General features: G+C 35.6%; 5 protein-coding genes across 6 annotated transcripts in view; 3 read left to right on the top strand and 2 right to left on the bottom strand.

Annotated features, from left to right (window-relative positions):
- LOC140767408 (PTI1-like tyrosine-protein kinase At3g15890) overlaps window positions 1-5,551 on the bottom strand; it is a 7,786-nt gene extending 2,235 nt beyond the window's left edge. The window contains exons 1-2 of the mRNA XM_073107302.1: window positions 5,302-5,551; window positions 4,524-4,677 (exon numbers count right to left, since the gene is read on the bottom strand). Coding sequence (XP_072963403.1) covers window positions 4,524-4,677; window positions 5,302-5,357 — 210 coding nt within the window. The 5' untranslated portion in view covers window positions 5,358-5,551. The remainder of the gene's footprint in view (window positions 1-4,523; window positions 4,678-5,301) is intronic.
- Window positions 5,552-17,667: 12,116 nt separating this feature from the next.
- On the top strand, window positions 17,668-36,510 carry LOC140766698 (alanine--tRNA ligase). Its single transcript, XM_073106250.1, has 22 exons — window positions 17,668-18,201; window positions 18,908-19,048; window positions 19,848-19,994; window positions 20,104-20,256; window positions 20,426-20,555; window positions 22,124-22,220; window positions 23,349-23,469; window positions 24,948-25,007; window positions 25,936-25,986; window positions 26,080-26,175; window positions 27,238-27,339; window positions 29,298-29,420; window positions 32,315-32,458; window positions 32,564-32,635; window positions 32,722-32,797; window positions 32,900-33,042; window positions 33,151-33,259; window positions 33,333-33,520; window positions 35,066-35,155; window positions 35,297-35,479; window positions 35,947-36,123; window positions 36,225-36,510. Exons 1-22 carry the CDS (start codon window positions 17,698-17,700, stop codon window positions 36,294-36,296), a joined length of 2,979 nt encoding a protein of 992 aa, XP_072962351.1. The 5' UTR covers window positions 17,668-17,697; the 3' UTR covers window positions 36,297-36,510.
- Window positions 36,511-37,667: 1,157 nt separating this feature from the next.
- On the top strand, window positions 37,668-42,499 carry LOC140767295 (pentatricopeptide repeat-containing protein At4g19191, mitochondrial-like). Of its 2 annotated transcripts, none has more exons than XM_073107148.1 (2): window positions 37,668-41,146; window positions 42,067-42,499. In XM_073107148.1, the coding sequence occupies exon 1, from the start codon at window positions 37,734-37,736 to the stop codon at window positions 40,080-40,082; it is 2,349 nt and encodes a 782-aa protein (XP_072963249.1). In that variant the 5' UTR covers window positions 37,668-37,733; the 3' UTR covers window positions 40,083-41,146; window positions 42,067-42,499. The 2 variants fall into 2 exon arrangements, with proteins under 2 accessions (XP_072963249.1, XP_072963250.1); XM_073107149.1 differs by having other exon boundaries at window positions 42,074-42,089.
- A 562-nt stretch (window positions 42,500-43,061) lies between these two features.
- Window positions 43,062-51,810, bottom strand: LOC140767652 (UDP-N-acetylglucosamine transporter UGNT1-like). Its single transcript, XM_073107646.1, has 8 exons — window positions 51,660-51,810; window positions 49,267-49,343; window positions 46,532-46,693; window positions 46,318-46,451; window positions 45,867-45,997; window positions 45,729-45,773; window positions 45,542-45,639; window positions 43,062-44,298 (listed from the first exon to the last, which is right to left on the bottom strand). The coding sequence occupies exons 1-8, from the start codon at window positions 51,808-51,810 to the stop codon at window positions 44,131-44,133; spliced, it is 966 nt and encodes a 321-aa protein (XP_072963747.1). The 3' UTR covers window positions 43,062-44,130.
- A 4,140-nt stretch (window positions 51,811-55,950) lies between these two features.
- LOC140767060 (uncharacterized) lies at window positions 55,951-60,622 on the top strand. The gene is made up of 2 exons (XM_073106821.1): window positions 55,951-56,171; window positions 58,029-60,622. Exons 1-2 carry the CDS (start codon window positions 56,100-56,102, stop codon window positions 60,246-60,248), a joined length of 2,292 nt encoding a protein of 763 aa, XP_072962922.1. The 5' UTR covers window positions 55,951-56,099; the 3' UTR covers window positions 60,249-60,622.
- Window positions 60,623-60,948: the final 326 nt, after the last annotated feature.

Consider the following 60,948-nt stretch of genomic DNA (forward strand, 5'->3'; position numbering starts at 1 on the left):
AGTTTAGCATTGATACTTTAAGAAATTTTTTTGAAATCAAATCACATTGAGGGGAGATTGGGCTCAATGGATTGAGTCTAGTTATCTTATTTACTTATTTGGTTTAGTTAGAATGTTATAATTTTATTTAATTAACTAAATCCAGTTCTACGCAGTTTCAAAAAAATATTCGCAGAATATTCTACAGACATCCAAATAATGTCAAACTAGCTGAATAATATCGCCGACCTCTAGATCTACAACTTTAGTATTTAAGGTTTCTCCAGATTCAAACTTTATCTGTAGCAAGACGAAGAATCATTTCGAAAATGATGAAATTGAATGAAAGGAATATTGAGTTAAGTTAAGTTAAGTTTATTTACCTTGCATTACTTATCATCCTTATTTTTTACCGTAGCCGTTAGATCATCATTATCTTTCTAAGAGTAAATCAAAGTTAGAAACCCTAATTCTACCTCCAACTTATAGCCACCATCACCTCCAGCAGCCACCCTATCTTACGGCCGTCCACCACCACCTTTGGCTGTCCGCCACAACGTCAAATATTTACTGTTCAGCCCTCTCTGACCTATCTCCACTGTTTTATTTTTAACTTTTTATCCCAAACTCCGATTTAGGTAAAACCAAAAATATTAGAACCCTATCTCATGAGGCTACATCCACCTAAATTTTTATAATTTTCTTACGTCCGGATTGGTCCAGATCTGGTTCGTAACAATTTATATATATATTCTAATTATATTTCTTTCTTTATATAAATGTCAAATTAATATAAAAAAATACCAATGCAGTTAACACGAGGACTATGACTGTCATTTAGTGTAGAAATTGGAACTGAAATGCTTCCATATATATGTATTGATTCTATTTCTAATCCAATGATTTTAGATTCATTTAAATTGAAAGAAGATCATCGTTAAAGTGCTTAGGCGTAATTGCTTGATGGGTTTAAGTGCTTTTTGTTCTCTCCTCCCTCCTTAGGTCTGACCCTTTTGTTTGGGAGTCACTTGGAAAGTTTATATGTGAAATACTAAAGACATTGTAAAAGTTAAGGAGCATTAGCCTTTCATATCGATTCCTCAACTTGAACCATTGGTAAATGTTTTTCCTAGTACTTGACCAAGTTGGTTTTGGAGTTCATAAGGCCTTCACGGCTCGCTACAGAAGCTAACCCTATGGTTGGAGACCTAAACTAGACAATACTTGGATTGAAGACTTGGATGAGGATTCCATATGGATGGACTTGGAGGCAACTCGGAGGTCCACTTGTCATTTAGGCTGAGAGAGTTCAGGGATGACTCAAAGCCTAAATGTTGAAGTTGTGGATACAGGTTAATCAGCAGTTCAACACCCAGTGTACAGCTTCTAGTTTTGTTGCCACAATTTGGTTGTCCAATTTATATTCTACATGTATACAATGTATAGCTTCTAGTTTTCTTGGCGATTGCAAATGTAGGCTGCATATTTCATGGCCCAAATTGGCAGTTGCATCAAAGTTTTCAGCCACTATACATATATGTTGCAGCAGCTCGATTAGATGAATGCAGTTTGCAGCCTTCATAAAATTAAACCCAAAAAGCCTAGCCCTTCACCTATCCATCTCTCTTCAGTGACGACCTCCCTTTCTCCACTTGCCTATTGGTCGGGTGATATTTCTTAAATAGCCAATATAATATTACTAATATATATAAGATAATTTCAATATTTTTTTAATGCTATAATGCATTAACGCCGGCATAACATTTAGGGATTATGCAGAGGGGTGACAGCTTGCATATTGTGGTTGCCTTTTAACATTGCTTAGATAACTTATTAGTACACTACAATGAAAGTTGGAGGAGCATAACCAAGCCAATTTCATCACTCTATACATTGGAAAAGGACTTCCAATATAATAACAGGATAAACATTCTTTCAATCTACTAAAAAGTTGTCAAAAGCACAACTCATCCAAAATGAAGCAAATAGGAGTGAAAGGATGGTTGTGCCAAAGGCACAAGGCATGCCGATCTTGGCTCAGCATGGTATGTATCAATGGCACCTGCTATGTCAACAGCCATTGGTACACTAAATAGTTTTGACGTATCGAAAAAACAATCATTCAACCTTTATAGGGCTTAAAAAAAGGTTTGAATGGCTAATATATAGTCTTTCAACACTACATATTACTGTAACATATGTAATTAGATTCTAATCTCATCAATATTCCCAATTTCTCTCAAATCTTACAACTTAGGGCAAATAACTTTGATAAAATCAGAATTGCGCTTTTATGTTTTGAAATTTGAAGTATAATCTATATAGATCAAATACCACAACATACAAAAAGGTATCGGAAAGGATAAAAAAGACTCCAAATTAACTTTGTTTAAAATAAGATATGCTCAATTCCTAGTGGCATGTGTCGACATAAGTGGCTATGAGGGAGTATCGAGATACTCCCCCCATATGGGTGCCAACAATTCACTAGCACGACAAGCCAATCCATAATATAGCACATAGTCATGCAGTAATTGTATGGTAATGAATCATATATATTTTGTAGCTTTATCAAATTGCAAGTTCTTACTAATACATGCAAGCATTAGTTGAGAAAACAACAAACAACTATGGAACAACTTTCTTTCTGCTATGAAATTCATTTGTAGAAGTAGAACATTATCAAACTTGAATAAGTTTTCCAAGAACTAATGATAGTCGAAACAAACCACTTTATGACATTGTTTTCATTCTTTTCTTATAATGATTCAGCTAATCTCACTTAAATTTCAACATTTGAATTTCACATCAAACACTTGCAGCCTTGCACTAATAGAAATTCTTATCATGCAAATGCATTACATTTTCTATTTCCCAAATCCCAAACACGCCAACGTGGATTAAATAATTGCAGGATGAACACATAAATGATCAAAACTTAATACCAAGAAGATCCACAATTGCCATAGGAAAAAAGAGCCACTTAACATCCAAAAATAATAGATATATCTTTAAGAAGGGCTTTTTTATAGCATATTCCTCCAGTACAAATTTTGTATTTGTTTTAAGCAAAAGGAGTGCAAAAAAAGGAAAAGGATGTACTAATACTGTCCTTCAGAAGCTTCGACATTAAAGACCTAATATACTAACTTTGATGCAATATCTTGATGGCTTTGAAGTTTTTAGTAAGATCTTTGCATCAAAGTACAAAGAGTGGCATATTATTTGGATGGTAAATTTATAGTGTTAGATGAATATCAGTTTAATTGAAAAATCACTTCAGTCTTTCCATTAGTAGAAATAATTCAAATAATACGGAAGCCGTTGAGCGGAACAATGATATACTTCAAAATTTGTGTAGCTACTACTAAATTATTCTCCTAATTAACAAGCAGCACTGAAGAAGTCTTAAATGGATTACAGAATAAATATCTGTATTGTATGGACATCAATCTTATTTTAGTATTTGAATTTCCCTAACCTTTTTCTTTTATTGAGTGTTTTAATTTCTAAGCTAATCTTATGTCAGCATTAGGTAATTACTCGATGTGCTGATTACCTTGATATGATCTTACATAGGTTTGTTAGATATTATAAAGTTTTACTCTTCATTTTATTAATTACTTGGTAGTTGTGATTTTATATTGAAGTTAATCGTCAATGTTCAATTCACCTTGAACCTCGGCAGCATTCCGGTTGAATAGAAAACTGTCATGTAGGTTTGTTTCATGACTGAGTCACAGGTTTAGATAACCAGACAGGTTGGATCTTATCTTGAGTTGCAAGAAGTCATGTCAGGAGTTTTATGCAGTGTCGAAATCATTTGCTTCAGTGTTGGTGTCGGCATTTAGTTACTACTCATTATTTTTAAAAAATTTGAAATTTAGGCTAAAGAATATATCCTCGACACAATATGAGTCTCAAGAAGGATGATTCACTGGTGGAAGTGAACCAAGGTCAAGAGGCAAACAAAATTGACCCTATCTGAAGCAGCTGCAGATTCTGTTTCAATTTCCTTATTCATTTCAAATAATCTGACGATGTCCATGCAGACAAAAACTGCTAAGACAAGCAAAGTGACTCTATGAACTTGTATGATTATGAACATGCATATAAATAGTAGGGTCTAAAACTTCCAACAAGTTGCTAAGAAAAGTTTAAGGATAAAATGACAAGTTCCTAAAGCGTCTGGTAATGTGCACATCTGCATGAAAACAAAAACAGGTGGGACAAGGAAGTGACCTTATGAACATATCAACATAGGATCCCACGTTTTCAATCGCAAGTTGGTAAAATATCTTATCGATTAAAAGTCTCCTGATATGACAAAAGTCACATGATAGCTTCCAATGTACTGGTCAACAGCCTACAAGTCCAGAAGCCTCTTGCATTTTCACAAGAATATGTGAATATTGTTCGAGCTACCATTATTTTAATTCGAAAAAATTACCAATAAAAGCATTAAAACTCAACTCAGAACAACAATGAAATAAGCAAGATTACACTTTAAGGAAACGAAAAGGGAGATACAAGAAACTCAATACCTGGGATCCATCCCAGAGCTGGCCCCAGTAGACGCTACCAAATCCACCCTCCCCAAGCTTATTATCATAATTGAAGTTGTTGGTAGCTGACTGCAACTCCTTGAGCGAAAAAACCCTCCAAGTAGCAAACCGCTTCCTCCTCCCCGGCTCCGCTCTGGAACCGATCAGTAAAAAGATTAAACTTCTGAGTAATTAGTAATTAACCCTTGTAACATAGTAAAATAGCTACCAAGATTGCTCCTTTATCATCCCATTCGATCTTTTGCGCCTTTATAATCCATTTAAAAGCACACCCAACAAAAAGAAAATCAATTTTTCCCTACTAATTGACCAACAAAATCTCACAAAATGACCACCAAGACGCTCCTTTATCAACCCATTCGAGCGGTTGACCTTTATAATCGTTTCAGAACCATACCCGTAAAAGAAAATTGAAATATTTCACTAAAAAACTAATTGAATCTTGCAAAAATAGAGCGAAGATCGCTCCTTTATATCCCATTCGAGCTTTTGTGCCTTAGCAATGTATTTAGAAGCATACTGCATACCCAAAAGAGAGATCAAATTTTTGACTTAGTAAGCTACAGAAATTTTCAATACAACCACCAAGATCGCTCCTTTATTGTCCCATTCGAGCTTTTGCACTTCTAGAATCGGTTTGGAAGCATACCAGCAGGAAGCCAATCAATTCGCAAAAAATAAAAACCCACGAAAACGACCCGGTTATCATCCCTTTCGAATCGTTGCATCTTTAATAAGAATCAATTTGGAAGCATACCCATCTGTATTCCGACAGCACGAGCACATCGCCGTCCTCCTCCCTAGACCCATCATTTCTCAAACCGCGCCAAGGGCCTCTTCCTCAACTCCTCCCTTCCGGCAGCAGAGACTACGAACAGAGGTGGACTTCAACAACGCGCCTTCTCCGCCGCCATTTCAGCGTAGTGAGAGGAAGATCTAAAAGACAGAAAGAAAAAGAAAGAAAGAAAGAAAGAAAGAGACAGAGAGCTATTGACGACAGTTCTCCCCTTTCCCATTTCAAAACATCGGGGCTTTGCGGTCTACTCACCCGCGAAGTATTTTTAATATGGCAATGACAGGAGGAGCTGTACTATATCTGACGGGCTTCTCGAACACTCAGTTCTTATTGGCTAAAGAGTCACATACCTTATTTTATTCGTGGTTTCGTACATATCTATTATATATATATATATAAGTGTGAAGAGAGATTTAAGTCTTATAGTTGACGACATTTATTAGGGCATTACATGTACCCAACTAATGGCCGGAAATAATGGCGTTAAAAGGGAGTGTGGCAAAATATAAAGGGGTAATGTTGGTATTATAAAAATAAAGAGTAATTCTAGGGGTCTCTTTGGATAATTCCCCATAATCTTGTCCATATCTAAAATTTTATAAATTGCAAGGATTAAAGTATATAATACAAGCCAAAAAAGGAAAAAAGAGAGGTAATCCGTATATGTTATTAATTTAAAATTTCAAATTAATTTAAAATTAATTACTAAAGATTTAAATATTATACCTTAAAAAAATGAGTTGATTTATATTTTTAATAATTAATAGACTGAACAAATTTAGTCATCAGTTCTTAAAAGAAAGCTTCAAAAAGTCTTTGCTAACTAAAGATATAAGAACGTGATTCTAAGTTATACCTTAGAAGAAAGAAAGACGAGTAACCCTACGTAACCCTGGACGTCAAGCTTAACTCATACGGAGAAATTCCTAACATTTTTATTTTATTTATATTAAATAATATTTATTATTTTATTTTTTTCTAAGCATAATTTGCTGCATAAATATTATATACTAAATTTATAAATATTAACTAACAATCTAAAGTACCGTGATATTCTAAGTTTTGTGTTAGGAGGAATTTTATTACATTTCAGATTTTATATTTTAAAAAATGAATTTAGAAGAAATAAAATATAATACATTAAGCGATTTCAAATTTAAAATTGGCTTTAAATTATTTATGTTTTAATTCTCCAATTGCTGATGGTATATTTAAATCTCAATATTGAGAAATTTGCATTTTAGTCCTTACAACTTCAACAATATACAAAATAGTTCATCTGCCATATAGAAATTTATAGTTTTTAGAAATAATGAATTATCGCTATTTTCTACTTTAAACTAAGTAAATTATTAACATATCCTCTTTAAACTGAGAAAAAAAAGTTATATGAACATGTAAACTAAAAATAAAAAAATGTATATTATGTCAGTAGACATTTAAACTTGAATACATAAACATTTCACAATCCTTAAACCTCCCTAAATCTGAGGGGTTAATTAGAAAATAACATATGTTATTAATAGGATAGTATTTTCTCTAGTGTTTATGCTTAAGAAAGCACTAACACGCCAGTATTTTATGGTGGTGATTCTTTAATTCTATTCAAGAAAACATGTAATTTGAGATTATCAATTTCATTTACATGCTTAATTGATACATGTTAGATAAAATGATCACAGATACTAAGAATATTGTTTCCCTTACTTCTTTCTTTTTATAAATGGGTTTAGTTAACAAATCAAAATCGGATTTGAGTTGGAAACTAATGGGAGTATTTAATCTTGTTGGATTCGGATAAATTTGTATCCAACCCGTTTAAACCAACATTCCAAATAAAGTGATTTGATTGCCTCATTAATGTATTAAATTTAAAGTCTTTGACTCTTGTTGTATTAAATTTGTTACCAACCGGCCTAATTTGATCTTAAAGCTTATAACTTTTAAAGTTATCTGTGAACAATTTAACTAACGGATTTTCCTGCATTTTGGATATGTTGTTGCTCTTGGAGAGAGCTTTCCAACAAATCTAAAATCACAAGATTTGGATGGTTAGATCTTAAGATATCAATCAAATAGTGGTCGAAGGTCAATTAGATCGTAGCTTGATAACCCATCAATGGCTAGTTAAATGCTAGGTTTAGTTCTTGGTGTGAAGAAATAGAAGTTGTTGTAGAAAATGAGGGTTAGAAGCTGGAAGAGACTGACTAAAGACTTAGGCAGTAAAAGAAGGGAAGAGGGAGAGGACGCCAATGACTAAAGACAAATAGAAAAGGAGATAAAGACTAAACCAATTCAATTATCCAAGATAAACTTAAATAAGGGGCTCCTCCACATATTTAGAGAGGCTTACTCTAAGAATTCATCAACTAAATTAAACAACTCTAAACAACTCTAACAAAACCCACACTTTTGCCGCGATATGTCCGAATGCGCCCAATAATGATCGAACGTGAAATTTCTGTTCTTTACCGATGCGAACATATGTAGACGTTCGAACGACCGCATTCGAACGGCTTGATTCCGTTCAAACGTGCAATTTGCGTTCTCTGTTTTTGCGAATGTGTGTAGGCGTTTGTATCCCCATTCGAACGCGGTCCCCGCATTCGAACGCGCCCCAGTAAAAAATATTTTTAGTACTTCTAATCAACTCAATTAGATAAATAGGCTCATCCTAATAAACCCAATGCCTCGTGTGGAACCAATATGGATCGAATCATATTAAAAAATTTATTTTAGACCTTGATATTCTAAAAGTATATATATATTTGCAAGCTCATACATATGTTTGCAATTTTTAACCATGCATTTGAATTATAATTCAAATAATAAATTGTTAGAGTATTTGCAGTTTAATATTGGATTTCAGTTATTTGTGATTTACTCCATATATATTTTATGCAGTTTTTAAATTATTATAATTTTGATATTGAAATCAACTTTTGAATCAGTGAATTATGAGAACTTTTTATTAGCATTAAAAAAATTTACTACAAATTGTACAAAAATCTCAATGTTTTGAGGAATGTAAGAAGAGAATTATAAGTGAGACAGGTAAATATTTTTTTGAGATCATAAATTAGAAAATGACCTTTCATCTTATATTAGCTTTATTATTTTGACAGAAAAAACCCCATTTTGGACATAATATATTATAGTCCCTTAGATATTAAATTTTAGCAATAATTTAATGTGAATGGTATTTTAAGAATAATCAATATTTTAATTCTTAAAAATGATAATTAAGATTTCATGTTTGAATTGGTCTTATATTTGCATAATTTTTATTCTTAAATATTGAATAGAATGAGAGGTTCTAAATATCAAATGTTGATTTACTATGTATAATAAAATATTAACCAAGTTTATACAAAATAATGTTTACTACTTAATTGCTATTATTAATATATATAAAAACATGAAAAGAGAATCTTTTAGATTAAAAAGCATAATATATAAAAACTGAATACACATTGTAGCATGTGAAATTGTTTTCTTCTGTTGTTAATAAATAAAATTTATTAAAATATTATGAAAGTTAAATGTAATAATTTAGATCACCATTCGACATGCAAACTCAATAATGTGATATATAAAATATGAGGATAACATGTACATGTAAACTCAAAACATCATTCTTACATCGTTTGATAGCACAGACATTTAACACTTCTCTGTGAGAACGTCACTCCTCAAATTTGATTAAAATAGTATATAAGAAAAAAAATTGAGAGAGAAGCAACCAAAACTTTTATATTTGACTTAAAATTTTGTGATATGGTTTTCTTAGACAAAAAGGATATTTGTAAGTGTTCCAAACTTTTTGAATTTCTCCAATATTTATTACCCACAAATAAATTCAATATACTAACCATTTAAAGTAGCCATTAGGGTCATGATTAAAATTTTTATAATATATGAATTTAAATTCTTTTAATTTCAAATTAAAAAATATATGAAATTAATAACAATCTTCTACAAAGGGATCTAAAACACAAATATTTAAAAATTATATATATATATATATATGATCAAAATTTTCATACTATGTATCAATGCTAAGTAACTTTCGATTTGAACTTGTACTTTGCAATAATTGTATCATTCGTTTACAATTACGCACTATATTAGGAGTACTATTTTATTCTGGTGTGAGGTAGCACTATTTATGGCTATACGCTTGCTTTAATTATTACGAGAGTTACTAAAAATTTGCCCGAGTATCATGGTTACAACATTATGATAGTTTGAATCTTCAAAAGGTGTTTGTCAAAAGGTGTTTGCAACGAAACACATATCTCATGATATAATAATTGTATTGGACTCATTAAGAGATAAACTCAACTTGACCGTTACATAGAGCACTTCACTATAAGGATAAAAAAAAAAATCAGTGCTCTTCATTGTATCCATCAATAGCTTTGTTTCTACCTAACTTCACGTTTTGAATAAATCTAATCACCCCTTAATAAAAGTCTAGCAGCAATACTAGTGTTAGGCCTCATCCTTTTAGGCTATTTACAAGTAATTAACTTATATGGCATGTCAATATAAAAGTTATGTGAAATTTAAAATTTTAATTTAGAGTTCACCGATACGATTCGATCCATATTGGCTCTACGCATGACATTGAGTTCATTAGAATGAGCCTATTTATCTAGTTGAGTTTGTTAAAAGCAATAAAATCATTTTTTGTCAAGGCGCGTTCAAACGGGTGGTGCAAACGCCTACATCACGTTTGCAAAAATAGAGAACGCAAATAGCGCGTTCGAACGGAATCGAGTCGTTCGAACGCGGCCATTCGAATGCCTGCACAACATTCGCATCGATAGAGAATAGAAATTCCTCGTGTAAACGTAATCAGCGCGTCCGAATGCACCGCAACGGAAGTGTGGGTTTTGTTAGGATTTGTTAGGGTTGTTTGGAGTTGTTTAACTTAGTTAAGAAGTTTTTAGGGTGAGCCTCTTTATATATGTTGAGAAAACCTTAATTGGAGTCTTATGATGATATTGGAATTGGTTTTGGTCTTTATTTTCTTCTCTATTTGTCTCTAGCCATTGGCGCCCTCTCTCACATCCCTTCTTCCACCGCCCAAGTCTTTGGTCGACCTTTTCCAGCTTCTAACTTCTCTCTTCTACAACAACTTCTCCCCCTTCACTCCAAGAACTAAACCTAGTATCCATCTAACCACTAGTCGTTAGATTTTACTAAATTTTGGATATATTGTTTCTCTTGAAGAGAGCTTTCCAACAAATCCAAGATCTTAAAGTTTGGATAGCTAGATCTCAAGATATCGGTCAAACAGTGATCGAAGGTCGGTGAATCCTAGCTTGTTAGCCCTTCAATGTCTAAATAGATGCTAGAAGAACTCTTTAGAGTGAAGGAGAAAAAGTTACTGCAGAAGATGGGAAGTAAAGTTAGAAAAGGGCGATTAAAGACTTGGATGGTGAAAAAAAGGAGGTAGGAGAGGGTGCCGATGGCTAGAGAAAAAGGAAGGAAGATATGGCAACAATGCCAATGCAATTATCAGATAAACTTCAATTAGAGTTTCCTCTACATATTATAGAGACTCACCCTTTTAACCTAAACAACGAAAATAAATCTCAAAAAACCAAGTGTTCTCGTTACGGCCCATTCAAATGTAGCGAATTCCATTTTCTATTTTTGTGAACACGTGCGGGCGTTTGAACGGGCGTGTTCAAATGGGCTCAAGGCCTTTCGAACGTGCAATTTTTATCCTCTATCTTTGCAAATGCGTGTGCATTCAAACGCGGGTCCCTAGCGTTTGAATGGCCCCCTCCAACAAAAGGCCTTATTTTTTTAAGCAAATTTTTTTATCACAAACTAGATAAATAGGCTCATCCTAATGAACCCAATGCCACAAGTGAATCCAATCCGACCGAGTCATATCATATTCTAACAAAGATTTGATTCAAACCTCGAAAAGCTCTAAGTAGTTGGATCGACAATCAACTAATAGGATTTTCTTGAAAAATAAATTGTCTATTCTCACCCACGACAGAGAGCTCAATGTGGTCTCATCTTTTCAGTGATCACACTAGAAGGATGAGAGTACACTGAAATTTGAGAGGGGAGAGAGTAGTAAATTGTTGTACAAGAAGGTTTTTTAAGGGTTTCAAGAAAAGCTGGGAGAAGACAGAAAAGCTAAGGTTTCTTCATCTAAAGGAGTGAGAGGATTGGGGAGGTGTTTCCAGTGTGATGATTGCGATCACCGGGCGTTGGCGTGCCGGAACTATATCCTTTGCTATAAGTGCGAAAGATTTGGGCATCGAGCGAGATTCTGCAAAATAGAGAAAAGAAATCAAAATTATGTTGGGGATGGTTCGCCGATGATGATGTTGAGGACATTAGAGGAGATGCGGAAAAGTGAGTGTAACTTGAAATTATATATGACAGTGAACATCGTGAGATGATGGATTTCTACAAACAACTTGGAGCTTGCAATGGATGCCTTTTGGTCATGGGGCCATGTCTGGAGAGCTAGAGCGACATTGGGGAAGGAATACTTAGTGGACTTCCCATCGGTGATTCGCATGGAGGAAGTTGTAAGAATAGGGGAAATTGACTTGGGAGTAGTTACCGTGAAGTTCTCGGCATGGAGGAAAGATGCAAAGATAATAGGGAAAAGAGATCCAGTGTGGGTTCGAATATTAGGTATCCCTTTACATTGTTAGAATTACATGCATTTGGTTTTTTAGTCACGGTGGATGAACAAACTTGCAAGAAAATAAATTTAAAATATGCTAGATTATGGGTTCTTGTTAAAGATGTAGCTGATATTCCTGTTAGAATAGTGATGATAATTGAAGGCATAGTTTTTGAACTGGCATGTGAAGTGGAGGGTTAAGAAAAAAATCAGAACCTGAGAAAAAATTTCAATGGATGAGAAAGGTTCATATTCAAAACAATGAACAAAATAGCAATAAGAAGTGGGAAAGCTAGGGTGAGACTAGATATACTCTTGGGAAATGCTCTTTTGAAAAAGAAACTGGGGATGACAGAACAAAATAAAGATGTAATGAAAAAAGATGAAAGGATAGAAGAGCCACAAGTGTGGAATGCACTAGTTACCACTGAGGTGAAAGATGAGATACATTCTGATCAAGGAGGAAAACAAAATGAGCTGAAAAAAAGAGAAGTAAAAAGAAAAAAGAAAGTGGGAGAAGATAGTTCAGTAACTTCTTTAGATAAGATAGAACAAGTGCTAGAAGACACTGAAGAATAACTAAATTTGGTAATTAAAGAAAGAGTCTGGAAAAGGAAAAAAATTTCTGGTGGAATAAGAAATTTGGAGAAAGTTGGAAAGAAGGGAATTATACTGAAGAAGAAATAGGAGAGCAAGAGGCTAGGTTAAATGAGGAATGATAGAAAACAACTTTTTAATGAAGAGAATGTTTAGAAGTTGAGCCGCTATAGACACAAGGTGCTAAATTTAAAAAATACATGAGGAAAAAACAAGGCTCATAACCAAAAATTCCTATCAGAATGAGTATTAGGAATATACTCAGAATAGGAGGATAGGAATAGAAGATACAAGATAGAATAGTAGAGGTTGGGAGAACCAAAGCTCTAGAGCAAGCAAAAAAGAGAAGAAACCCAGGTAATGATCCCTTTATACAGTGCCTAAGTTTTTCTAAGTTCTCTGAAAATGAACTGCTATTTATTGCAAATACATGTGGGAATTTTTTGGGAAGTACTTTAGAGGAAAAAGAAGAAAAGTTGAGTATCTTAAAGGCCTTTGAGAGAGATAGAGCTGAAAGGTATATAGAGGTTTTAAAAGAAAAAGATAAGGCAAAGACAAAAGGATAAAATGAGATCATATGAAAGGCCTTTTTTTTGGAATATTAGAGATTTGGATGGTAGTGAGAAAAAAGATGAGATTGAAAGAAATTATTAGCCAAGAGAGATTAGATTTTCTCTGCTTACAAGAAATAAAGAAATAGGTCATGAGTGACCGAATGCTTAAAGGATTTGAAAGGGGCCAAATTGCCTTCTAGGACTATTTGCCCTATATTGGAGCTTCGGGGGGGATGCTGATTGGGATAAATAATAATAAGTTGGATCTAATTGATAGTGTGCAATTCAGACATTTTATAGCTATCCATGTGAGGAGCAAAGATAAAGATAAGGATTGAGTTTTGATAAATATATATAGTCCCCATAGTTGGGATTAGAAGGAGGTTCTTTGGGAGGAGATGATGCAATTGAAAGTTGGAAAAGTGATAGGAAGATTATGGGAGGTGACTACCAGATTTACTAAAAACAGAAAAGGAAAAACTTCTAGAAATAGAGAAAGGAAAAGATTTAATGATGTGATAAATGAGTTAGATTTGATGGAGTTACAGATAAAAGGCAGGAAATATACTTAGTCAAATATGAGGGAAGTGTCTGTGCTGATTCTTCTTGACAGAGTTTTTGTAACTATTGAGTGAGATCAAATGTTCTATAGATCAATAGTTATAGCTCTGTCTAGAATTTATTATGACCATGTTTTTCTTATGATAGATACTGAAAAAGTTGATTAGCAAAATACTATATTCAGATTGGAGCACTACTGGTTTTCAAAAGAGGGTTTTGATAACTTAGTTAAAAAGTGGTGGGTTCTCCTAAGGGAGGCAGAACAGCTATAGATATTTGGGCTTCAAAGATTAGGAAGGTATGTAATGGTTTGAGAGGGTGGAGCAAAAATATTTAAAAGCAAAACATGATACAAAAAAACTTTGGCTTGAGAGCATTGAGGCTTTAGATATTGTGAAGGAATCAAATGATCTTTTAAAAGAGGAGGCAAATGATAAAACTAATTTGATTTTGAAATTAAATTAGTTGTATAAGGGGGAAGAGATGTTATGGCAACAAAAATCTAGACAAAAATGGCTGCTAGAAGGAGATAGTAACACTAAATATTTTCATCAAATTGCAAATGGAAGAAGGAAAAATAGCATTTATTCTATGATTATAAATAGGGAGCAGGTCGGGGACTTACACAGAATAAATACAAGAGGCTTTTTGGGGAAGTGGATCAGTGGAGATTAAGGATGACGATTAGGTTTAAAAAATTGGAAAATTAAAGGAGGAAGAGAAACTTAACCTTGGTAAGCCTTTCACTGAGATTGAGGTCTTAAAAGTTGTTAGGGAGATAGCTGAAAGTAAGACCTTGGGCCAGATGGTTCTAGTATGAAGTTGTATCATAAATTCTAAGAGCAGTTAAAAATTGATTTAATGAGAATTTTTAAAGAGCTTTATGAGGATTGTGAGGGTCTATGTAGAATCAATTATGTCATGCTGGTGCTTATTCCAAAAAAAAGTAGAGTAGAGAAGATTAAAGAGTACAAACCTATTAGTCTACTGAACTGTAGTTATAAAATTGTTATAAAGGTGTTGACTTCCAGGCTTTGTTAAGTGATTGGAACAATGATAGGAGAGTATCAGAGTACTTTTATAGAAAAAGATATATTTTTGATAGTGTGACATGTGCGCATGAAACTATATTCAAGATTAAAAATTCTAAGAAAGAATGTATGTTACTTAAGCTGTATTTTGTAAAGGCTTATGATATAGTCAGGTGGGATTTTTTAAAGGATGTTTTGAAATGGCAAGGTTTTCCTAATAATTGGATAAGCCGGGTGATGTAGACGGTTACTAAAGACTGTTCAACTGTTATTCTTAATGGGGAACTAGGAAAATATTTCAGATCTAAAAAAGGGCTGAGACAGGGAGATCCTTTATCTCCTTATCTATTTCTGCTAATTGCTGATGATCTTCATAAGATGATAAATCATGCTAAGCAGGCTAGACTGCTAAGTGGTTTGGAAAAGGATAGGAATGATAAATAAATTATAAACCTCAAATATGCTGAAAATACTTTGATATTTCTTTAGGCTGATGAGAAAGAAGTGGGAGTTCTAAAGTTTATTTTATACTATTTTGAAGTAATATTTGGAATGAAGATAAACTTCAATAAAGCTCTTTAGTGTATTTGGGAAGAGAGTAAGGCATGGAAGAGAAGCTTGCTAAGTTGCTAAATTGCAAAGTGGAAAAGCTCCTTATAAAATATCTTGGTCTTCTCCTACATGATAGTAAACTGAGAAAGAGTGATTGGCTTCCTGTTATAGACAAGATGGATAAAAGGCTTACGGACTGGAAAGACAGATTGCTGTCTATAGGGGAAAAAGTTGTGCTTATAAACTCGGTATTGAGTTTAATTCCTCTTTATTATGTCCTGTTTTTACTATACCGACTTGGGTCAAAAAAAGAATTGACAATTTATGGAGAAAGTTTTTATGGAGAGGCACGGAGGAAACAAGAAAATAATATGCCCTGGTCCCTTAGAAAAAAGTCTGCAAAAAGAAAGATAAGGGAGATATGGAAATCCTAAACCTAATTGATATGAATAAGGTATTACTTGCTAAATGGTGGTGGTGCTTACTTTAGAGTGATAAAAGCCTGTGAGCTGAAGTTATAATGTAAAAGTACTATAAGAAGAAAAAGATTAATTTATTTCAGGGTAACAATTCTATAAGAATCTCTCCTTTCTGGAGAGGGGTTTTTCAAACTAGTAGAGTGTTTCAAACTGGCATGGAATGGGAAGTTCAGAAGGGTGATATAGTTTGATTCTGACTAGATATTTGGTGTAGGGAGTATTCTATGGCAATAAATTTTCCTAGTTTGTTTGATATTACCCCTGGGATACAAAAGTAATGGTGAATGAAGTGTGGAATAGAGATGCTTAGAATCTTAAGTACTATAGAAACTTGATTGAGCAGCAGACTAAAGATGAGGAGGAAATGATTACTATGGTGGAAAACAGAGGCCTAACCATATCAGATATAAAAGACAAGATTAAGTGGAGGCTTGCGAGAAATAGTATCTTCACTGTTAAATCTCTTTATAGATTTCTGAACCATGGAGGGATCATCTCTAATTCTTTACAAAAAATCTGAAAATTAAAAGTCCCTTTAAAGATAAGGGCATTCCTATGGCTGATGTGTCAGAATAGGATTCTTACAAAAGACAATATAAAGAAAACGGGTTGTAGTGGCAATACAAAGTGTCTTTTGTTCTTAGGATGAATCAATTGATCATTTTTTTGCAAGGTGTAAATTTGTGAAACAGATTGCTAGAAGGGCGAATATGGCTGTGGGTTTGAACAATGGTCATAAGCATGCAAAGAACTGGTTTGATGGTAAGAGTGACAGAAAGAAGGAATTGAATATGGTTGTTTATATAGGCTGTGGTTCTGATTTGGAATGTGTAGTTGGAAAGAAATATGATTTTTACCAATAAATCTAAATCTTGGGAAGAAATCCAATATAAAGTAACAACTACGTTTTTTAGCTGGGCAGGACTTCAAGGTGAGGAGGTAGCTAAAAGAGCAAAAAAATTGGCGCAACAGGTGGATGTAGAGATTCTGGACTGACGGGAAGCTGGACTGGCAGGATGGGACCTCGGTTCTCTATTTTTAAACTTTGTTCTTTTGCTGACTGTTGGTTTTAAAACTTGTGTGACTTCTGGGACGTTTTTTTTAAGGGTGTTTATTGCTCTTAGTCTGTTTTTAAACTTGAGTGATGAGTTTCAATACTTTGTTTTGTAGTGATGCTAAACTCTAGTGGTGGGTTGCCGATGGACTTATTATCCTTTAAATTTGTAGGGGTATATGCTGTGTTTTGTTTTATTTTAGGACTATCATACACTCTAAAATTTTTATATGGTTTAAATGTGTTTAAATGTTTCAATGAAACAGAACTGCGTACGACCAAACGAGCTCTCTCAAAAATATATTTTATTTAAGTATAGGTCACTAATTAAATCAGCGACTTATATAAGTTGTTTTTCGATAACGCAATTTTTATAACGTTTTATATAAAAGTTGGTAAATTTTAAAAATATTTGAAATTCTTATTTAAATCATAATTGGTCTGGCAAATTGGTCTCTAAAATGAAAGTTCTTAAATTATCTTTTTTCTATTAAAAAGATACATACTTAGAGATAAAATTTAAGGTGACTTGGCAATGAAAAATTGTTTTAAGGGATAAAATATCTTATATTTAAATTGGCAACACTTTCTAGCATAAAAAATAACCCTAATTAATTATCTTCTTCATCAAACCCTAATTAAATTGGCCACATGGATTAATCTAACCCTAGTTAAACCCACCTAATCCTCACGTGCATTTCGCGTGACCACTCTCCCTTGGCCTCATCCTCCTTGACCCTAATCCAATCTTGTACAAGAAGTGGTGGACGAATCAATCCCCTTCCCCCAAAAAACCGTTCCTTTTTTTTTTTTTTTTTTTCTCATTTCCAATATAAATACCTCTCAATGGCCTTCCCCTCACATGGTCCTCTTCGTCTTCCTCCCGCCGCTGCGTTCCCTCCTCTGTTCTAGGGTTAGGGCTAGGGTTTTGTCCACATCCGTCTCCTCTCTCTACGCGATGACCAGGGACTCCTCCTCCTCACCGGCGGCTGCGGCGGGGATGGAGTGGCCGGCGGAGAGGGTGCGGAGGACCTTCACCTCCTTCTTCGAGGAGAAAGGCCACGTGAACTGGACGTCGAGCCCTGTGGTCCCCCTCGATGACCCGACCCTCCTCTTCGCCAACGCCGGGATGAACCAATTCAAGCCGATCTTCCTTGGCACGGTGAACCCGGGCACGCCGCTCGGGCGGCTCTCGAGGGCTTGCAACACCCAGAAGTGCATCCGTGCGGGAGGAAAGCACAATGACCTTGACGACGTGGGGAAGGACACGTACCACCACACCTTCTTCGAAATGCTCGGGAATTGGTCGTTTGGGGATTACTTTAAGAAGGAGGCCATATCATGGGCGTGGGAGCTCCTCACCCAGGTCAGAATTGGATCTTGGTCGTGCCTGTTTATGGTTATATTTTTTTTAATGTTTGTCTTTATAAAAAGCGCAGCTTTTCTTTGCTGTTGAGTCGTTTACGTAAATTTTTCTTTTGTTTTCGAAAAGAGGTTAGCTTGAAATGAATCTGAATATCTGTCGATCTTTATTATATCTTCTTGCCGAAGGATTTTACACCAAGGACTCACTTCGTCAGATTGCTTACGTGATGTCAGAGTTACTATTTTTCGCAACTTCCTTAGAGCTATGTCGGTACTATCTCTGACAGTCTCATCGTAGTTATACACACCTTGGCCAAGTTTATGTCAGCAAAGCGCATTGCCTGATCCTCTAAATTGTGATTCCGCAGATCCATTAGTTGTATGTTGAATCAGTTCTTTGATTTTGCAAAGGTTGTTTAACGTACTATTACAGATGTCTATAAGAGGATAAAAAAAGAATTCATTTTCTTATGAAGGAAAAAGTTCAAAAAAGGAGATGGAAGAAGCCGTTGTGAGATTTAAATCATGAAAGATGTTTTCTTTGTCCTCTACAGTCTACACACTATTGTTTTCACCATTTGGAGAGTTACGCTGTCAAAATTAGGTTTCCTAAATGCCATTATTGTAGACCACAGTGTGGCTGAAATTAGGGTGTAGATTTTCTGCACAATTGGATGGCAATTGACAATAATTTATTTGCTCTGCAGGTGTATCAATTGCCAACAGATAGGATCTATGCCACCTACTTTGGTGGTGACGAGAAGTCTGGGCTGGCACCTGATAATGAAGCTAGAGAGATATGGTTAAAATTTTTGCCTCCTGGACGAGTGCTCCCATTTGGTTGCAAGGTAAGATTAAGATATATCCACATGTGTGCTCTTCAAGTATGACATCCAAAAGGGTGAAGGATATAGTTTTTTTCCTCAATTTTTAACTTGGTTTAAGTAATTATTTATCTGCTCATAGAACACCAGGAACTTCCGTTTGTAGGGGTGCTTGATTGTATATTTACAAATGGCAACATCTTTCTAAATGCTATAGGTTGACTTCACAAGGATAATTGGCCAGCCATATATTGTAACCTACGAAGCGATTATTTTAATACAAGATTTGCTAGATAAAAGAGATATGGAGGAAAACCTGGTTGTGATGATATAGGTAAGTTTCATTTATATTATAGGTCCACCACATTTTAACTACTCCTTAAGGTGCTAATTTGTTAGGGAAAAGGACTCCAATTATTGCAAAGGTGGTTAGGAATGAGCCCTAAGGGTAAGCGGTTTTGATATCACAGAGAATAAGTTCCTACTATTTTCGTGAGAAACACAAGTATCATAGATAAGGAGCAGAATCTATTATGTATCTTCCCCTGGGTACTACAGTTGGTTGCATAAGGCATTTTTTTTTAAATTTATTCTCTTTTGATGGCTTGCCTATGTGTCATGATTTTTCCTCCCTATGGTGATGCATGGTTGTTTTCTTAGCTATTTTTAGAGGATTTCTGTTTCTCTCTCTTTTATTTTTGCATCATACCTTGTTTTTTCTTGATCATATTCTGCTAGGCATACTATGTGAAAAGGGATAAGCACACGTCTTTGTATCCTTTTATGCTGATTATCTTTATTTCAATTTTTAAACATTGAACAGGACAACTTCTGGGAGATGGGTGATACTGGCCCTTGTGGGCCATGCACTGAAATTCATTTTGACCGCCTTGGCAACCGAGATGCTGCTTCTTTGGTCAATAATGATGATCCCACATGCATCGAGATTTGGAATCTTGTGTTTATTCAGGTTTGATATTTGGAGGTCTATTGTTGGTTTTGTGTTTTGATGGTTGTTGCACCATTCTTTATACTTTTGGCATGATAAGCATGTTATATGACATTTTGACTTTGTCCAGTTCAATCGTGAAGCTGATGGGAGTCTCAGGCCTTTGCCTGCAAAGCATGTTGACACAGGCATGGGATTTGAACGCTTGACATCAATCCTCCAAAAGAAAATGAGCAATTATGACACTGATGTATTTATGCCCATATTTGATGCAATCCAGCAAGTATGTTTAGAATTTTCTCAGCCTCTGTTGATTTACTCTATTTAGTAATTTACTATGTTATGAACAACTGAACATGTCCTCTTTTTTCTCTGTGTCTGCTACTCTGCTTATGAATGTTTGTGATTGTATGTTCCTTGAATTAACTTTTTCACCATTTATGTGAGCAAAGGCAACAGGGGCTCGGCCATATGCTGGGAAAGTTGGTTTGGATGATGCTGACAAAATTGATATGGCTTACAGAGTTGTTGCGGATCATATAAGAACCCTTTCTTTTGCTATTGCTGATGGTTCCCGTCCTGGTATGCATTCAGATTTGCTTCTACCGCATCTGCTCACAGTTCCAGTTCTTTGTTGAATTGTGATCTATACGTGTTTCTCTGTATCCTTCGACCTTTACTTGAATCCTCCTATGCACATTTGCAAAATATTAGGTTGTAGCAGATTTAAGTTAGAAGATCAACTTAATGAGGCAATGATCTAAAGTAAAAGCATGCAGTTTGACTCTAGTGTAGCTCTTCAATTCTACCTCACACTGGGTTTATCTTGTGCCTTATCTGGGATGAAAAATTAATGAAGAATAACAAAGAGTAGAAAGTAGGGAAGAAAAGTGGCTGTATGATTTCTGTACTTTGTTTAGTGTTGTTAATGGTTGTCAACTACTTCATTTCCTGAACCTTGTTGGATTTTAAACTAGAAACAATTTTCGTCATTGATTTCGTAAGTAATAATAATAATAATATTGCCATGTCTAATATATAAACTATAAAGTGCTGATCTCAGTGACTTATAAAAGTGTAAAGTTTTGCCATTTTACCAGCCAATTAGTTGTCCTGTGAAGATGGCTTGCAATTTTAGGTTTTCATCTGTGAGTCTTCATACTTTTCGTTTACAAATTATGGGCCCCAGGATATAGGTTTGTTCTTTGGAAGGTAACCACAACGACAGGTTTCAAAGCAACACATGTAATGACATAAAGTAAGCTAGTAAATATGCTGTTTGCATTGAAAAGTTAATCACATGGAACATAAAGATAAAAACCTTTTCTTGCTTCATTATGGTCCGTAAATCAAAGTTATGAATTGCCAAGTACCATAAACATGAGAAGGAAGCATCTAAACATGTTTTAAGCTTTCATTCGCTAGAGTAAGTAATCGTACATAAGCCGCTGATTATGAAGAAATTGTGTCACTTTTATCTTAGTTGCACGTGGATCCTTCTATTGAGTTCATAGAGTGCTTAGAGAGGTATCGTGAGTCTATTTTAACAGAACACCTATGGCTTTGCAATCCCTATATAAAAATCAAGAAAATAGGGGTCCCTTACTTTCATGGGTTAACTTATCTGCAATTGTACCCTATGTCCTATAGTCTAAACTAAGGTTTTTGAGTGCCGTTGGCACAGGATGTGCCAACAGTTTGTTGTAATGGCACCCTGCTGACACATGTTGCACAGCATCATTTGGACCGGGCCTTCTGTTCCTTCTTGTCTCCCAGTTCATTATAGAACTGGAAAAGTTTGATGACAGAGAAAAAATTGGATTTAAAGCCTTTCATCTGTTCATTTCTGTTGATCACATTCCTTTTCTCAGAAATGATTAATGCCATTAAATTGGAGTTAGGAAAATGAATTACTGCTGCTCAGGATGCCAAAATTCTAACTTAATCATTATGGATATCTAGGTTACGTTTTGTGGTAACTTAATCATTAAGTTAATATTACTATCCTAACTTTGTGAAAATGTTTGTATTGTTCTCAATTTCTTTTTGTATGATCAAATCTACTGTTAATAATCTCTCTTGCATCTCTTGATGTAACATAAACCTTCCAAATTATTGAATTCTAATCTGCCTGTATTATATATGTTCAGGTAATGAGGGAAGGGAGTATGTTCTAAGGCGTGTTCTTCGACGAGCTGTTCGTTATGGTAGAGAAGTTCTAAAAGCACAAGAGGGTTTTTTCAGTGGGTAAGATCAACTACTCTGATGCTGTGGTTCTTAATTATTTTATAATTTTCACTATGTTTCTTCGGCAAATTTGTACATAGATATTGGGACATTCGATTTCCATTTGGTTCATACAAGATGGCTTAATTTTCCTTGAAGGACGTAGGGAACTGGACATAATAAGAATAGGATTGTTTGCCTACTTTACTTGGAGTTGCAACATTTATAATTTCTGCATGCCAAGAAATGTTAATGAGTTCTAGGTTTGGTGAATAGATGGAGAGACAAGTAAGGAGGCAACATAATTGGGAGTTGTAAATAGCCATGTTCGCTTGAGTAAATATAGAAAGGTGTGAATGCATGTTTGTGCACATCTATCTACATGGATCATGGCTATTTTGGTTATGAATAAGATTGCCCAAGTATCTGTGTGCATGCATGTTCACATACTTGCGTGCCTACAAAGAAAAAACTAATCTTGGATCCAGAATGAGGTGCTTTATTATGAGACAATATAAGAAGTATACATATCTGTTTCATAGGACTTTTGTGCACATACCTTATGTTTATTGTGGATCCTGAAACCAACTTGGTTAAGGGTCAGCCTGATACTGATAAAATTATGATGCCTTGGAAGTTGGTATTGGTTAGTATATTGTAGGGAATTGAGGGATCACTAGTTTTGGTATAAATATAATGTAGACGGCATGAATGGCCGTGCCGGCGGCGTATTGGCATGTGGCATGAGGGGTGCCGCACGGCACCTCTCCTAATAGCTTCGTCGCTCGCCATCGACCTCATCGTTAAGCTACTCGTCGCCTGAGCTTTGTTGACCGGATACGGATCCGCAACTTAAGTTTTTAAAGCCCCCCTCTCTCTCTCTCGGGCTAGGGCATCCAATGAAGCTCGAGCAGTCTCTTATCTTTTTCTCTCCTCTTATGGCACGGTTGGCACGTGCCGTACTGTGCTGTGCCGACCAGTGGTCGGCACGGTCCGTGCCTGTGGCACGACCATCGTTGGTAGACGGTGCTAATTAGTTCTTTTTACATGTTGACTGCTCGTGTGCATTTCTTTATATCTCTGCACATGTATAGGATATTTATTTCTTGTATTGAGACTAATCTCATGATTATGATTGTTGATATCTAGTCTTGTAGGTATTGTAGTTGAAGTGATGGGTGATGTATTTACGGAGCTTAAGCAACATGAGTCTAAGATTAAGGATATTATTGCAGAGGAAGAAGCAAGTTTTGGAAGGACATTAGTAAAGGTAATATTGATTGTTATTCCTAAAAGAGGAAATTGGATGCTTGGTTTTCGGTCGATTCCTATTGAGCATCTTTTGTCCCCATGATCAACCTCTATATGCATATCATATACGTCTATTGTGTTAGAAAACAGTTTGGCTATCTGTACTTGTTCTTGTTTTGATCTTGTTTTTTTAAAAAAAAAAACTGGATATCATTCTTTTTATATATATATTTTATTTAAGCACATAAACTGCATTATTCAAATGTGGAAGTATATGACTTACAGTAGACAAGTGGTGGGCATGCACAATGCATGCATGTTAAAGGTTTTTGTTCCTTTTCTCACAATGATATAGTCTTATAGAATGCGGGATGTAACTCCCTAATAAATTGATTGTATTCTTTTTTCATTTTTTGGAGAAAAGAAAACACACATATATGAAGTTTATTATTTCGGGAGGAAGAGGATATAGGGGGTGCTGGGTGGCTATATCATGCATAAGCTTTTTTTAAATATTTGGGAGTAGATGCTTGCTGCTGCCTTACCCTTTTTCCATTAGTTCTGAAGCCTCAATGATCCTCCTCTTCTCATCCTGCTGCTTCCGCTTCCGCTTACACCATCACCTCTTCTGCTGTGCCTTTAAAGCCGCCTCCAACCATACCCTCTATCATGCCACTACTGCCTCCAAGTCCACTATCATTTGACCACCTTCTCTTATCACCTAACTATTCTTGCCAATCATTTGCGGCTTGCTAAGGCAGCTACTCCTTTGGTGCCTCATAGCTACCATAAAGAAGTTCCTGCCTCTTTCTGCCTCCCTCTCCCTGCCTCACCAACCCTCACTGCTCTTATAGGATCTGTGACAGTGCACAGCCACATTCATCTTTTCAAGGCAATTTTTTCAAGGATCACCTTTTCTGCTCTTTAAATCTTGATGCCTCTACTCCCTCGTCTCCCTTCGCCACTCCTTCGCCATCTTAGTCCTCCTCGTCTTCTGTCCTATTAGTTCTGCTGATCTAACTGCCTGCCTTTTCTCATATTCTATGCCTTCCCTGACCTTTCCGTTACATGCCTGCTATCCAACAGACTCTGGGACACCTTGATGCCCATAGAGGAGGAGGAATAGTTAATATGCTTGTGCAAGTGCATGAATGCTTGAAATATTACTCTCATCTGAAAACAAGAAGATAATGCCCGGAAATTTTTCATTTCGGAACTCTTCATGTGAATGTTAATTATGGACAAAAGTTGGCATTCGACAAGTTACAAAGAAACTCTTTTATTGAAGGAACTTAAAGCTCCAATTATTGAAGTTCACTTAGATACTCATGGATGCAAACAAGCATGGAGGACATAGCAAGCATATGCATTCTAAAAGCCTTCTTTTACTTTGATGTACTACTAGTTCTGATCTGGAGGTTGCTGATGTAAAATATCATGATGTTGTTTACTTGTTTTCTGGTGTGAATTTTTCTTGATTAGATCTTTTAATTTCAGGGGATTGAGAAGTTTAAAAAGGCTGCACAGGATGTTCAGGGGAACAAACTGAGTGGAAAGGTTAGTGTTCTAGTTGCTTTGTTTCTGTAGTCCTATTTTTCTGTTTATCTGCATTTTCCATTATGCTTATGCTGCATCACTTTCTACTAGCTTATTTACAAAGCAGACTGGATTGGCTACAGCTAGTGTGGCAGACTAGAATTAGCATGCCTTATTTATATATTTTCTCTTAAATTTGTTCAAAGTTATGCCACATTTATTTGCTTTATATGCTGATTGTTACCTTATTCACAAAACAGATTATTGGTTGTATGCAGTGTGCTATGTTATATTTATATGTATAATTTGGTTCAGTTTTTTGTCTTTTCTTTTGGAGTTGGTTTAGTTCTTCTCTGCTTCTGTCAGTAGAATGGAGTTTGCTTCTATTTCATGTTATGAATTTATGCTTTCCAAATAGTGCCTGCATTGGAGTCACATTGTTATGCAGTCAGGCTTCTCAAATAGTAATTCTGTCATATCATATTAGTATGCAGTCAGTGGATTTACTTATTTTCTTTTATTGTAAAGTATGCTTATAATTAGTATGAGGTTGTGCTGTCATTCAATCCACATTTTAGCCTTCTCATTTGCACATTTTGCCATATAATGATTGGACAATTGTCGATCCGCTAGCCACTTTTGAGTTTTGACTTGTAAGTTGATATCTATATTCTTTTTATGTTTTCTAATAGGGCTCATTGATCTCTATTTTTCTTGTTAATTTTGAACCCCGCTTTATCTTTATTCAGTTTTAGAGGATTGTTGTTATAAAACAAAGTCATAACTGAGTAGTGCATCAGGATGTTTGTTATCTTCTTTGTTCCTTGTAGTTCTCTTTTTTCCCCCCTTTCCTAATTGGTTTTGGATAAGCTCATATTTTTAGTTCTCTGTCTGAATCTACAGCTACTGTTTTATAATACTTGATAGTTGTGTCCTTGCCTCATTGCAGGATGCATTTGTTCTATGGGATACCTATGGTTTTCCAATGGATTTAACTCAGGTATGTGTGAATTTATCTGCTTGCTTTATATTAATTATTTTCTTAACAATAGAAACTCTTTTTTTTTTTTTTAAACTTTATTTCTCTCCTCAGCTAATGGCAGAAGAAAGAGGACTGATGGTTGATGTGGAAGGTTTTAATGCTGCTATGGAAGAAGCGAGACAGAAGGCTAGAAGTGCTCGGAATAAGGTTTTTTTAATCTTTGCCTCATGTTTAACATCGGTTCATTAATGTTGTAGTCATTATTTTGCCCTTTCTTCCCCTTTCATCACTCTAGACACTTGCTCTTTAATGGAGACATCTCTGCAAGTTAGTAGTTTGATTAGATGCTTGTGGATATAGAAAGTTAGAAACATTATTAATTGCCTTTTCTCAATATAGGTGACTACTGATTTTGGAATGCATTGGAGAAAGAAAAACTGATGCCAGATTGATGCACAATAGTGTTAAATTTTAGTTTAAAAGTTCACAGTATTTTGGCTGATTAGATAATGAATAAAATTCTGTAAGTTAGTAGGGGATAAAAATTGTTTCTACGCTGAATCAATGATGGAGTGTTCTGAAACTTTTTTGTATGAATATGTACAAAGATACATTATTCCTTCATTTACTTTCATGTATATGAGACCAGATATGTGGAAGTTCTACAGGGGAAATTCTTAAAACAAAAAATTCACTATATGTTCCTTTGATGGTGAATAATGATATCTTTTATTTTGTAGGTGAAATAACTTGTTACTGGTGATTCCTGTCGAGTACTCTGGTCATAAAAAATGTAACAGAACCTTAGATTTATTAGAAGGGAGAAAAATGTAGAAGCTATATTACAGTCCATAATGTTCGATAAGAACATAGCTGGTGAAAACTTGGTTGGAGGCATTTGTCAATTTGATTCCTTCATGACTTGATTCAGATTTAATTTTGCTTTAATCTTCCTTCAGCTTTTATTTTGAATGCTAGGTCCAATTTATGCACTTTTCCTTTATTTTCATCTCAAATATTACATCCTTTCAATTGTACTAGTAAATTTCTTCAGCAAGTACAGCTTGATGCTTCTTTCATAATCACTCATCTGTAGCACATACTCCATTTGAATGTTGTCAACCATGATTTTTTGCTTAATAGGTTTTACTCCATTTAATAGTAAGTCTTTTAACTACATAGATTATTATTAAGTACGTGATGCTGCTGCGAATGTCTTCATGGCCTTATTATTGTATATTTACCACGTTCTTGTATAACTATATGCAGGCAGTTGGGGACTCCATTGTTATGGATGCTGAAGCTACATCAGAATTGCATAAGAATGGGGTAGCAACCACAGATGATAGTTACAAGTTTGTGTGGCACAAGGTTAGGTCACTGAAACTTCATAGCTATATTTTTTAGATCAATAATTGAGGCAACTACAAATTGATTTCGTGATATAAAAAGCAATGATGGTTGTGCCAGCGGAGTACCGGTGCGTGGCACGAGGGGTGCTGCATGGCACCCCTCCTCTTGTGATGAGAGTGTCGTCGCTGTCGTACTCCTCTCCATGGCAGAGAGCATCATTGCGAAGTCGTCGTCGCCCTTGTCATCGCTCCTCTCCATCATTCGCATGCCCTAGGTGAGAATGAAGAAGACAATGGCAAGGTTGTAATTAAAAGGATCCACGAACGGATCTAACTTAAGTAGTGGATCTCTTAACTTAAGGCACACAAATAATGGAGAGGTGTGGCGACGAGTGCAACGACAAGGGCGACAATGGCAAGGGTGGAGGCGATGGCACGGTTGCAATCTCTTTGTCCTCTTTTTATCTCCATCTCTTGCGTGGGGTTAGTGGTAGAGCGGGCCATGACGGCCGGTGCTGTGCTTGGCATGACACATGCCTACGGCACGGCCATTATTGATAGAAAGATATAATATGATATATGATAAAAAGTAGGTCAAAGTTGAAAATTTAATGACAATTGATTTGCATGCAATTATATCTTAAGGGACATAATCAGTGTTACTCATTAGTAAAGTATCAAGTATTCATTAGTATATTTCAGGTATTGTCCATTGGTCTTCTTGTCCATATCTTGATAGGAGTAGGATCCTTCATACTAAGTGATTTTGACCATAAGGAAACAAGGAAAAGAAAAGTACTGGCTTCTTAGATCTTCACCACATGGGTCGTATATGAATTTTATTTGGGCTCCAGCTATGTTTCCATTTTATACTTCGATAAAGGTAAAACAACGTTCCTGGTTTGGAACGACTTTCATAGTATCACTATGGATGTACTATAGCGTAGCTTGTGAATCCAGCTTTCTAGGGAAATAAATGTGTCAAAGTTTCTTCCAGTTTGGCCCAGAATTAGTTATTCTTTTGAGATCCATCATTGTTTCTATCCTAGCACTTGCTTTATCAGTCTGCTTCACCTCCCCCTTTAGCAATATGATTTGATTTATACACATTACAGTTCCAGATCAAGGTAAGGTTTTTTTGGTTTAGTTGAGCTTTAAGCTATTTTAGGTCCTGAAGAAGGGTCTCCATAGATGTGGTAAAAGTTGGCTTTGATGTCAACAGGGAAGTTATATTCTTTTGTAGCATACGTGGTTCTTGGTTCATATTAATGTTCCAGGAAATGGAGGGCATGACCTTCTGCATGTTGAGCATCTGCTAGATAATTAGATTGGAAACATTTAAAATTTCTGGTATGATCAGCTAGGGTTGGTCTGAACTTTGAATTCCATTACATCTTCGGTAATAAAATAAATGAACTTACATTTATATCAGGGTTCTTGAATTTTTTTTTTCTTTTGCTTATTTTTTTCAATGTCATATCATGCTTTGCATATTACTGTAAATCATTTTTATTGTTTTATCTCATTTTTTAGGAGAGATATAATTGGTGAAGGTCATGTTCAGTTTTGTATTGTACTTGTCTTTGCTGCTTAGCAAGTGTATGTGTCCTTATTCAGATGAATTTTCTTATTTGTTAATCTGCAACAAGTTTTCCATCTATGGTATGGCACGTGTGCATCATCATGTGACAGTGCTGACATTTTTTTTTTCTATTAAAGATTTATAACTGATTTTTCTCTCCTTGTGACATTTTTCTGCTTTGGTCATATCTTTGGGTGGAGCTGACATTTTACATTTTCTTAGTAAACTTATAATTGTAAATGCCATTTTTATGTGATCCGCCTCATCAGATCTCCAATTATATGATCTCTGTCTTTTCCTAAGTAGGCTTGATGCTTTGAAATGTTTTATCTGCACAGAACTGTGTAACTACTGAACAATGTCAAGTTTTTAATTTTTTTTATGGCTTTCTGTAGGATCATGAAAGTGTAATTAAAGCTATATACACTGGCTCAGAGTTTCTAGAGGCTGTTTGTTCTGAAGCTGAAATTGGTCTTGTGTTGGAGAGCACTAGTTTCTATGCTGAGCAAGGTGGTCAGGTACTAGCGTACTGCACTTTTGTTTGGCTAACTTTAACATGATTAGCTCAGAAAAAATGCCTTTTGCTTCCTTGTGCTTTCAGCTTACATCAAGTTTGGGTATCTGATATAATATGCAACTATGGAGGCCTATATGCCTATCATCTTACTACCTGCATTTTGTTACTTAGGGCTCCTCGCATAGTGTGTTTATGTTTGACGAAATCTTCTCAAACATCATAATTATTCTGCGAAGCCAAATGGTTGCATTATTCTGCTAAGCAGTAACAGCCACCACTATTCATGTGCTGTGAGTAGGGGTGAAAACGGATCAGATACGGATCGGATAGTGCTCAACGCATATCTGGATCCATATTTTTAGTCCGGATACGGATATTGGACGGATAGCAAAATTTAAAACTATATCCTAAATAAATGAATACGGATAATTTTCGGATAGAGGATCGGATCTTAAACGGATATTGATTGAATTTAAAATAATTATAATATTTTATTTAGATATAATTAACATAAAATTATTAAAAGTTTTACAATAAATAATTTTTTTGTATGTCAAATATATGAAATTAGAGAAATTAATCTCTATAAATAATATATAACGTATTATTAGTAACAATATTAATATTTACTATTTAAATAAGCAAACTAAAAACTGTAAATCATTTAAAAAAATATGCGGGTAAACGGATATTTGATATCCGTATTTGAATCCGAAAAATATATCCGACCTGTATCCGAGTTTTTTTTCAAAAATTCTATCCATATCCGAATCCGTATCCGAATCGGATAAAATTTTTTTATCCGAATCCGACCTGAGTCGGGTCGGATAGCAGGTCGGGTCGGATAGCAGGTCGGGTCGGAGTTAATTCGACCCGTTTTCACCCCTAGCCGTGAGCTAGAAGACAGTCATTCCTATCAAGGTTCTAATTATTGTTGTTGGTATTGGCCGTCAAAATAAACTGTACGTATTAGCTGTGTTGGTAGCATCGATAGTTTCGGTCGCTATGTTAACCTTGATTTAATACTATATTTTAGTTACTTGAATTTTAAATAATGATATAAAGTCTAGGAAAATCTGAGAAAAAGTGACGGTATATTAGAAATTTTTTTATTGCTCACATAAGATGGTAGTAACATAATATTAAGAGTGAAAAATGCCAAACTTTGAGTGGATCCATTAAATACTTGTTCTCATTGCCGTTATCTCCTTTCCCTGTGATAAGAGTCATAGAGGCAAGCTACCATCTATTCTACAGAGGTGTCCGGAAGCCGCCTTTTGGGTTGGTGAGCATGTAGTGGTAAAAGAAAAAGGAAAAAAGAGTGAGGGGAAATAAGGTAACAAGAAGGAAAGGAGAGATAATATTGGGAGCTTACCTCATTGAAGAAAACTTTGCTGGAGCTGCCTTGGATCAGTTGAATCTACCATAGATCATCGTAGAGCTGCCTTGGATTGGTTTAATCTTTCATGGATCATTGGAAAGGAGAAGCACGCACAGAGCGAGATGATAAAATGTAAAATGAGGCACTTGAGACATCAATTTTATTGATGTCCCAGGACAGATTGAAGTCTGATCCAACTTATGATCCAACAAATATCCAACTCATGTGAAGAAAAACTCAAAATTTTGTGCCTACCTATTGGCTCTCGTATCAGCCGAAATGGCTGATTTGGGCTTGATTTCAGCCTCCATCCCGGATTGGCAATGGGAGGTATTTTTAAGGGTTTTTTTTTGGCATGTATACTCTTTGAAAATGTCCTATTTCTGTGTATACCCCTCAAGAATTGATATTTGCATGTATATTTCTCAGAACACTAGTTTGTTTTTGCATGAATACCTTATAAACTCTTGTTTTTTTGCATGTATACCCCTCAAACCAAACTAATCATTAGAAGTTCATCTATTTAAATGTAAAAAGACAGAAATATCCTTATTCATTGAATATATTCCTTTCAGTTAATTGTATTATGTCATTTATCAGTTAAATTACTAAGATTTTATAGGGTACACATGTCAATATGCTAATTTTTTCACTTATAGTTCTCAAAAAATAATTTGAAGGGATCCACACAAAAACCATGGATTTTGTAGGGTATACATGTAGATATGAAATTTAGAAGGGATACATGCAAATAAAGAACTTTGGAGAGGTATACATATGACGTATACATATTAGAAACCCTATTTTAAACCAAATCCTGTTAGATGGCGAAAATTGTGTTCCACTTTAAAAATATACTAGGTTAATTGTGTGATTCTCCTTTCAAGATATCTTGAGCAATTTCATTCAATACACAGAGTGGGACACAATATGATGGAGATTCAGATGATGAATTGATCTCATTGGATCATACGATGAAAATTCAGATGATATGATGGCATCAAACTATTCAGTTTTTTTTTAACCCCTGAAGAGGCATTTAATATCAAAATCTCAAAATGATTAGTTTTTAAGCACTATAGTGCTACTTCCACTCTTGAACCCAATGTTGTGCAACTACATATTTATATAGTACCTCCTCCATCTCAGCATTCTTTATCTCATTATTTAGACACTTTGTTCAATCCTTTTCTTCTTCTTATTATCCTAAGATGTTCTTTAACCTTTTCGCAATCTCAATTCTTATAATGTAAATCATAGATAGCTCTTTGTTTTCTGTGGGGATAAAGTGGTACACAATAATATATTCTTTGGGTTCTGCAGTTCTTCATTTAAATCTATTTATGACTCTGTAGATAACATTAACCTTTACTTGACTTTGATTGTTGCAACATTCATGATATATACGTTAACTGCTGATAACCTACTTGCGTGTTTATTTTAACTGTTGGCTTCACAAATTATACATAACATATTCTCAGTTCATGTGCCTCACTCGAACTTGTTGCCTTCAGATAAACGATACTGGTTGTATTGAAGGAACTTTCGGATCATTTCAAGTGAACAATGTACAGATATATGGCGGATTTGTCCTTCACATTGGTTCTCTCTCTGCAGGATCCAGCGTATTGTCAACTGGTGATAAAGCCATCTGCAAGGTTAAATTATGGAAATATTAAATCTTCTGGTCTATTTAATTCTTCACGATATAGTTGATATTTCGGTTCTTAAAAGGTTGTCTACATTCTTGTTCACATTAATAGGTTGACTATGATCGCCGTACCCTAATTGCTCCAAACCACACATGTACACACATGCTCAATTTTGCCCTCAGGGTATGGAGATGCTTGACTTTTATATTATCAGGTTGGAATGTCATTATTTGCTTATTATATCTTGCTGTTGCTGAAAATGAATGCAGGAAGTACTTGGTGATCATATTGATCAGAAGGGTTCCATTGTTCTCCCTGAGAAGTTGCGGTTTGATTTCTCCCATGGTAATATATAGGCTTTACAATCACCTTATTCAAGGGCACCAGAATCATTTTATTGAAGGGCTGTAGAGACTTTTTTCTGACGCACTTGTATTATCTTAACAGGAAAACCTGTTCATCCTGAAGACCTGAGGAAAATTGAGTCGATTGTGAATCAACAGATTAAAGATGAATTGGATGTCTATGCAAGTGAAGCTACTCTAGTGGCTGCTAAACGTATAGCTGGATTAAGAGCAGTCTTTGGAGAAGTAAAATTCGAACAGTTTTCACATCATAATGAAATCTTCACGTTATGCCAGAAATTCTGAGCATAACTTTTTTCACAATTTTGTTTCATGGATCTTTTTTTTTGATAGATATATCCTGACCCAGTTAGGGTCGTTTCTATCGGTCGTAAAGTGGAAGATCTTCTCGTGGATCCTGATAACAAAGAATGGTTATCCATATCGACAGAACTCTGTGGAGGTACATTGTAAAGTTATGCTGCGATAATCTATTGGTATGTCCTATTTGGTATAACTTAGTCTTCCTCTACCAGGCACTCATATATCGAATACTAAAGAGGCTAAAGCATTTGCCCTTCTATCTGAGGAGGGCATTGCTAAGGGTGTTAGAAGGATAACAGCTGTTACGACTGAATGTGCTTTCAAGGCCATGGAGTTGGCATCCTCTCTTGCTTCTGAAATTGATGATGCATCTAAGTTAGAAGGGAGCTTACTGGAGAAGGTACTGATAGTGTCATAGTATAGCTTAATGGAGCAAGTGCCATGAAATAGCTGGCTTAAATGATAGATAAATATTCATTTTCTCGATGAAATAATTTCTTCTCAGACCCTACAATCTTTTGAGAATGTTGATTTTTTGCGTCTAGCTAAAGTTTAAATTGGCAACTGGCAAGTCCATGACTGAGCATATGGAAAAGCCCAAGAGCCCTTTTTAATGATACTGTGAAGATAGGAGTGCTTGTGCTTTGTCTTTGTAAGAGTAGGCATTTAACCTTATTCTTGGGGCTCAAGCCTAACACAAGTCCATCTGAGTTTATTAATACCATCTACTTGTGCATTAGACTTGGATGGTGCTGTAACATATATGCATGAGTATGTTTTTCGTTCATTGGTATATGATGACATTTTTAGGAAGAGAAAATGATTGTTTAAGTAAATATGAAGTACTGGAGACAAGATAGATTATGTGGTAGGTACAACAGATGCATAGGCTTTTTGAATACATATATCTACTCTCAGACAGAAAAATTTCTAAGAATAATTATGCCTAATTGAGCCCCGAAAGTGTACACATTTTATCTCATGGAACAAATCTTCGGCTGGGGACACATATACCTCATTAGATTGGGGTCAGTTTGTTGCTAATATAGAGGGCTAAGAACTATGATCCTAGTAGGCATTTATTCAGCCCATTTGATATCTGGAGGTTATGCCATATGTTATAGAAAGTTTTGAAGGGAAAATTCACCATGACTTTAGTTTGTCTGTAAGTCAACTCATGCATATTTATCTTGCTTTTCTCAAGGTAACTTTTAGTTGTCACGAAAGGTGCACAAGTTATCAGCTGAGTCTTTCTTCACTTGTTATATATTCTCGCTTATACCCTTTAATTTACAGAAGGTAGAGCATATTGTAGATAATTTTATCTAGTTGATTGTTTGCCAATTATGTAAATTAAAACCATCTGATGGGGATATCCTTCTTGATCAATTGTGCATCATATATGCCACCTTCTTGTCTTTAAGGCTTAAGAGGGATTACAGAGGAAAAACAGAACTTAATCCTCTAGTTAAGATTAGGAGATTAACACATATATACTTCTAGATAGTGTGAACATTGCATGCCCCTTCTGTAGGCATTAAAGCCTAAATTTGATTTAACGTAGCTCGTGTTTTTAGTTAAAGCGTTGTAGAAGAAATGCGTAACTTGTTCTGTTATATGTTGTCAACAAACTAGCTCTTGTAAGAGTTTCTGGTGTATCTTACTCAACCAAAATTGGTTTGCAAATAAGTAAAATGTTGCTTCATTCGTTCACTTGTTTATGTGATGGTTTTGAAGATTTAGATGAGAATAGGGCACATTTCATTTATAATTAGCTCAGTCATTTGGGTTTCAAGTTATTCAAACATTATTAATTAGAGGTGCTGTTTATACTAGTTTATCTTTATATCATATTTACTCTTTAGAAGAACATCTTAATACCATGTTTGATTTTCTGAAATAATGATATTGTCTAATTTTCCCTTCTCTTTTTCTTCTTTATCAGAAAGTTGCTTCTCTAAAAAGTAAGTCAGATGCGGCAGCTATTCCAGCAGCATTAAAAGCTGATCTCAGAGCCAAGATCTCCCAACTTGAGGTTGTTAAACTTCTTCTTGGACCAGCAATTAAATGGCTAGATCATACATCCCATTAAAGGGGAACTCTTCCTGCTTAGTATCTCTTTTACTGCTAGCTATAGTGAATCTAAAAGTTTTGTAACTTTGTTGCACTATGTCAGGATCAACTCAGAAAGGCAAAAAAGAAGTTAGTTGAGGAAAATATCCAGAAAGCAATTAAGGCTGCAATACAGGTGGCAGAAGCTGCTGCATCTGAAGGAAAAGCTTTCTGTGTAAGCCGCGTAGATGTAGGCCTTGACACCACTGCGGTCCGAGAAGCAGTTCTGAAAGTCATGGAACAAAAGGTCATCAATTTCTTCCTTCTTTTTCTAATTTTTCCTAGGATATTTCTGTGGATGTGATATCATAGGTTCAAATAAATCTCCCAGACTTGTTTATTTGTAAGTCATGCAATACTTATTGAGTCATTTCATTTACTAGTACAACAGCAAGTAAAAGGCTAAAAGCATCACCCATCTAATTGAGAAAAGAACATTAGCATTAGCTACAATTAATTCTTAAGAGAGGAAATAACATTAGCATTAGCTGCAATTAATTCTTAAGAGGCTTGCCACCAGTAGTCACTGTGAATGCATTTCTTGAAATGTAAACTTTTCTGATGATTTTACCTGCCTTAAGCTTTTGACATGCAAACTGTGTTTCTGCATGCATTTTTTTTTTTCTCGTTCTTATGTTTAAATTTTGCTGCCTTAAGTCCTAACGACATTTAAATCTTTCTGTATCTCTGATACATATAATTGGTTCATTACAGGGTTTAGCTGTTATGGTATTCAGCGCGGATGACACATCAAACAAAGCTGTTGTATATGCTGGGGTTCCTACCAATGGATCGAAGGATGGGTTGGCAGTGTTAGAGTGGTTAACTGCTGCTATGGCACCCCTCAAAGGAAAAGGTGGTGGTGGGAAGAATGGCGTCGCCCAGGGCCAGGTAAGCTGTTTCATTTGTCGAGCAGTACCTGATGAGGAATTTTCGAGAATGTCATCTTGAAAGATCACTTACTAAATGAATGTATGTTGATGGAACTGCAGGGAAGTGATGCTTCTCGTGTCGAGGAAGCCATGGACATTGCGACGAAGTTTGCCTCATTGAAGCTGCAATGATATTTAGTACACTTCATGTACTTATTCTGAACAGATTTTCTTAATTTGTTCATTTGGTTGTTTGGCTGCATACCTAATGATCAAACCTAATCAAAAGCGTGGAAATTGATAATAGGGAGAATGCGTTCATTATGATGATGCAAGTGATTGGGAGCAACATCTATCTGTGTATTAACTATTCATTATTAGGAGAAAAGATCCACTGTTTGTCATTGATCTTAAGATCATTTGATGGCTCTCAAAAATCAAAAAACGAATCAATGAACGTTTCTTACATGTTAATCCAATCTTTCCAAATGTAATTGGTCGTTTGCTCAATTTCTGGCAAAATGTATACAGCTTCCATTCAAGTCCTTGATGATTCTTGTGGTTTAAATCTTACAGTGATGGGTAAAGGAAAAGAAAAGAATTTTGTTTTGATCGTCTGCCTTCTACCCCATCAATAATATTCTGCTTAGTTTCTTACACATTTATCTACTTGCAGTATCAATTTTGAATTAAAACAAAAGAGCATAATTAACTCCAGCTATCTTCCATGTACTCATAAAAATAAAATAAAATAATGCTTGCATAATTTATTGGGTAAATTATAAATTACCCCCTTGTAGTTATTTGTCTAAAATCAAACTACATCCCTAAGCTTTCACTTGACCATCCATACTTTATTTCTAAATAGAAGGTGGGAACAAAATTAATATCAACAAATGGGAAGTATAACCCAGCTACCTTCAAGTAGGGAAAGCAAAGGGAAGGTCTTCTAAATTCAGGGGTGGGTGGCTCAGTTGTATCATTTTGTTCCCCTCTAGTCTAAACTAATATTAAAAACTGAATTAACTGTTAATAATAGTGTCTTAGTCATCTGAAACCCATCTTTGTATATTTATCGTCTAAAATTTAATCGGTATTATTTAGATGTGCTCGAAAGCTTATATATCAACAAATTTTATTTATAATGAGTAAGTCTAAATTTGGATTTAAAGTGATACAAATAAAATTATAAGAGGGTGAAGTAAACTTAAGTCCAATCAGGGGTGAACTATAAAGAAATTATACTTTACCCTCTATGGTTTAGCTCAATTTATAACATTTTTTGTTTACTTTTAACGATTTAGACTAAAGTATAACCGTCTATCATATTCGACTAAATTATATGTTAAAAATAAAATTATTTATTAGAGATAAAGTTATAGATGATTAGATGAGCTTTTAAATAACACTAAGATAATACACGCTATGGATTGGCTTAGTAATAAGGGTAGGAGCTTAGACTTCGGGCGTACTTAAGACGGGAATACTACGTAGAGGATACTTTAAACAGGTCTCATATATACTTTTGAAAAATAAAAAAAATAAGGGGAAATTAAATAAGAATAAAAAAAAAACTCTCCCTCCACCACCACCTCCTCCTCTCCTTGACCATTCCCGATAATCTCCACCATGACCTCTATACCCGTTTCTCCTCCTCCTCCTCCACCTCCTCTCTCCTCCCCCATCTCCAAAACTTCTACCTTTCTATATCTCAATCCCACTACCTCTCTCCCAAGCTTCTCTTTCTCCTCTTCCTCCGGCGCCGCCGCAGTCCACGCCCGTGCCCTCCGCCTCAACCTCCTCCCGTCCTCCCCTTCCCTCTCCTTCCACCTCCTCCGCCACTATGCCACCACCGGTGACCCCTTCTCCGCCACCGCCCTTCTCCCCTTCCTCCCCGCCGGCCACCACCTCACCGTCGTCGCCTTCAACCTCCTCATCCGCGCGTTCTCCTCCTCCCTCCCTTACCATGCCCTCGACCTCTTCCTCGAAATGGCTCAGCTCGGCCTCACTCCCAACGAGTTCACCTTCCCGTTTGTTCTCAAGTCCTGCGCTGCCCTATCCCTCCTCCATCTCGGCCTCCAGATCCATGCCCACCTTGCAAAATCCGGCCTTTTCCGCTCCAACGTCTTCTGCGGTAGCGCTCTCTTGGACTTCTATGTGAAAGTTGGGAGTTTGGGAGATGCGCTCTTATTGTTTGACAGAATTCCCGAGCGAAATGTCGTGACTTGGAACTCAATGATTTCGGCATACATCCAAGATGGGTTTTTGGAGGAGGCATTGAGTTTGATGGAGTCGATGGCAGATGCGGGTTTGGAGGTCGGGGTCACTAGCTGGAATTCGGTCATTGCAGGGTGTGTTCGGCTCGGAGATGTTGATCTTGCGTTGAAGATGCTTGGGGAGATGGTGTCGGATGGTGGGGTGAGACCCAATGCGGCTACATTTAATACTCTTCTATCGGTTATTCCCATGATCCAGTACTTGGAAAGGCTTAAGCAATTGCACGGTTTTGCTCTGAGGAATGCAGGGGCAGTGGATTTTGATCCGATAGATTTTGATCGGTTGTGTTCAGCTGTTGCTTCGGGGTATGCCTTTCATGGGCACATGGAGTATGCTTTTGGATTATTTCGTGATGTTAAATTGAAAATATGCCAATTGTCGAATTCGATGATTTCAGGGTACCTTGATTCTGGGCAAACTCGCAAGGCTTTTGATGTCTTCCGGGATATGGCCTTCCAATGTTGTCAAGATGGTCAAATTCTATCTAGAATTTCACTCACGTTGGTCCTTCCAGAGTGTGGTTGGGTATCAAAGAGTGGTTTGGAGATCCATGCTTATGCATATAGGAATGGAATGGAGTCTGGTACATCTGTGAGCAATGCTCTCATGGCCATGTATGCCAAGAGAGGAGACAGAGAATCTGCTGAGAAGGTTTTCCAAGGGGCTCCTGAGAAGGATACGATATCTTGGAATACCATGATTTCAAGCTATGCTGTGATCCATGACTTTGATAGGGCATTTGAACTGTTTCAGGATATGATTGCTAATGGTATCAGGCCTGATGAGTACTCTTTCAGCTCAGTGCTAAGTGGGTGTGGTTTCTCATCATATCTCAGACAAGGAATTGCCTTGCATGGGCAAATTATAAAAGCTGGCTTCTGTCAGCCAGTTGTTCAAAATGCTCTAATGGACGCCTATGGGAAATGTGGCTGCATAGAAGATGCTCAAAAGGCTTTTGATGAGGTTGTTTCTAAAGATATTATTTCATGGAACACCATAATCTCTTGTTATGGTTTCAGTGATTCTCCCCATGAGGCCATATCTCTCTTTCACAAGATGCAAGAGCAAGGGTATAAACCCAACCGTGTCACTTTCATTGCGCTCTTGTCAGCTTGTAGTCATGCAGGCTTGCTTGACGAAGGCTTCCATTATTTCGAGACAATGAGCAGCCAGCATGGTGTTGTTCCTGATCTGGATCATTACTCTTGTATAGTAGACGGCCTAGGAAGAGCAGGCCAGCTTGATAGGGCTTACCAATTCATCAAAGATATGCCTGTGCAGCCTGATGACTGCATATGGGGTGCACTGCTCAGCAGCTGCAGACTCCATGGCCATGTTGAGCTAGCAGAGATTGCTGCCAAGAATCTTATTGAGTTAGACCCGCAGCATTCTGGTTATTGGGTTTTGCTGTCAAACACCTATGCGGACGCTTCAAGGTGGCGAGATGTGGCACATGTCCGGGCAGCGATGAAAGATGCTGGTGTAAAGAAGTGCCCAGGATTCAGTTGGATCGAAATTGGCGGGAGCGAGATACACAGGTTCCTTACTGGTGACAAGCTTCACAAGCATTGTGATGATATATATATTGCTCTTGATGGCCTAACAGAGCAGCTAAAAGATGAAGGATACATCCCTCACATAGACCACAAATTCATTCTTATTGACCAGGAAATCGAGGATCAAGACATGATAGTTGGATGAGAAGTATATGGCTTGGTTTATTGGAGGATGGCATTATTGTTGTGATGCCAAGAATGGAGGCTTGATTTATTGATGCAAACTACTTTGCAGCCTTCAAAGCCATTATGCTGAATTAGTATATTGGATGTAAGATATGATTTGCAGGCTTGACAAGGATGCCCCATGAAGCATTCTACTTGGCTAAACATATGATTGGGCAGCAGATGTCAGTATGAGAAATCAGAGAATCCTGCTCAACATTTTAACTTGAATGAGGATGTATTTATCTTCTCAGTAGCATTTCAGTTGAAGAAAATTAATGTGGATAGACAAAGTCAGTACTGTCTCTTAGAAGTTCAGAGAAACTCTTGGCTCCCAGGGATGGAGTTTCATACATAACCTAATGTGGAAATTGAAAAGAGTCGCCTATGTCACTCTTGGGGTGTGGTGTTATCTCCTTCACATTACAGTGTTACCAATCGTGGTGGCATGACATGGGCCATCTTTCTGTTGTAACAGTTTAGCGTATAAACTTGGTAAGTGATTGGAAAATGCTTTGGGCCTTCAATAAATTGTTGTTTCCTAATTGACATGTCCGGGATGAAAGTACAGTGACAAGATTCATCTTGAATCATGGAAAGTTTTTGGCATGATATGTTCCAATTGCTTGAAGGCCGAAATGATGGTTATCATCTTCTTGGTCGGCTAAGCATTTGCTTGAGCTTAAGTAAGCTTTGCTAAAATGGAGCAGCAAAGTGGTACAACAGACCATGGAAACAGACAAAAGCTTTACTGCTCTAGTACTATTGCATAGAAAACTTAAAAGAGGGACATAATATGATCAATATTTTTGCAAATGGACTGGGCACCTTCTTTTTCATCAAACAGCCAACAGTTGGCTAGCACTTCCTGTTTCTTCAAATCGGATATTTGGATAGAGTTTCTTCATCACTTCCATTCTTTACAAGTTTTATGGTTTTCAGATGCAAGACTAGCATGGAATTGGGAGAATTAGTGAGACAGACAAAATGGCCTGCTCCAAAACAGAGCAGCATAGAGGGAAAAAGTTCATATAGCCCCAAATAGTGAGGACTAAAGCCTTAGTTTTTCTATTTATGCAAATATGTAAAGTTTGGAGATGAATTGCGTAGCTTAGGAGAAAAAAAAAAAAACATAACTGGGGTTTTCCCAATTCTATATATGTTAGTGTTTCTAACAATGTAAGGAAGAAAAATACTATGCTAATTTTTTGTGGAAGCTTTAGTGAGTTCTGTTTAGTGAAAAATGAATGTGGTGATAGCATTAGCGATGGTAAATTGTAATATGGCTGTGATAAATGACATATGGGTAGTTTAAAAGAAAATAGAAAGTTAGTGAATAAGAATATTACGTAAAGGAATCTACTTGAAACTTGAAAGGATCTTAACCTTAGGAAAAGTTGTGAATTTTTATTCTTAATTTTTTGTTCTTTTCATGTTTATTCTCACTCAAGTACTCAAGAAGAGATAGAACTTGAATTATATAGAAAGAAAAGAAAAGACTTATTATTCATTAATATAGCAAAAACTATCTAAAATATGAGTTCAGTTCATTATACAACTGGAAAAGTTAGATGAGGAAGAAGGAATTGGATTTAAAGTATCTACACGTCCCCTTTCAAGTAGATCAGTCTTTCTCTCGAAAATGATCAATTTGCTTAGTTGTTATGGATATCAAGGTTATCCTTTGTTCTAACTTAATTTGAAAAAAATATTCTTCTGAATTTCCTTTTGTATGATCAATTCTACTGTTAATAATCTCTCTTGCATCTTTGGGTGTAACATAAACCTTCTCAATTATTGAAATATAATCTTAGTGGGATTTCTAAGTGGCTACGATCTCCTACTCTTATGCTGTGGTTCTTAATCATTTTATAATTTTCACTATGTTTCCTCTTCAAATACTTAGACATCAGAACATTTGATTTCCATTTGGTTCGTAGATGATGTCTTAATTTTCTTTGAAGCATGTAGGGAACTGGACAATTGTACTGCTAGCTACTTTTGACTTGTAAGTTGATATCTCTATCCTATTACTTATTATGAGCATCATTGGTCTTTGTTTTCTTTTGTTAATTTTTAACCCTCCTTTGTTATATCTTTATTATGAAAAGAAAAAAAATCCATAGCGGAGCAGTGTATCAGGAGAAGCTTTTTATTTCTTTTTCTTCCTTTCCTAATTGGTTTTGGATAAGCTCATATTTCCAGCTTTCTGTCTGAATCAACAACTGTTATACTACTTGGTAGGTTGTGCCTTTGATCATTGCAGGATGCATTTATTCAATGGGATAACTATGGTGAGTTGATATATTTCATTTTTATTGGTGGATTAATTTGCTATGTTGATTCCTTTTCTTTGCAAATTTTTTGTTCACTTTAAGAGCAATTCTATAATAGATATTCATATTTATTATTTTTAAAAATAAGATATTTATTCTAGGAATAACTATTTCTATATTTATTTGTATTTTAGAATAAAGTTATAATAATTATCGTTGATGATAAATACTCTTTGATTTGATATAAAATAGATTTATAAGATAGATATCAAAGATAAATTAATAATTATATTAGTGTGTGATATAAGATATAATTTTGATGAATAATATTTGTGCTTAGAATATAGCTATCATAATGTTTAACAGTTATTCTGAATAAGAAAAAATTTATAACATGGGCAAAAGAACCTTAGACATATAATGATCTTTGAATATTAAAGCTATAGCAATCTTTGACATACTATCTGCACAGAACTATGCTAATTACTGAACAATGTCAAGTTTCTATGGCTTTCTGTAGGACCATGAAAGTGTAATTAATCTATATACACTTGCTCAGAGTTTGTAGAAGCTCCTTGTTCTGAAGATGAACTTTGTTCTTGTTTTGGAGAGCACCAAGTTTCTATGCTGAGAAAGGTGATCAGGTACTAGCAAACTGCATTTTTGTTTGACCAAAGCATGATTAGCTTAGAAAAAAAGGCCTTTCTCTTCCTTCTAATGCGTTCAGCTTATATTAAGTTTGGATATCTGATATTATGTGCTACTATGGAATCCTATGCGTCTTACAGAAGGGCTCTTCGCATAGTGTATTTATGCTTGATGAAATCTTCTTGAACATCATAAATATTTCAAGAAACCAAATGGGAAGGAAATGAAAAAAGGTGGAGCTCGAGATATCAGGATATCAATAATTGATGTCTGGTGTTGGATTCAAGTTTGATAAAACTTATGATGCGATCCACATATAGTCCGTATAAAATAAAACTTAAAAAATTGTGTTTACGACTCATACTGATACGTAATGGCCGATACAGTCGATACTAGACAAATTCTCAGAAAAAACTAGTTTGGGCCTTGGTTTCAGATTGATGATGGCCACATAATGGAAAAATTAAAATTTTATGTTTACGTATTAGCCAATATAACAGAGATGAGGCTGAAACCAAGGGAAAACTGGTTTTGTCCTCGGTCTCATATCGGTGATGGCTGATATGTATCGGCATCGGCCGATACTTTGAACCATGTTAATATTAGAGAGGCTGCTGTCCTTGAGTTTGAGAAGATTTAACCAATAATATTTAAAAACAACATATTACTGTTTCATCTTGGACAAGAACATGAAGAGGAGACTTGGGCCTTCAAAGATCAAAATATAACTTCATATGAAAAGATTGTGGAGAACTTGCTTCTCTTGTTAGACTGATGTGCGACCATATGCCTATTATTAGCCTAAAGATGTTGAAGTTTCCAGTTTAAGACTATTACAGTGGTTAATGATCAATGACTACTTCCCTTTGAGTTTGCAGTAGGCATATAGAAGTGAGCCAAGGACACCAAGCAACTGTCCAGTAACATTCAGCTGCACAGCAAAATACAAAAAGAAACTTCAACTATCAAAAGCCAAGAAGATTGAAATAGTTCACATTGTGTTGGCTTCTCAGACTCACCAGATCAAAAGGAAGCCCACCAAAAAAGTGCCAGCCAATTATGATGGTAAACACATCCTAAAGCAGCATATATGCAAGAATATCATCAGAGAAGTTTGTCACCATTGCAACATACAGGAAAGGGGTAAAAGCTATGCAATCTAACCTTCATATTTCCACACATTGTTTGTGTGACTGCAGAATTCAGGGTTGTGTTCAAGAAGATGGTGTAGTTCAAGAGGAATGCAACTATACAGGAAAGAAGCAACACAACCTGCAAAAAGTAAGCATTTCTTAAATATTTAATATGGCGAGTATCATTCATACTAGAACTTATTGATGCATATCAGTTTGTAGGATGTATAACTAAAATGTCAAGCAGAAAAAGTGGCTCAAACTGATGGATCAGGGTACAATCTCAAATTCTCATCCAACCATTCTAAATCTGATATAAAAAATATGATGTGATTCAAATATGAAAGCCAATACGCAATCTTGTAAAAGTGATCATGTTACTTTTGGGTAAAGAGAACTTATGCTTTGTTAAAGGAGCACAAATTGTAACAATTAACCACATTGAAAGACTCTATTAAGATCAAGAGTATTTCAGGAAATATATTCTTAACAGCCTAAGTTCTCCACGAATAATCTTTAAAATCAAATAAGTACATGTTCTATACTGTGGAGATTAATATACACTGAAAACTGGAAGTCTGACAGAGAACCAGAGGCACATGTCATCTACTATATATTCCTTTTAAATCAATAGTTAGATCCAGTATTTATCAGATAATAATTTGGACATATGATGAAGATGAAAATGTAGAGGGAGAGAAGGAGAAACCGAGAAAGAAGAGATTTAAGATGTGACTCCAAATAGTTATAACTAAATACTTAGTACTCGGTCCTTCTATTTATATTAATGAGCTCATATATAGAATATTGGAGGTTAATTACATAGCTTTGACAAATATATAAGTGAAGTATTACCTTTTTCTGTTCTTTGTTAGTTGTTACATTCATCTACTGAAGTTAATGAAATAGTAATTGTACAGTACAAATCATGTGCTAATTTTATGTGGAAGCATTAGTGGGTTCTTTTTTGTGAAAAAAGAGATGTGATGACGGATTAAAGATGGTAAAATTAAAATGTAAAATGGCTGTAGCACAAAGGATGCAGCTAATATAATTCTCGAAGGAAAAAATCGGTAGTTTGGAAAACACAGGTAGTAGTGAATTAGAACACTATATGAGGAAATCTACTTGAAGTATCTTGACCTTAAAAAATTATGAATCTCAATTTGTAAGTTTTGTTGTTCATATGATTTGCTCTTAAGCCAAATTCTCAAAAAAAGATAGAACTTGCATTACGCGGAAGAAAAAAGAAAAGACTTGACACTATAATAACAACTGTTTGAGACATGCAAGAAATCATCATCCTTTAGCATTACTAGATGGCATAGATATGAACATGAATGTAAACAGAAAGAAAGGGTAAAAATGAAAAGTTTAGGTACCTGAAAACCAGGAGAATATAAGTCTGGAAAACTCATAATGCTTTCCAGATCACCAGAGATAAATGTCCAACACAATAGCAATGGCGCACAAACTAATCCTGAAAACAATTAATGAAGGACTTAAACATGATCTAATAAGCAATATAAAGTTCCAATCCTCAAACTTCTTTGATTGCATATTTATTACCATTGCACCACATGTGACCAAAACTAGTTAGGCCACTTGATTTCCCTGGTAACATAAGTTGCAAGTATTGGTGTCAGTGAAGAGCTGCTACATAAGAGAAAAGAAACTAAAAGAATGGTGTAAGGGTTTAGGTAATACCAAGAAGGTCCAGAGTTGCAAGGTACACTGCGGTTGCTATGTTGGCTCCAAGAACAATAGCATAGCTATAGGGTTCATATGATAAATCCCTAGCTCCAGCAATAAATGCACCAAGAACAATAAGCCCTGCACTGATAAAATCATACATTTCTCATGAAGATTAAACACTCCTCAAGTATACAACTCATTGAACATTATGATAATTACCTTCACTGTACTCAGAGAATCATTGATTCATTTTTCTTTAAAGTCTTCCTTCTTCTTTTCTCTACTTTGCTAAGTTATTTTCCTCAATAGACTAAGTCATATGTGAAAATTGAAGGAATGGTTCGCATAATTTCCTTACTGTAAAGTCTAAGGTGGCGAACTTTTCAAATGACAACTGTAATTTAGTTAGTAGGGGAAGAAAATTAGAACAGGATGTATACAAGAGTTATTGTGAAGAAGATACCTAGTGAAAATAGAAGGTGTATATGCTTGGCCTTTTAGAAGATATTCTGCGATCATTGTAAACACCACAGTTGTTCGCCGCAGGGTGGTATACATTGGAACACTTACTCCGCGGATAGAATACATTGAAGTTAGCTGCCACCAGGTAAAGTGTTGATGAAAAAACTGTTAACATTTCAAGATCTCTGCAGAGAAAAGAACTATTCTGAACATACCATGAAAATCAAATAGGTCAGAGAAAGGGGAAGGGTCTGAAGGAGCTTTCTAGGAGGCACAAGAATTATAGGGTCATCAGATTCTGTCTCAGCTTCATCAGTTTTAAAGGAAATGGCTTTCCAACGCTTCAGTGCATAGCAGATGGAAGTGGAAGCTATCATCTGCATCATAGACAGTGTCATCGACTATGCTTTGAGAGAGGAAGTTGCAATTTAGTTGGTGTTTTTCCTTAATCTAGTTCATTTAGAGTTAAAAGATTTCAAAATTTCTTGATGAGAATAACAATACCTACAAGAAAACCATTTTATGCATTAGTCTACATTTGTTAACATGTATACACTTTTAAAATTGCCATTACTATTTTATTGCTACTAAACTTTTAAAATACCATATTTGCCACTACATTCTTTAAAATATTATATTTGTCAGTAAAATCTTTTGGCTGTTTCAAAATTGCCATTATTGTAAGCTTTCACAAAATATTCATAGAATATTCAGAAAAAAAATGCTTGGTGAAGTTAGCAAATGTATATAAATTACTAAACTATTCTTCTCTCTTCATGTTTAGAGTGTAAATTATTTATCATTGATTTTTTCTTGCAAAAAAAAGATTTTCTTATCTGTACTATGAAGTGGGGGTAGTATTATATTTTTAAATCTTTTTATGTTCCTGTTAATAGTTGATTAACCGTTGCAATTTGGCGTCGACCACATGAGGGTTTATGTGAGAGCTGAGGAAAAAAAACATTTTGAGAGAGAAGAGGTGCGTGTGTGCTGCACGTGCAACCCCCTCCCCTCTCCCTCTCCGACATGCGACGAGGTAGCCGTAGATATCTCGCCGAAGCCAAATCTAATTTAGATTTGGAGTTTTGCTTTATAAATTAAACCCTAACTTTTCTCTCTCTTCTTAACCCCAGCCTCCTTTCCATTCTTCTTCTTCTCCTTCATTTTCTTCTTTCTTGCCATCGGAGCCATGTTGTGGAATCAACCTGCCGGAGACCACCACGTGACTCCTTGGTAAGCCCTCTCCCACCCCTCAAGTTTAATTTCAGTTTAATATATTAAAATAGAAATACCTAATTTGTGAGGTTTCGACTTCGTCGTGTCGATCATGGGGAGGGATTTGGTTGGGCTCGAGTTTAAACTCGAGCCAACCCTTTTTGTTATTTTTGCGGGTTCGGGTCTGGATTTCGGATCCAAAGACCCGACCCGAACCATTTAAATGGAGGGTGGGATGCGGGCAGTCCATTGCATTTTGGCTATGTCTTGGCCCAGCCCGATTGATTGATTGGTGTGAGCTATGAGTCAGCAGCAGCCTAACCCAATCAAATGGGTATAATTTAACCCATTTTAGTTTTTTTTAGTTTAAATTTTAGAAATTTTGATATTATTCAATTAAATTTTTTTATTGTTATTTATTATTAAAGGTGATGATTTTTAGCACGTAAGCTAGAGATTAGAGGATTTCAGTTATCTTGCCTAGACTCAGGTGAATGGTTCACTCATATATTTTTTTATATTATATTTTGTACATTTATCAGACCATGTAAATTGTTGTGTAAATTTATTTATTTTATTCTTATGTGCAAATTTATTTATTATATTTTCTGTATGCATTTAATTATTATACTCAGTGTATCGCCATATTTTGTGCAAATTGCAAATTTTAGTGGGAAAGAAAAAAAAAACTAGTATTGATATGACTTAGAGAATAGTCTCGGTATAGATCAATTGCGGCTTTCCGCAGTGATTTAAGTCTATTTGGAAGTCTACGGGAAAGTCTTATATCAGATCATTGAGGTGACTCTAGCGGGGTTAGGGAACAATCCCAGGATGGATCAAAAACTTCCTAAGGTGACTCTAACCTCTCTCAATAATTAGTGGAAAAGACAGGGTGTATTGATAACATAGTGACACCTCCTAATGACCCTAATCGGATCAGTTATGAGTAAAAGACCTGAGCGTCATCTCGAGATGACTTCTAATTGATGTGGATCCACAGGGTATAGACCCATTGAGACAAATGACATTATAAACATTAGAAAGATGTTAATATATTGAAACTGAGCAAGTTTACAAGTTGTGACTCTTTATTGTTATCATTGTCATTATTTTAAGAGCATACCTATTGGAAATTATCATTTATATTGTTGAACTTGAATTTTATTTAACACTATAAAATTTTAGAATTATTTGGTTTTCGAGTGGATTCCACTCATTGAGCTATAATTGTTGGCTCATGGATTTTTTTTTTCTCTCTCTTCTATTATTTCATATAATGGTCAACGTGGCGACTAAGCGAGATGCATCGGGACCTTACCTCCACTTAGGACTTACCTATTTATCTTTATATTCTTTTGGTATGATGTTTTAGATTAATTGTTAATTTAACTTCGTTTAGAGACACAGTAATGATGACATTGCTTTATTTCTATTGCAATTAGTTTAAATTAAATAAAGTAGATTCTTTTTATTTATTTATTCTTGCCATTGTACACTTAGGAAGTATTAGTAAAGCTTCGTATATCTCAAGTGTATTAAGGTGTATGGCCGGTCATGATTTCAATTTCGGGTTGTGACAGTTTAAGTGTTTAAGTTGAAGTTAATGAGAGAGCCGAAATTGGGTCAAACTACTAGGGGTAAATTAATTTCCCAGAAAAACAATAATAGAAATAGCAGCATGATATGAGAATTGTTTCAGTAAACTAAGCATTGCACAAAGAATGAACCAAACCTGATACAGAGTAATCACATTAGCACTTGGAAAATCATATGAAGAGAGAGCAGCTTTGTTGACCATCACAAGAAGTACTGCAAGAAATGAATTAAAATCATAATTCTATGTAAGTAAAATAAGATTGGATAATAGAAAGAATGGCAATCTCAAAACCTTATAATCATTAATCCTAGTCTAGATTTATACATTAAAGGTGTTGAGAATTTTTTTTTAAACATACTATATGTTACCTTTATTTTTATTCACATCCTACTATACGGATATTTATTTCTTTTAGTGTCTCAAAAACATCCTAAGTTAATTTTAACTAAATAGCAGGCGACTAGAATCAAAACCGTTCTGTTATTATGAAGACAAAAAAGAAAAACTTAAAACCCCATGATTTTGATTTTAAAATCTGGTAACCATTTTATTTATACTTTAACTTTAAAAAATTTACTCAAAAATATTAAAGTCATTTTGCGTATATAGTTAATTTAACTCATCTATACGGTAACCGTCCCTTAAGATTTCATCAGCTCAACAAGTATTCTCCATAAATTTCCAATCTTTCAAACACTGTTAAAAGAGAAATAAAATACATAAGAAGGTGATAAAAGTCAAACAATAGTTTTTTTTTTTTTGTTAAATGTCTTTCTAGGTTTTCCTCGGTGAAATTTAAACAGGGTTCTGTAATTTAATTACATTTATGTTTTTAATTTAGTATATAAAATTGAGTGTATATATTTTCTATAGCCGATGCGTATTTTATTATATTAGAATCAACACAATTTACATTTACAATACACTTTAGAGTCTATTATTTCAAATCAAAAGATTAAATAAATTAAATTGCAAAAGACTTTCAAACCAAAACCTCTCTTCAAAGTGAAGTTTAAAGTGAAAGGTGATATACAAAAAAGAAAAAAAAAAGGAAAAGGAAAATATATTTTACGTCCTCTATTGGCGATTTGTATTATAAACACACAGTGTATATTTATTTTTGTAGGTTAGATTTGTCTTTGTCTCCTTCCGCATTAGTTTTTTTTTTTTTCTTTTTAACTTTGCTTTGAGATTTTGAGTGAATATGTATTTAATATAATATAATATTGTTATACTATTATATCACTTTTGCTCGAGAAGAAACAATAAAATAAAAAAATAAAAAAGTATTTAATAACTATAAATTGTGTAAAAAAACAATGAAACAAAAAATAAAGATATTTAATAACTATGAAATTTATAATAAAATTATAAAATAGAAAATACAACTGTTTAGTAACTACGAAATTCATAATAAAACTATAAAACACAACTAAGTTTTTATCAAACACTTTTTATAGACAAACACTATCATAGTAGTATAATAGCAAAATCGAAAGAAAAATATAAAAAACCTTTGCTTGCAAGAGAAAATAAAATGAATCTAAGTGACAAAATTAAAAAAACCTAAGCATATTTTTAGCAAATTACCCTCATCATTTTTGCAATTATTGCCACTTACATTACATGCTATATCCTATTCACTCTCCACTCAACTCCACTGTTCTCCTTAAATAATTCTCTTTTTGAAAAGAAAAAGTTAAATGCCATATATTAATTTTTAAAGAGCTTACCCCTATACCAAGGGGTATTTATGTCATTTATATTTAATTAAGTTAGGATAATACGAGAGTTAGTCCTAACTAATCTAAGGGTATTTTTCTGGCAATAAAGTAAAATATAGGATAAAAAAAATATATATATATATATATGAATCGCAGAGTGTAAACCATAATATATGTAAAAAGAATGAGAAAAAAAATTAAGTACCAGACAAGAAAACTCACTAACCTTGCTATCTACTATATGCAATGTAAGGAAAATCTAAACAAAAAGAAAAAATTATCAAATTATCGGATTATAAATAAATCAAAGACTGTGAACCAAAAAAATTCCATAAAAACATTATCAGCAGAACAAAAAAACAGTTTTAAATTATAGGCAAAAAAATAAGGATCGGATTACAAATAACTCAAAGATAAGGTGTCAACTACTAAATCGCTAGGGTTTTATTCAAAAACTTTCTATAAGACATTATCAGCAGTAAAAAGAAGAACATGAAAAAAGAGGGATCTGAAAAATTCCCAAGTGAAAACTAAAATGAGATGGAGTGTTAACTACGAAATAACTAAATATAGGGTTTTATGTGAAAAACAAATATATTACTAACAAAACAAAGAATTTTTTTATAAAAAAATATATGCAAAAAGAAAGGATCATACTACAAATAACTTAAGCAGACACTAGTGATAACCACAAAATCACTAAAATATAAGGTGTTATTTGAAAACATCCCGAAATGAGAACGATAGAATCCACCACCTTCTTCTTCCATTAGAACAAGAACCCATGAAAGTTTAAACCCTAACCAGCGCAAGCCATGTAAGCTATCGCAGCATAGGCCCCTTCACGTGACATCGCCGAGCTCTCGCCGGCTCCTCCTTGGCGGCCGCCGCCGCCGCCACCGCCGTTGCTCGAAGGGTTGGAAACAGGAATCAGAGGAGACATCTTTGACGCCATCTCTACGTTTGCATTGACTCTTTCCTCTGTTATCTTCATCCCTCTCTCTCTGTGACTCTCTATCTCTCACCTGGGCAAAGAGGAGGAAATATATATATATATATATATATATATACCAAGTCATATGTTTGTAGCTTTCTATTTGATTTAAATAATGATATCACTTTTCGTATGTATTATCTTTTTACTCGTGTTACATAACATATAAAATATGTTACACGAGATTTCTTTCATTTTTGGTGATTATAATAATTAATAGGTTACCCTAGGTGAATAATGCTTCATTGATAGTGCTTTTAAGATATTCTCTCCCTCTCTTCCTTTAATTAATAGGTTACCATAGGTGAATAATACTTCATTGATAGTGCTTTTAAGATATTCTCTCCCTCTCTTCCTTTCCTTTGGTTGGAGAGAGTATTCTCCAAAATGAAAGAAAAATTAGAGTATGGTCTAACTTAGATTCGAGTTCGGGTTCGGATTCCAAGTCCAAAAATATGTTGAACTAGGGTTTGATATATAAATATCTACTATAACTAGCAGTAAAAATGGATCGAATATAGATCATATATCTATTTTTTTTATACTAATCTAGATAGGATAGTAAACGGATAGTGAACTTAAGTATTATATTCATTAATTATAATTAATAATTACCTATTAGGATTTGATGTGGGCTGATCTCGAGTTTGTTCGAGCAACTAATAGGATATGCGCCAATATATCAATCATGTTTATTCGATGATTTTGATCATGCTCACTAAAATCATATGAATCTCTTGTATTCCCTTTTTGATGGAACAAATATATATAATTAATGCACCAATATATACAATGATGCATATTCATTCCTTTATGATAGGTTTAGGAATAATCAGGTTTCAACAATCAGAATATCCCAAATTCTTTTTAGGGCAGAACTTTCGAGTAGTGTGGAAGATCTAATCGTCCAATATATTTGTAACTCAGATAGTGTTCCATGTAGTTCAATATTTTATCGATAATTCTCAATTAATATGCCTTCCACATATTTAGAGGCTAACCTATTAAAAAAAAATTAAAAGATAATCCTAGGATAATGTAGTTCGTCGATTGCGTTCAACGCGGATTTCGCATTTTCTGTTGTTGCAAATGTGTGTAGGCGTTTGAACAGCGTGTTCAAATACAGTCGAACACATTCGAACGCACTAAATACGTTCTCTATTTTTGCGAACGTATGCAAGCATTCGATAGTCGCGATTATTTGTGGTGATGGTGGTCATAACTTGGTGGTGAAACTGGTAGAGATAACAAAATCTAGATAATGAAAGTAGAAGAGATAAGGAAGATGATGACAACATTGGATAGATCTGTGAATTAGAAAGAAAGAAGGAAGAGAAGATAATTGGCCCTAAAGAAGAATGATGATCGACGGATAAGAAAGGAGGAGCTAACTAGTGGCTAGAGTTTGAGGAAGAGAGGAGAAGATGGCTGGCCCTACTAGGCTAGGGGGATCGGTAGTCAAGGAGGAAGGGTACAACATCGGCTTCATAGCATTCTTGGATCGAAGAGACGAGAGGGAAGGAGATCGGGAAAAGAGAGATAGGAAAAGGTAGAAAATATCAACATTCTTCCATAAATTCAAAGTGATTACCTTCACATATTTAGAAGCTAGACAAACATTAAAAAAATATTCAAATTAAATCTTAACATGCAGTGACCTTGGTGTCGCGTTTGAATGCTTTGTTGAAAATTCAAATATGCACTATTGGGTCCGGGCATTTGAATGACAAAGGTAGCTTTGTTTAGGTTGTTTAAATGCTTTGACAAAGAATGCTCTCAGGTTAGGGTGTTCAAATGCTATTGGTCAGGTGTTTGAACGCCTCGATGTTCTGCTACTCTTGAATTATGACGTTCGAACACCTCGACAAAGATTTCTCATATGTTTCACTGTCCGAATAATATTCATCGGGCCTTTGACCACATAAGTTTAGGGGCGTCGAAATAAATAAGCAGCTCGGGCTTGGCTCAACTAAAGCTTGAGCTCAAGTTGGCTCAGCTCATACTAATATGAGCCTGAGCTTACATTTTAGGCTCGATTTGAATTTCGAGTCAAGCATCATTCCAAGCCTGCTTGCAGGATCGGCTTGATGGGATCGTTTACACCTCGCTAAGTTTTTGGAGGTGCTTTCATTATTAGCCTCATTCATCACTACTACTGACTAGAAACTTCTCGAGAGGAGGAATCCAAGCGCATGGCCTACCACCACAGCGATGAGCATGCCCCCTATGCGAGGCCCATCCGAATGCCATTGACGACGATGAGAGCACCACAGGAGACACCTCTCCGGCTATCGTAGATGGCGAAGAAGGCTTTGTTGATGGCGATGATGAAGACGAGCGAGAGGAAGTACATGCTGAGGTCGCAGTCGCCGAACCAGCCGGCGAACAGGACCTGCATGTGCTTCCCCAAGAAGAAGGTCATGTACATCATGGTGCCATCGCCATGGCCACCGCCCATGTCATGCCCAATGTTGGTATAGGTGGGGGAGCATCATCATGCCCATGCCCATGTCGCCTCGCCCAGCTCCCATTGCCATTTTAATTAATATTGGTAGGCAAGGGAGTGGCAGTAGACTAGCTACCGAAGATAGGTTTTAATGAGTTTTGAGAGAGAGAAAGAGAGAGGGGAGTGGCACTAGTAGACTAGCTGAGGAGGAGTAGGTTTTAGTGAGTTTAGGGAGAGAGAGAAAGAGGGAGATGTGAGAAGATTTGTGGTGATCTTCCATGAGAGTAAAACTGGTCCATATCTCAAATCTGTCAGGAGAAACAATATAAAATTAAACATTTAATCATGGGGGTGGGGGTTGTGCGGAAGAACTTGCAGGCTGCGAACGTCAAACGTGTCGCCGCCTTCCTCTCCTCCGGCAGTTGTTTTGGTCGCCAGCCCACCACCTCCTCCAATCAGGCTCGAACTCGGGCTTGGGCTCTTGCTGGGTCAGCTCTGAGCTGAGTCAAGCCTAAATATTAAACTAGGTTAGAAATTAATTTTGAGCTAAGTTCGAGCTAGAGTCGGCTCGCTTATGCTAGGTTCGGTTACACTCATGTACAAGTTTAATACTAGAAGTTTAGGTATTTTACAAATCATACTATACGTTTTATCTATTTTGTGATTCATAGACCACACCTTCTTTAACGATTTTGTAACTCAATATATTCTTTTCTCTATAATTCTCATTAAATATCCTAACGTTATTTTAACTAATTGATATCGACTAAATTAATTAAAATACTATCACCACTATTTTTTCTTCTCTATGTCTCGCCTCTAAAGAAGGTATGAGTAATTTAAATATATTTAAATTATTTTATACATTATAATGAAATATGTTTTTGCCGATACTATTTAAATTACAGAGGGTATTAAATGAAAATTATAAGAAAAAAATAGGAATCGAGTTACAAAACCTCAAGATATGAATCATAAAATATATAAAATATAAGGTATATTTTATAAATTTTTTTTAAAAAATAAATAATTGATACTACGATAAGTTCAACTAAACGAATCAAATCTCCCTCGTGAGACGATACGATTAGACTTGGATCACATCAATTTTTTATAATTTAATTACATTTAATTTTTCAATTTAACTATATAAAATTAAGTACATATATTTTATTATAATAGTGTGCACACAATTTATATATATGGTACATATGACTCCACTATTATAAATTAAAAATATAAATTATAATAAAATTGTAAAAGCCCCGTATTTTCAGATAATCACGAGTTCACAACAAACAGCCCCGATATTTTTATGCAAATGGTCCAAAACTTGAGGTTACTAAATTAGTATACACGTGTCATGCTATCAGTGGAAGTGCCATCTTCGATTTAATGAGACTCTTTTTCATGTCCACTTTGTGATATAAAGAGAAAGCGAATCCCGCGGAGCACGTGAGACAAAAACTCTATCCATTAACATCATCTGAACTTTTTTCCCCACCATGATCGCTAACCGTCCATTCAGTATTTTAACAGATAATAACCCTCCGATTAGAGGCACATGATTAGATTACACTTCATTGCAGGACCACCAGAAAATGACTCACGATAAGAAGCGGGCGTTGCCTTTTTTGCTTTTTTTCTTTCCCTGTTCCTTTCCCTCCATTTCTCTCCCTCTCAATCTCTCCTAGAATTTCTTGAAGCCATCTGATAGGAATCGGACGTCTTCTATACGACTCCACCGGGTGGTCTCCTTCTCGATGGTTCTTGTGGCCGGCGAGGCTGGCGCGCTCCAGGAACGATGGCCTTCGCATCCGCTGCTCTCTGCGGCAATCCGTCGAGCATGTCTCGTGCACACATCGCTTCGTCAAGTGTAACAATTCCGCACCCCAACTCTTCTCTCTTCGTCGTGATTGCGCTTCTTGGGCTCTTTTCATTTTCATCTGTTCCGTGAATTGCCTGTTAGAAGCTCATGTTTGGGTGATTAGTAGAGAATTGAGGATTTCGGACTTTATCCTTTCTTCATTCTGCTGGCTCTTTCCGGAATCTATCCTTGTTTTACTTTTGCCTCTAATCTTCTAGGTGTTTTCTAGACGAAAGAAGTTAAATTGTGTTTTCTTGTTGAGCAAATGGGTTCAGCTTTAGAAATTGTATGTAGTTGTAATGTTTTGCAATAAAAAATGGAGTTTTGTAGCTTGAGAGGATCAGTGATTTTCACCTTTGATTGTTCCTTTTTAGTACTTGGTTTGAAGATTGTCTATGATTGGCATGGTATCCGACCATGTAGATTGAGGAGTTCTCTAATAGAGGGGATAAGGAGCTGTGCCCAAGTTGATGATCTTTCCTAACTGGCCCTTCCTTATCACCTCGAAGGTTTCATCAACTTATGTAGAATATTTAACTGTAACAAGACTGAGATTCTTATCCAGTTAGACTTTGAAATATTCAACTGCTTCACTTTGTGAGAAAATATGGCTTACAAATTGCATGCCATTTCTTATCAAGGTTAAATTGTAGTTCTTAATTTGAGTAGATTAAAATACACACATCTGTCTTAAGTTCAAATAGAGATTGCTGGGTTAAGGATATATCTTGTATGCTTGGTTCATCATGAGTCAGACTTTACTATCCACAGAAATGAGTTTGGACTTTGGAGATGATTAAGGTGCTTCTTTATTTGTGTTGTCAATTTCAAAGTGCAGTTGTTTGAAAAACATATCTCATTACTATCAGGTGCTATGGTTGTCGTAATCTAGTACACTAGTCCTTACAACAACTTATGAATGATACTTTTTCTGAAATTAGTCCTTGGGTACTTTACGTGTCCATCCTAAAGTTGCGAGCCATCAAGATGAATTAATTACTCCATAGTCCATAGAGTTCTTGGAATGCATTCTTCCTGGAGTTTACTTTCAGTAAACAAGAAAGGTTGTGAAGTTCTAACTTCTAAGCATGTTGGCATGATAAGAAGAGATTTTTATGACGTTTTCAGGATTCCAACAGCATGGTTTCAAGTTTTTGCCTCAGCCAATCTTATTCAGTTGAAATGTTCTGTTTTCTCTAGGGGTCAAAATCATAACCAGCCTTAACTAAAACTTCAAACTATTCAAATCACATATCAGAAGGACTGAACAGTTGTATTTGATGGGACTACCACAAGTACCTTTAGAATGCAATAAACAGATTGACTTTTAACTCTGCACCGGATTACCGAAGTTGTTTTCTCATTTTCTGTACATGCTGTTAACTCTGCTTCTGATGAGCAATTTGTACATCGAATTAGCTTCCCTTTGGAGGTCCATCTCATTAGCTTTGTCACCTATATCTTCCTAGCTGGACCTTTTCAGTTTTCATGTAAAAGCTCAAACAGTTGATGTAGTTAACATAGATTCAGTGTAACCATGGAGTAATTCTCACTCCCAGTGGCCATATTGGGAGCTAACTAGATAAGGATCTCATAAGATTTGGAACAATATGGACCTATGGAACTTACAGGATTCCCCCCTGTAGATGGCCAAAGAATTGGCCCATAGCAAATTCTTGTATGCAACAATAAGGTTGGTGTGTATGCTGCCACTTTCAAGTTGGTTGAATGACTTGCATCAAATATTTTTGTCAGGAACTCTACCATGGTTGGCTTTGCGAATTCTTGCCATTGTCATAATGTCTTCTTTGCCTCCTGTTATTAGTTGCTAGATTACTAAATAAACTTGGTATCAACTTTCTGCAGCATTGTCATCTGATACTCAACCAGAACTCAGGAGTCTTTCTAAATCTTGAAACTCAAAAGAGAAACAACTGTTCTCCACTTTTGATCAGATCAGTTGTTAAAAAGACTAAGGCAGAAATTAGTAATGGCAATAATAAATCAACTGAACCTGCCAGGGTCCTTTTGGAGAGACTCTTTGCAAAGAAACGAAACCTAGATTCTAATCTGTCTGCAGGAACTGACCAAAATATGGACCGTGAGGTTTTAAATCAAGACCTTGAAGCTGCCTTGTCAGCCTTGAGGAAGAAGGAAGAAGACCTTCAGGATGCTGAAAATGAAGTCTTGCTAGAGCAAAAGAAACTGAACTGCACAAAGCAGGACTTGGATAGCCGAGAGGAAGAAATTGCTGCTGCATTTGCTATGCAACAACAAATGGAGAAAGAACTGGAGAAGGCAAATAGTGATCTGGCTTCACAAGCCAGGCAGATTAAAGATCTGAAGCTTTTGGTTGAGGAGCAAGGCAAGAAAGTTGGCAGCTCACAATCGTCCCTTTGTCAGAAAGAGGCTGAAGTTGATAAACTTAACTATGAAGTAAGGAGGAAGAATGAGGAGGCAGCAATCATGCATTCAGAAATCATCTCCAAGGAGAGGCTTCTGTATCAAGCCAATGAGGTCATTGAAAAGCAAGAGGCAGAAATTGAAGCGCTTCAAAGAGAAGTGAAAGGAAAAGAACATGAACTAGCTGAATCACATAAATTGAGGAAATCTAGGGAAGATGCCCTGAAAGTCGTGGAGGCTGAACTAGAAAGCCGGACTGTGGAATGGTTAGCAGCACGAGAAGAGTTAAAGGAACTGGCAGAGCAGGCATCCAAGAACCTGAGTGATATGAAGGAGGCTTCTGAGGATTTCAAACGAGTGAGATCTATCCTTGCTTCTGTGAGGTCTGAACTGATCAATTCCCATGAATCTCTTGTTTCCTCTCGCAGAAAAATTGAGGATCAAGCCCTTCAGTTTGAAAAACTAGCCCAAGAACTCAGTGAGCAAAGGCTCTTACTAGTATCTTACTCTGAATACGTAAAAGTTGCTCGATTGGATCTTGACAACAAGAAAACTGAGTTGAATTCTGTGCACACTCGGTGTAAGTTACTTGAATCACAATTATCACATGAGAGGGAAATGTTAGAACATCTAAAAGTGGAGTTAGCCAGAGATAGAGAATCCCTCGAGCAAAGAACCAAGGATATAGTCTTGCTTCAAAGGGAACTCGCGCAAAAGGAAGTTGACTACAAGAACACACAAAGTCTTCTTGCCTCGAAAGAGTCTGAACTGGTAGATGCCAGAGTTCAAATCCAGAATATGAAATCCGAGCTGGCTTCTGTCCAACTTATTATGCAAGAAAAGGATGCTGATCTTGTTGATGCACATAGTGAATTGATGGAGGTTAAACATGATATTGTAGAACTGCAGCAGCTAATGAATAGTAAAGAAGAGGAGCTTGTTCAAGCCAGGGTCAAGCTACAGGGTAAGGAAGAAAACATTCAAATTATGCAACATGAGTTGGATGATATGAGGCTTAGGTCCTCGGAAGCTACATCTGTTGTTCAACAGATAGTCCAGCTCACAGACCAAATTATCATTTCTATGGAAGATGAGAAGAGCACAATTTCTGGCAGGTTAAATGATGAAAGTATGACTGTTGACATAGATCATAATGCAGCTTTCAGCAAGCAGAAGCAATTGGAGACTGAGCTTGAGATGTTTAAAGAATCATTGAGACAGAAGGAAATGGAATTTCTTTCTGTACAGAAAGCCCTGACAATCAAAGAAGAAGAGCTCTCGGCACTTTTTCAAAGGTGGGATGTAAGGGAAAGAGGATTGGAAGTGATTGAAAAGGAGTTATATGGAGATGCTCAGGAGAGGATAGGGGACGGAAGTACGAGTAACTTGGCAATTGAAAAGCTTCAACTTGAGGCTGCACAGTTGGAGGCTAAAGCTGCAACGGCAGCATTGCATAAACTTGCTGACATGACTAATCAGCTCTTGAAAGATGCCAATACAAGTATGAATTCTCCTACCAGTTTACTTGTGCCTTCAAAGGAGGAAGTTGAAGCTAATGGTAGCTATGATTTAAATCTGGATAAGAAAATAGATGTCCTTTTATATGCTGAGAAAGAAGTTGCCCGGCTCTTTGCTTTGACAGAGCACCTTGTGAAGGAGACTGGAATTAGTATTACTGAATAGCAGTTGTGAGCTGATAACTGATCTACTGATCTCTATCTGATAAGTGATAACTGTCAGCATGAGAAAGGATCACTAATTTATTTCAACTTTCCACAATGTCCTTTGCAGGAAAAGATGGTCTAATTTCATCTACTATCTTTGTAAACCGAAGTGTTTGTTCTTCGGTATACACCCCTATGGTCGGTTGTTATCAAATTTGACAGATAACTGGCTTGATTTGGCTCGAGTGTGGTCCTTCTACATGTTCTGTTAACAGTCAAGTATAGCAGGTAGTTCGAGCATTTCATAGGTTGTCGAAAGATAACATTCTTTCTTTTTTGTATATTCTTACATCTTGGACAGTTCATCGAGGAAAGGAATAAAAGATTGTTCAATTTTCCTAGTTTGACAAAAAATAAAAAACAAATTCTGGAGTTAAATCAAAGAGTTATGTACAATAGTTTGACAAAAATAGCTCTGCGAATCAATTTATTTTTTTCTTCCAGTTGACCAGAAATTATATAGAACTCTTAACTTGAATCTGTTGCACTAATACAAAAGAGCACCACATTTGACATGCATGGTGTGCTGTTCAATTATCCATCAGAGAAGATTTCCAGGAAGATGCGTATGACCTACTTGCTTAGGCTCCCATTGCGTAGAAGCAACCAGGCTTGGCTAGAGGTGGTAAACATAAAACGACGTCTCCTCATTACGCTTA

This window comes from Typha angustifolia, chromosome 9 (assembly GCF_048772165.1).
Source record: "Typha angustifolia cultivar Huaian chromosome 9, ASM4877216v1, whole genome shotgun sequence".
In the NCBI taxonomy this organism is placed as follows: Eukaryota; Viridiplantae; Streptophyta; class Magnoliopsida; order Poales; family Typhaceae; genus Typha; species Typha angustifolia.

What these genes read in the sequence shown, in the direction of transcription:
- LOC140766698 (XM_073106250.1), top strand. Translation starts at nt 17,698, where the DNA reads ATGGTCCTCTTCGTCTTCCTCCCGCCGCTGCGTTCCCTCCTCTGTTCT. An exon ending in CCAAGATCTCCCAACTTGAG is followed by an intron (nt 35,156 to 35,296) that starts GTTGTTAAACTT and finishes GCACTATGTCAG; the next exon opens with GATCAACTCAGAAAGGCAAA. An exon ending in ATGGCGTCGCCCAGGGCCAG is followed by an intron (nt 36,124 to 36,224) that starts GTAAGCTGTTTC and finishes ATGGAACTGCAG; the next exon opens with GGAAGTGATGCTTCTCGTGT.
- LOC140767295 (XM_073107148.1), top strand. Translation starts at nt 37,734, where the DNA reads ATGACCTCTATACCCGTTTCTCCTCCTCCTCCTCCACCTCCTCTCTCC.
- LOC140767652 (XM_073107646.1), bottom strand. Translation starts at nt 51,810, where the DNA reads ATGGCGTCAAAGATGTCTCCTCTGATTCCTGTTTCCAACCCTTCGAGC. An exon ending in ATGTGATTACTCTGTATCAG is followed by an intron (nt 46,694 to 49,266) that starts GTTTGGTTCATT and finishes TCTATGATGCAG; the next exon opens with ATGATAGCTTCCACTTCCAT. An exon ending in ACACCTTCTATTTTCACTAG is followed by an intron (nt 45,998 to 46,317) that starts GTATCTTCTTCA and finishes TGATTTTATCAG; the next exon opens with TGCAGGGCTTATTGTTCTTG.
- LOC140767060 (XM_073106821.1), top strand. Translation starts at nt 56,100, where the DNA reads ATGGCCTTCGCATCCGCTGCTCTCTGCGGCAATCCGTCGAGCATGTCT. An exon ending in CACACATCGCTTCGTCAAGT is followed by an intron (nt 56,172 to 58,028) that starts GTAACAATTCCG and finishes AACTTTCTGCAG; the next exon opens with CATTGTCATCTGATACTCAA.